This window comes from Hibiscus syriacus, unplaced genomic scaffold, assembly GCF_006381635.1.
Source record: "Hibiscus syriacus cultivar Baekdansim isolate YM2019G1 unplaced genomic scaffold, ASM638163v2 tig00110458_pilon, whole genome shotgun sequence".
Taxonomy (NCBI): domain Eukaryota; kingdom Viridiplantae; phylum Streptophyta; class Magnoliopsida; order Malvales; family Malvaceae; genus Hibiscus; species Hibiscus syriacus.
The window spans coordinates 1,600,717-1,672,805 of NW_024062745.1; the positions used below are offsets into that span (position 1 = coordinate 1,600,717).

At 33.3% G+C, this 72,089-nt stretch overlaps 3 protein-coding genes, 1 non-coding gene and 3 pseudogenes across 4 annotated transcripts; 3 read left to right on the top strand and 4 right to left on the bottom strand.

Moving 5' to 3' along the window:
- Nucleotides 1-13,118: 13,118 nt before the first annotated feature.
- LOC120126627 lies at nt 13,119-13,312 on the bottom strand. The gene has a single exon (XR_005516473.1). It is a non-coding gene; the product is annotated as a U2 spliceosomal RNA (small nuclear RNA).
- A 5,139-nt stretch (nt 13,313-18,451) lies between these two features.
- On the top strand, nt 18,452-19,223 carry LOC120126463 (probable BOI-related E3 ubiquitin-protein ligase 2). Its single transcript, XM_039144652.1, has 2 exons — nt 18,452-18,668; nt 18,756-19,223. Exons 1-2 carry the CDS (start codon nt 18,468-18,470, stop codon nt 19,221-19,223), a joined length of 669 nt encoding a protein of 222 aa, XP_039000583.1. The 5' UTR covers nt 18,452-18,467.
- A 4,669-nt stretch (nt 19,224-23,892) lies between these two features.
- LOC120126420 lies at nt 23,893-27,335 on the bottom strand (annotated as a pseudogene).
- Nucleotides 27,336-37,821: 10,486 nt separating this feature from the next.
- LOC120126465 lies at nt 37,822-39,447 on the top strand (annotated as a pseudogene).
- A 285-nt stretch (nt 39,448-39,732) lies between these two features.
- Nucleotides 39,733-41,626, bottom strand: LOC120126405 (annotated as a pseudogene).
- A 1,396-nt stretch (nt 41,627-43,022) lies between these two features.
- Nucleotides 43,023-45,349, bottom strand: LOC120126466 (glycine-rich cell wall structural protein 2-like). The gene is made up of 9 exons (XM_039144653.1): nt 45,239-45,349; nt 45,019-45,141; nt 44,838-44,918; nt 44,659-44,747; nt 44,495-44,569; nt 44,160-44,221; nt 44,010-44,069; nt 43,457-43,861; nt 43,023-43,099 (listed from the first exon to the last, which is right to left on the bottom strand). The coding sequence occupies exons 2-9, from the start codon at nt 45,139-45,141 to the stop codon at nt 43,023-43,025; spliced, it is 972 nt and encodes a 323-aa protein (XP_039000584.1). The 5' UTR covers nt 45,239-45,349.
- A 22,430-nt stretch (nt 45,350-67,779) lies between these two features.
- On the top strand, nt 67,780-68,843 carry LOC120126468 (uncharacterized protein DDB_G0284311-like). Its single transcript, XM_039144655.1, has 2 exons — nt 67,780-67,950; nt 68,637-68,843. The coding sequence occupies exons 1-2, from the start codon at nt 67,780-67,782 to the stop codon at nt 68,841-68,843; spliced, it is 378 nt and encodes a 125-aa protein (XP_039000586.1).
- The last annotated feature ends 3,246 nt before the right edge of the window (nt 68,844-72,089 follow it).

Below are 72,089 nucleotides of genomic sequence, written 5' to 3' on the forward strand. Positions count from 1 at the left end.
CTCCCCCATCATGCTCATCTCAAACTCACTTTGCATTAGCTTAGAAAATTCTTGACAAAGAACATCATTAGTAGAACCAAATATTATCATCAACATAAATTTGAACTACTAATAAATCTTACCTTTTCTCTTTAAAAACAATGTAGTGTCAACCTTTCCTTTTAAAAAACCTTTTTCAATTAAAAAATTTGACAATCTTTCATACCAAGCTCTAGGAGCTTGTTTTAAACCATAAAGAGCTTTTGTCAATTTTAAAACATGATCCGGAAAATTTGAATCTTCAAAACCTGGAGGTTGTTCCACGTACACTTCTTCTTTTATAAAACCATTTAAAAATGCACTTTTAACATCCATTTGATATAATTTAAATTCATTGAAACATGCAAATGCTAATAACATTCTAATTGCTTCCATCCTAGCTACGGGAGCGTATGTTTCATCATAGTCTATGCCTTCTTCTTGAGTATAGCCTTGAGCAACAAGTCTAGCCTTGTTCCTCACTATATTACCACTTTCATCAAGTTTATTTCTAAAAACCCATCTAGTACCTACAGTAGATTTATCACTAGGCCTTTCAACTAATGTCCATACTTTACTTCTCTCAAATTGATTTAATTCTTCTTGCATAGCCATAATCCAATGTTCATCTTTTAATGCTTCTTTGATGTTCTTAGGCTCTATGCATGAAATAAATGCAACATAATTACAGATATTTCTAAGAGAAGATCGAGTAGTTACCCCTTTTGATGGATCACCTATAATTTCACCATCTTTGACATAGTTGTACTCTCTTGGAAAAGATACTTCCCTTTCTTCAATGGTTGGATTCTCGAGGGGATCATGAGTTTCCTCATCTTTTGTTTCTTCCTTTGATGATGATTCTCCAACGTCATATCTAACGTCATTTGCTTGTACAATACCTACATCATCATTAACAGAAGAATCCTTCCTCGGAAGGGGATTATCATCGAAAACAACATGTATAGACTCTTCTACAACTAAAGTTCTTTTATTAAATACACGATAAGCTTTAGAGTTTAAGGAATAACCCAGAAAAATTCCTTCATCACTTTTAGCATCAAATTTACCAAGATTTTCTTTACCGTTGTTTAAAACAAAACATTTACATCCAAAAGGATGAAAATAGCTAATGTTAGGCTTTTTATTTTGAGAATTTCATATGGAGTTTTCTTTAAAATTGGCCTAATCATTACTCGATTTATAACATAACAAGCGTATTTGTGGCTTCCGCCCAAAAATATTTTGGCAAATTATTTTCACAAAGCATGGTTCTAGCCATTTCTTCTAAAGTTCGATTTTTCCTCTCAACAACTCCATTTTGTTGAGGGGTTCTAGGTGCTGAAAATTGTGGCTAATACCATTAGAATTACAAAACTCAATAAATCCAAGATTTTCAAATTCAGTTCCATGATCACTTCTAACACTAGTGATAGAGTATCCTTTTTCATTTGGATTATTTTTGAAAATGTGATGAAATTTTCTAATGCTTCATCTTTAGTACTTAAGAATAGAACCCAAGTGTATCTAGAATAGTCATCTACCAAGACAAATGCATATTGTTTTCCTCCCAAGCTAGTAGTTCTAGTTGGCCCAAAAAGATCTAAATGGATCAATTGTAATACTCTACTGGTTGATACATCATTAATAGATTTAAAAGAAACTCGTTTTTGTTTTCCTTTAGCACAAGCATCACAGATTTTATCATTATCAAATTTAAGCTTAGGCAACCCTCGAACTAAATCACCTTGAATTAGCCGTTGCAGAACACTCATACTAGCATGACCTAGTCTCCTATGCCATAACCAACTATCATGCTCATCCTTAGCAACTAGGCATAAATTAGTCATATCAATAGAATCTAAATGCACCATGTAAATGTTTCCTATTCTATGACCAACAAGCATAATCCTATTAGATGCAATGTCAATGACTTTACAACCATTAATTTCAAATAAGACATTGAATCCTTTATCGCATAATTGACTAATACTCAATAGATTATGCTTTAATCCATTCACATATAAAACATTTTTAATTTGTATGGAAGAGGTATTACCTATTGTACCAATACCTTCAATGTGACCTTTTGAATTGTCTCCAAAAGTCACTTCTCCTCCATTTTGGCGTTAAGCTCAATGAACCGGCTTTTGTCTCCGGTCATATGTCTTGAGCATCCACTATCAAGGTACCATGAGTTTGAATTTGTTTCCCGTGCCTTGTAGCAATGCTCCTTTCCCTACAAACATAGATTAATTTTGATTTTGGTACCCAAATTCTTTTGGGTCCATATTCATTAGTTTCCAAAATCCTAGTCCCTTTAGGTATCCATTTGTGTAGGATATTTTATCTTTAGTAGTAATGAGTTCTTTAGGAACCCACACACTTCTAATGATTTTTCCATTTGAGGTTCTTTGGGGACCTCTATGATTGTAGTTTCTAAAACTTTTTCTAACAAAGTTGGATTTTGAATTTTCACCTTTTTCAAAATGTTTTGTTCCAACTTTATCAAAAGAAGTTTTAAGATCATCAATTTTCTTTTGATGATCATCATTGATCTTTGAAAGTAAATTTTGCAAATCTAAATTTTTCTTTTCAAACTCTTCTAGTTTGATTTGCAAATTTTTGATTTTACTTTCAAGATCGTTGTTGGTTTTGGATATGAGTTTGTTTTCATTTTTCAATTTTGAAACATCATTTTTATATTTTAAAAACAATTTCTCATAATCCGAAGCCAACCCATTGTACTCCTCAAATAACTCATCATAAGATAAATCATCAAAATCAGATGAGTTAGAGGTTACCTTAGAATCTTCCCCGAATGCCATCAAGCACAAGTTTGCTACTTCTTGTTCCTCTTCATCGGAACCTTCTTCATCGCTCCATGTAGCCACATGAGCCTTGTGCTTATTCTTTGATTGACCCTTTTTCTTCAATTGTGGGCAATCATATTTGACATGCCCCGGCTTTTTGCATTCATAGCAAATGATTGGGTCCTTCTCTTTTGGTTCATTTTTGAGGCCTTCGTTTCGTTTGAATTTTCTTCCTTGGTAAGGTCTCATCATTTTTCTGAACCGTTTGGCAAACAATGCCATTTCCTCGTCATCATCATCATTTGAATCACTCTCATCTTTTGTGGATTTGAGAGCAACTCCAATGTTTTTCTTCTTCTCCTTCTCCTTTGGTGTCTCTTCAACTTTATCAAGGTCCACCTTATCTTCAAGCATCATCTCATGAGTGAGGAGTGAACCGATAAGTTCTTCAAGAGTTAAGGACGATAGGTCCTTAGACTCGATGATTGCCGTCTTCTTTGATTGCCATGATTTTGGGAGGGAGTAGACTAACTTCCTCACAAGCTTTTCATTTGAGATGATCTCTCCATATGATTTGAGACCATTGACAATCGTTGAAAATCTATCCGTCATAGCTTTGATGTCTTCATTTGGTTTCATCCTGAAATTTTCATAGCTATGCGTTAGAATACTAATTTTTGATTTCTTTACCTCATCTGTACCTTCATGTGTGACTTGAAGTTTGTCCCATATTTCTTTGGCGGTTGTACACGATGAAACTCTTCCGTATTCATCTGGTCCAAGAGCACAAAAAAAATATGGATGGCTTTGGAGTTGAGCTGGAACATTTTTGTCTCTCCTTCACTCCACAACCTTGGATGAGTGAGAGGTTTGATGTATCCTTCTTCTACAGCATTCCATGCTCCCATGTCACTTGCTTGAATGAAGTACATCATTCTATTCTTCCAATAGGCATAGTTAGCTCCATTGAAGAAAGGAGGCTTGTTGACGGGCATCGAATCGAGACCGGAGTCGAAGTTTGAAGTGGAGGCCATTGATGACTTTGTAATCGATGTAACTCTTCCCGGATCGACTCAAGAGGCGATTAAACCTTCAAATGAGTTAGGCTCTGATGCCAATTGTTGAGTTAATCGAATGACGAAATTGGCCAAGAGGGGGGTGAATTGGCAATAAAAATTTTGTGGAAGCTTTTGCAGAAAATTGAAAGCAATTGCACAGCGATTTACAGTGGTTCGACTTTCTCAAACAAAGTCTACGTCCACTACCTTAGCTATCCACACTAAGGATTTTCCAACAAATTCACTAATTTGTTCTTTCTTTTGAGGCCAAAGAGATAACCTTACAATTCCCTCAAGAGTATACCCCAACTCTTGAGAACACTCTTTTCTCAAAGAGAAGATTACAAATTTGCAAACTTACAAGAAAACTTCACAAGGTAAGATGTTTGCACAATTCTAGAACAAAGAAAAGAACACTCAAAGATGAATACAATTGAGCACAAAAAGTGTTCTTGAAAGCAAAATGAATATTGAATGAAAATGGGCTTGAAATGCTCAAACTTGAGGTTTGATGCTTTCTCTTTGATTCTCTCTTGATTCTAGTTGCTTGATGTTTCTTGTTCTTGATCAATGGCTTCTAAGCTTGCTTAAATACACCTTGGATCACTTCTGAACGTTGGGGATAATTAGAGAAGATATTATAGCCGTTTTAGTGTGAAAACATTTAATAAAACAGCTTGGTCAGTGGGGGGAATCGGTTCCCTCTTATAGGGAATCGGTTCCCTAAGTGTAAAATTCAAATATTTCGACCGTTGAACAAGGGGGAATCGGTACCCCCTTGGGGGGGAATCGGTTCCCTCCGAGCATTCTGGAAATCTCGGAGCCAAACCATTCAGGGGGGAATCGGTTCCTTCTATGGGGGGGAATCGGTTCCCTCTGAGTAATCTGGAATTTTTGGCTTTGAATTGGTTCGAAATACTTTATAAAATATTTTGAAATTGTTTTATGATTAAAACTTAATTTTACACTTAAATAAGGATCAAAAATGATTTTTGAAATATTTGGAGTAATGTTTTGATATTCGAATAGTTATATCGAATATACTTAGAAAATCATTTGGAAAATCTTAAAATCCATTTAACTTAATTTGTTATATCGAAATATTAAAATGTTTCAACAAAGACTATTTACAAGTTTTAAAGGGAGCTTTGAGGAAGAAAAATACAAGTATAAAAGATGGTGAAGAATAAGGTTCTGTATAAGTAAAGCTAATTATCAAAGTTATAAAGATGTGATAAAGATCAGTAATGAGTATGTGAACATGAATTAAAATATATGACCTATGTATAAGGATATTTAGATTTGTGAAGGAATGAAGGACTAAAGAAATTAAATGATGGAATTTAAAAGCTCAAGTATGACAAGGATTATGATGAGGTATAAAGTATGAGTTAGTATAGAAGTAAAAAAAATGTTCGTAAGATTATATGAAAAATTGTTGGATTTTGGCAAAGTGTATGTATTAATCATCTGTAGTGAGTATTTAAGATTATGTTTCTTGGTCAAGTGGACGTGGATAGAGAGATAAAGAATGATTCATACGTATTGAGAAAGTTAAGATGTAGTTGAATAATGATAGAATAAAAGTTTGGTAATTAGAGACTTATGAGAAAAGTGAATGATTTGGGATTTTGAGTAATAAGAATTGATGTTACTATCTATATGATAAGGGATATGATATAGATGTATAAAAGAAAAAGGTAATGGAAGGATTGAAGTAAGTTAGCACCTTTTGTTATAAAATGGTGATTATTCCTTAGACAAGTATGTGAGATTATATAAAAAGAATTTTGTGTATTGTAGTACATACACGAATTAAGAAATGGTGTAAAGCGATTAAAGAATAATGAAGGAAATCAATTGATTCGTAATATTGAGTAGTAAGGATTGGAGTATTGTCTATATAATGAATGACATTATATGGATTTATAAAAGTAAGATGTATATGAAGAATTGAGTAAGAGAAAAAGATAAGTCTGTTAACAATGAATAGGAAATATTAAGTAAGAGAAGCAACATGAGAATATTAGAAGATATGTTCTTATCAATGTGGGCAATGAAAATTCGAGGAAGAATTTTCTTAAAAGGAGGGGAGATTTGTAACATCACAAACTATGGGTTAGTGACTAAATTGTAAAATTTTAGAATTTGGTGATTAAAGTGAAAAAGTTCAATGATTTATTTGAAAGTATTTCCTGAAGGATCTTTAGTAATTACTAAAAGAATCAAAGGGTAAATGAGTCATTGAAAAAGGAAATAATTAAATAATAATTATTGTGTATTATAATACCCATGTGGAGTATGTGGAAACATATTACTCTTCTTTCTTCTTCTTCCTTTCTTCTTCTCCAACCGTGGAAGCTAGGCAATGGTAAGAGTTTCTTTGTTTCTTGATTATTTGTTGATTTAAAGGTTGAGTTTTGATCCTTAGATGATAATTAAGCTTAAGGAAGGCTTAATTTGTATTAAAATCAAAAGATGAATAAGTTATGAAATATTAAAGAAAATGAGGTTTTAAGTGAAATTTTGAATAAGAAGGTTTAAATGAATTTGGAGGATGAAATTGACTTGCCATCTATGAGAATGAGAAGTTAGAAGTGTTAGAATTAAGTTTGGATAACATGGAAAATTTGGTATGATTCTTAGCTTTAAGAATTTGGATGATATATGAGAGATAATAAGGTATGAGAATGATAAAAGTTAGTTAAAATGGTTGTAGTTGAGTTAAGTGGTATAAAAAGAGTTTTATATGAGGAAATTTAATGAAAAGTTATGGAATTTTCGGATGAAATAGCCTATTATGGGCAGGTGCATCGATGCACTATGAGTATGTATCGATGCACTAAGATAATTTTCGAATGTGAATCGATGTAATAAGGGGTGCATCGATGCATGGAAATTTTGAAGCTATTTTGTGTATTGATGCACCCATAGTGCATCGATACACCCCTAAAAAAATGGAATTTTAGTTTATTAAATTAGCCTAAGTTATTAATACCAAGTTATAAGGTTTAGGCTTTTGATAATTGTCTCGGAAATTATGTTTATATAGATATTGAGCCTAAACAAGTTCTGGAACAATCAAAGAATTAGGATCGAATCAAAGCAAGGCTAAGGTGAGTGCAATTTTAATTATACTTATGTTATTAACCAAACATTGGCTTGCGATGAGACAGTGACTGAGTTACTATGGTAATAATTAACTCCTAAAAGGTTATATGATTAAGGTGATTCTTATGAGTGTATATGTTAAATGCTATATGTGAGTACATGATTATGTAATAGTGAACTATGTGAAAGAACCATGAGATACATGATCTTATATGAATAAGTTTATATGTTATTCTTATGTGACATGACCTATATGATTATATGTTATATGCATCATTATATATGAGTTATGTCTGACATGTTATTCTACGAGCTATGTGACATATGAACATGAAATCATATGAAAAGTGACATGAATTACATGAAAGTAAACTATGTGATTATATGCACATGTGATATGTGACAGAAGAAAAGAAATATGTGATCATAAGAGCAATGATATGAGTACATGAATTTATGAAGCATAAGAAAAATGCTCATGTTATATGATACGAGAGCTATAGGTATAGTTGGCATGCCAAGAGTAGAGGGTCTACGCGGTCCTTTGGGACAAATTCTACGTGGTCCTTTGGGGCGTATATGTATTCTTTGGAGCATGTATGAGGTCTTTTGAGACACCTACTTGATCCATGGTATATGTATATGATTCTTAAGGAATTTATATGTGGTCCTTATGGACAATCTTATATAGCACTACGGTGCATTTCTACGCGGTACTTCGTTGCAAATTCTACGTGGCACTTTGGTGCAATTTATACGAGCTGTGGTGACAACATTTGTGCACAACCTCAATGTACTCGAATACCTTAAGTTCTCAAAAATGTACATGGGCTAATAAAGAGACAATAACAAATACAATACATATGATGTATATGTTTTAATGATATGAAATATGTTACATGAATTATATGATGTTATGTGTGTTATACGATATACATAAATGATAAGTACAAAATCATATGATAAATAGAAATTATGATGATGATGGTATATGTATATGTATATGTATACATTTTATTATATGAAATGTTCTATAGTTTTATTATATGTTTTATATACCTCACTAAGTCTATGACTTAGCGTGTGATTGTTTCACACGTAGGTTTGGAAAGCGAAAGGAGAAGTAAAGAGGAACAAGACATGTCAGTTCTCCTTACCAAAGATCAGATCAGAAATATAGATCGAATTACATGTATTTTGTTAAATAGAATTTTAGTTGGCATGTAATAAAAAGGATTTTTATTGGATACGCTCTGATTGAATTTTGGAATGTTTTAAACGTATATATGTAAATGTAAATGCATAGTAATGAACGGTTAAATTTTTACGAGTTTTGTGTACATTTTACGAAAATCACTGTAGTAGTGCATCTATGCATAATTTTGCTTCGAAACTTTAGTGCATCGATGCACTGTGGCAATGCATCGATGCACTATAGCACTATTCATCAATGCTCATTACTGTTCACGGTATTGTTCATACCATATTTTACTGTTCAAAAATACGTTTTTGCCTCAAAATTTTATAACAAATACAATTCAACAATATATGATCATATTTTCTTAATATAAGTTAAAATGTTATGTTATTTTGCAAGAATAAAAGTTTTGAAATGTCAATGTGCATCTCGGACTCATATCCGGGTTGGATACGGGTTGGGGTGTTACAATTACAGACTTTCGATTGAGTTCAATTCCAAGGAACACAGTTCCTTATGTCCATACGAAGGTGAAAACCACACGATGAACATAAGGTGTGAGCTCAAGAAATGGTCCCCTATCTTATACGGACGTGAAAACCACACGAGGGAATAGTTTCTCATTCAAGCTAAATGGTATAGATCGGGATTTTAGCTCATGTCATAATAATGCAGTGCACAGTGTGTGAGGAAAAAACATAAAAAATGTTTTATTAAAATAGTCAAGGATTTAAAACAAAATTAAAACAAATTTATAATTTTATTGCAAAGACAATTAATTAATAAACTAGTGGCTTGACTCTCTAAAACAATGTCCCCAGTGGAGTCATCAAGCTGTCGAGACGACATTCGCCAGTCGAAAAACAAGTGTCGTTGTTTTCTAAATCTTATCTCGAAAAAAATAAGTGTTTATCTTCTGGCATTAGATAAAACACGAATTTGAAGAGTCGCTACCAAGCATTTATCAAGGTGTGATTGGTCACCAAAATGTTATGTTATTTTAATAAAATTATAATAATAGTATTAAAATAACACAAAAAGGGTCTGCTTACCAAAAAATGAGTTCGGGAGTCGGTTACGTGTGGGGAATGATTAACACCCCCACAACACCCAAAATTGGTACCTTTGTTTATTAATTAATTGTCTTTGCAGTAAAAAAATTATAAATTTTAGTTTAATTTAATTATTAAACCACAAAAATAAAAAAAATCTAGATTACTACTGTAAATACATAATATGTTAAGTACTTTAAATGTAAAAAATATTAAAAAAATATTAAAGATTAGAGATTAAATTGTAAAGTATCTAAATTGATGGTCATAATTTGAAATATGATGAAATATAGGTATTAACAGTGTTATTTAACCTTTATTACTAACAGGGGGTTAAAATATAACTTATTAAAATCTAAGGGATTAAAATGAATATTTTACCCTAAATATATATACATACGATTAATGACTAAAATAAAAACAAATAAAATTTGAAAAACAAATAAAATTTGAGAAACGAATTAGGATACACAGAAACATGCTTTTAGTGAACAAAATGGAAGAATTACAACATACAGGGACCACAAGTGTAATTTACCCATACGCAAATTTACTCAAAGGTCCCTCCCCAAAACGACGTAGTTTCAGGAAGGGTATAAATAGGCCATAACCGGCCAGTTAAGGCCATCTCCCTCATTTTCTCATTTTGCTTATCTTCTCTCTAAAGAGAGAAAAGCTCTCCCCTCTAAAGAGAGAAAAGCTTTCCCCTCTAAAGAGAGAAAAGCTCTCCCCTCTCTCTAGTTTTCCCTCACCGGAGGGAAAACTAGAGAGAGGGGAGAGCTTCCGGAGGGATGCCGGTTACCTACCGATAACCGTTCACCGAGCTGATAGCCACCGCCGATCACCGATCACGGTGGTCGAAAATATAAAATCAACCTAAAATGTAGATCTCTTAACCCTCTACCCGAGTCTGAGCTTCTATTCTCTTAAAAAATAGTCAATCAGACTAGATCTAAGAAGATACCTTCGATGTTTCTACTTCTCTGGCGACGCTTGGAGGTTCTGACAACCGTGGGTAAGGCTTCTTTCTCCATTATTTTTCTTTTCGTTGTTTACTGCTGGTTGTGGATCGTTGTGGTAGTCTCTATTTTTTTGTCTTTCCCTGTTTCTCTCTGTGTCTTGTTTACAGGATCGATTGATTCATTTTATAAGACTCGGAGAACCGTTTGTAATGATGGATTTTCGGTGAGTCACCAGAGCTATGCTGGTGACTCACCATAGGGCAGTGAAGTGTTCGGCTACCATCCATCTTCTGGAGTCTTTTATTGAGGCGGTGGTAGCGTGGCAGCGACTGGTTGGAGCAGTTGGAGGCGGCGGCCAGAATAACCCCTAGGGTTGTAATGAAACCCTAGGGTTTCTGTTGGACAAATCTGGGCAATTGTATCTCCTTTGATCGGACGGTGGTGGTGAGCTAACGGCTAGAGTTGTGTAAAAAACCTAGCAGAAAACCCTAAATGAGTTTTAGGCATACTAGGTTATATGAGTCTGTCTCGGGATGTTGGGTCTGAATCAGTTATGGGCCTTTGGGTTCTATTGTCAATTGGGCCTCCGGGTTGTGTATTTGCTTCTGGGTCTTCAAGTTTTGTAAATAATAATAATAATATAATAATAATAATATAATAATAATAATAATATATAAGTCATGACGAAAATGATTGTCTACACAATGAAGTGCCTTAGTTCGTGTACATTATCAATTGAATCTAATAAAAATGGTCAATTAATCAATTTTCATTAAGATGTTTTAACTTTTATTTTATCAACTAATTACTTCATTTATTAATCACTTATTGCTAATAAAGAATAACAAAAAGGATCAATTTATTAATTGATAGTTGTTATGTTTCTGTTTAATCACTAGTATTTAACTTATTCATCGATTAATTTAAATTAAATATTATATATATTCATTATATTTATTATAGGGTTAATAAAAAAATTAATAGGGACTAAATTAATTTACTCTGTATATAATATTAAATTATATTATATTAAATTATTTGGCCTCCGAAATCGAAGCTAACTCATTTTGTTAAAATAACTGCATAATGAAAGGTCACAAGCCCCTAAAACATGTAAATTGGTCGGAGAGAAAACTCTTTTTTTATATAAAGATTTAGAAAATTCTACAACACTCGACGAGCACCGATGAACACTACAACGATGAGCATCATTAATTTAATTTATAAAAAATTAAAATTCTAAAGGCTCAACGTATAATTATAAATTAGTTGAAATTTAAAGGTAAATTATTTAAAATAAAACGTAAACTATATCAGCGACCACCTAACTTTACCTCTCTTTATTTTGATTATCATTTTTGAAATTTTGTCAATTAGGTCACTCGACTATTTAAATGCATTCAATTAAGACACTTGCCGTTGATATTTAACTGAAAAGTTGAGGTGACAGTTAAAATATTTGATATAAGTACACATTTGGTCCATGTTACTTATATATTCTATCAATTTGGTCCTAATTTTAATAAATTAAAATAAACTTAACCCTCAAATCAAATGGTGCCAAAGTAGTCTTCATTCATCTTATTCTTTCAATTTGTAGGAAAACAACAAGAAAATAAAAGAAAACTTACAAAAAATTGATTTCATTCTTGAATTTTAAAAAAATCAAATTGATTTAAAAAAAATACATCTATATTAAGTAAAATTAAAATTTAAACTCTTAAAAATTATCTAAAACAATTAGATTTTACTTATAATGCGACGAATTAGGTAAAAGTAAAGTTATAATAATTGGATAACTGACTAATAACAAATAAATATTTTTAAACTAATGATTTAAAAGTAAATACAAAATAAAATAAAACATCTAATTAAAATCATTGAAAGATATAATTTAAACACATGAATTTGTCACATTAATTGTTTTACGTGTATCAATGTAAAATATAGTATTTTAAGCTAAAAACGAAGAACATGGAGACATGCTGGCCTGTTTCATCACTAAAACATTGGGGTGTTTATTTTACTTTACTATTAGAAATAATAAAAGATGATAAAGAGAAAAGAAAAATTGTACTAACTGACATTAAATTGGATCATTCTTCAATTAACTACTTTGGTATATTTGATCTATTAAAATTAGGACCAAATTGATAGAATATATAAGTAACAATGATCAAATGTGTGATTATACCACATATTTTAACTGCCATATCAGCTTTTTCGTTAAATATTAACGACAAGTGGTTTAATTGAATGCATTTTGAGTGACCTGATTGACAAAATTTCAAAAAAACAAGGTCAAAATAAAGAGGGGTAATAATTAGGTGGTCACTGGTATAATTTACCTATTATTTTAAATAATTTACCTTTAAATTTTCAACTAATTTATAATTATATGTTAATTCTTTTAGGATTTTTAATTTTATAAATTAAATTAATGGTACTCATCGTTAGTGGTATTCATCAATCGTTGTAGAATCATCCTAAAGATTTAACATTAATTGGTCTCTCTTTTATACAAATAGTTATGTTTAAACTTGAATTCTAATAGTAATTTGGTAAAAAAATATCATTAATGTCTATTATTCATTTAAATAAGATGTGTTCATTAGAAATTTAAAACTATACAAGTTTGAACTAAAAATATGAAAGTAATTTTTTATGGGCAATCTCATAAAAGTTTAAAGAGATTTTTCGATAAAAATATATTTTTTTCAAATTAATAATGATTATTTTTATTTAAATTTGATGGATGATAACTATTTTACTATTTTATAGTTTTTAATAGGGGTCGAGCCGAGTCGATCTCGAATATTGTCGAGTTCAACTCGCACTCAAAAACTTTATATGTAAACTCGACTCGAAAACTCACAAGCCTAAAATTTTCAAACTCAACTCAAACTTGAAAAGACTCGAAATAAAAAAAATCAAAAACTCAATTCAAGCTCGGACCTCCCCTACAAGCAAGCTACAATGAAAGGTTCTCACCCTCAAAAAATAAATTTAATATCGTATGAGCCCTTAGGCCTATGTTTCAGATATTAAGCTAATAATCACATACTACACTTCATCTTAGCCAAAAGGCGGAGAAAGATATACTAACACAGGTGTTAGTCCACTCTTTTTATAACTCACTCCAGCCTTCTTACTTTCTTTAGCGTCCGGTGTGGGATATAAATTCAAAAGGCTTTGGACTAACAAGGAGCCTTTTTCTGCGCAATAGCGCCACCTTGTCTTCCCAGCCATGGAGCATCTTTTACTTTTCCTTTCTTCCTATATTTATGCTCTGTAAATATTTAGATTTATAAACTTTGAGTTCATTCAAGATCAATCAATAAATCGTATAATGATGGTGGAGATTGAGACTTTTATATAAAAAGTTAGTATGGGTTTTCGATGAAAATCAAAGCAAAGAGCAATCAACTTTGTTTCTGATTTTAAACAAGTAATCTCTTGAAAATGCTATAGCATGACATGACTGGTGGGTTAGGAGCTCAAGTTAGTGAGTGCACTGCAGGAAAAAGAGGAAGCCCTGCCAACTAATCACCTTTAGTTTTTTTTCATGAACCGTTAGTGCATTGGAATTTGACTGTATAGTAATGATATCTTCTTCTTTCTTTGCCATTTCCTTTTCGTTCAAAGGTCTCTTGCGCACCTGCATTGGCAGTTATAATTTAGCTATTTAAAAAAGACAACAAAATCAAGGAAGAAAGTACATTTCCTTTTCCCATTCTTTCTTGGCATTAGTTTCAGGTTAAGATTTTAATATCCACATCATATCTTGTAGGGGTCGGTAGAATGGTTTGATATTCCTTTGATCATGAAGTTAATGTTACATTACATCAATGGAGATGTTACAAGAGCTTTTGCAGTGCAGTCTTTGTTATGAAGATCAAGTGGATCTAAACAGATCTATGGGTGAGCAGTAAATCAAGTATGCAATGTTTTCTCAAGATGGAGGAAATGCACCAAGCCCTTATGGTTTTCCTAATCCTAGTTGCATGAAACATTTTCGTTCAATTTATTGTTGTTCAGTCATCAACAAGTGCATCTTGTTGCTAGAATGACAAAGTTCTTGCCTAAGCTTATTGCAAGCAACTGGTCTGTATTCATTCAAAGGCATAATATTTCTGATAACATCCTCTTGTTAGTAATAATTTCCTGCATATTATATAGACATAATATTTTGATAATTAAATTTATATTATAATCATTTGTATTTTATTATATAATATTTCCTAAATAATACTATTAATTATTCTAAAGTCGAATTGATTATTATTATGGGCACAATAATATATTGGACTTAATATTAAGTTTGATTGATATTCAAAAGATAAATATGTGTATAAGATACAAATCAAATTCATATATAATGAGAATCATATATTGAGATATGATCAATTAAAATAAAATGTTTCCTTCTTATTGTAAGAGAGATATCTCTAGGTCTCTTGACAATTGAGACAAAAAAATGCATGACCTTTTCAAATGAATAAATGAATTGTTTAATCAAATTAATTGTTTTCAAGAAATTAAAGATGTAACAATCAAATAAAATTGATGTTTTGATCACCGTTTGTTTTGATAATGAACCTATTTATTGATTTGACCAAGTTTGATTTATTAGTTTATTTACATATAAACCCTTGTTAATTTCATTAATTTCATTTTGCATAATTTGTATGTTACCTTCATGTGCATAACTTAACCCCTATCACATAATCGAATTAAGGGTTTAGGGTTTAGAGCTTAAGGCTTAAGGCTTTGGGTTTATGGTTTGGGATTTAGGGTTTGTAGTGTATAGTTTATAGCTTAGGGTGTAATCTAACATGTGATTAATTAAATGAGCTTTTATTTTTCTTTTAGTATCCTATCACATAATCAGATTAAGAATTTAGGGTTTAGGATTTAGGATTTAGTACTTAGGATTTATAGTTTATGATTTAAAGTTTAGGGTGTAATCTAATATGTGCGTAATTAATTGGGCTTTTAATTTTCTTTTAGTAATATACAATATAACAATTGGACTTAGGTTGCTTAATTAAAAAAATTAAAATTTGAGGGTAGTTGTATTATAGAATTTTTAGTATATTTTTAAAATTTTATAATTATCAGTAATGTATTTTTAATAAATTTTTTATAATGTAATTTTAAAAAATCTAAAATTATAATATAAAATTTTTTCGAGTTGCTCTCGAGCTTTTCGAGTCGAATATCGAGTAGCTCGTTTCGGCTCGTTAAGAACTCGAGTCGAGCTCGAGCTCGAGTCGAGTCCATTCAATCCGATTATTTATCGAGCCTTGATCGAGTCGATCTCGAGTAGCTCGCGATCTGTCTCGTCTCATTTACAGTCCTAGTTTTTAATAGTTGAGGAATTCAACAAAAATAATATCATGTAATTGGGATATCACTTGTATGCTCTACAGTTAGTTTTATTACTCAACTTTGAACATATTTATCTTATTTATTAAACTTTTAAAATATTTAATTTTAATTAATCAAGTTTTGAATTACTCCATTTTTATCATGTAATGTTTATTTACAAACAATATGATTATTAGAGATAATTATTTCACTGAAATCTGACGAGTTTTAACATGACCTGACTCTATAAGGTCACTTTTTTAAATTCAGATTTAGATCAAATTCATTTTTTTTCACTATCGTCGCATGGGGATTAGTCTTTCTCATTTGGGGTTTAAGGTTTTCATTTGGCATCAATATTTTTCTAACACTTGCTGCAGTTTCACTGACTCATAGTAGAATCATATTATAGATAAAAAAGTGTATTTAACTTTGTTTTTGAGTTTTGTGAATTGGAATCTGTTCCAACTTTTTAAGGGTGTTAAAAAATACACGATTCGAACGATTCAACTCGACTCGATTATCCGATTTAAAATTATCGGGTATTTATATTGAAAATACCCGAATTCAAACAGTCATACCAACGGCATTAAATTAAGAGTAAAAATAAAATTGGATCCTAAAAATATACTCTTCCATTCAAAACAATTAAACCATGTACATGAACTCTGTTTGTTGTCTTCACATTTCGATACGTCTGCAAGAAAAAAGAAGATTAATAACTTGTTGAGGAGTAAACAAGTTAATGCATTGGTGGTTTAGGGCAAAAGCTGTGAATGGTTGATTGTAGTTTTTGTGTGATGTTAATCAATCAATTACTTAATTAAATTGCAAGTTTATTCTTCAGTCTGCTGTGAATTGGGCAGGCGATTGTGGGTTACCATTATGACTGAAAATACGGCTTGCAGCCCCCCCCCCCCAAAATCCCCAGTGTTTATCAATCTGAACGCTGTGTGAAATGGCTGACATAGTTGCTGATCTACTTTCGATGTTTTCTTTTCTCGATTTAAGCAGTGGGAAATGTTGAAAAGAAATTTTGCTTAATTCCAAAGAACCAAGACGGTGATGCACGTAGCAGAGTGGCAGCTGGGTTTACTACAGTGAGGTGACGTTTCTGGCCCAGAACACCAGTCTCCGCCACACTATAGCCCATTATTCTAAGCCCTTAAACACGCCAATACAAAAAGGCTGAAATTTGATTATCGGAACTCATCATAGTAGTCATGTAAACGAATCGAACGTTCAGCGAACTGTTTGTAAATTGTTCGATAAAAGTTCAGTTATAATTTTTTATTTATTAAACGTACGAACATAAATAATATTTTGTGTTCATTTAATTAAATGAACGAACATGAACAGAGGGCTCGTTTATTCATTTAAGTTCGCGAATGTTCGATAATATGTTCGTTTATATTCGTTCATTTATGTTCATTTATGTGCGTTCATTTATGTTTAGCCCAATATCTCTAAATTCATTTAAAATATTAAAACCTAATAAATTTTAATATGATACTCATAAATATTTTAAAATTCAATTAATTTTAAATACAAATAAAAAAAGCTCAAAACAATTAAATATAACATAATCCTAAAATTGTTAGGAAAGAAAAAAGAATCTATTTTCATTTATGTTCGTTTACGCTCTTTTATTGTGTTCGTTTATGTTCGTTTACATCAGTTCGTTTATGTTCGTTCATTTATCATTTAAATGATTAAATGAACGAATATGAACGAACACGAACATGCTACATTCCTTAGCGAACGAACTCGAACAAGAAATATTCATTTGTTTATGTTTGTGTTTATTCATTTGTTCGGTTAAAGTTAAACGAACATGAACATACTCTCATTCGTGTTCATTCGATTCGTTTACAGGCCTACATCATAGCCACCTTAAACATCGTAGCCCTGAACACAAATGCCCAATTTGCACATCCCTCTGCTTCATAATTATATATACATCATTATATTTAAAATTTAATCGAATCCAACCTCTAATCGGAGAACAATAAAAATGTATTAGTATTGTTTATTTACAAAAAAAAAAGATTATTTAAAAAATATTAATTTTTAGGATAAATTATATTTTTGGTCCTTTAACTTTGTTTGTGCTTCTATTTTTATGATTCAACTTTAAATTTTTTCAATTTCACCCTAAATCTTAATACCGTTTAAACTGTTGAGAATATTCTATGTTGTAAAGTCTCCCCAATTTTTTTATTATCAAATTCATACTTTTAGAAAAACATTTATTCTAAATTTGAGCGATAAGAATATAAAAATAAAGGAAACAATAATATGTTTTGATTTAATGTTGATTAAACAATGAAAATTATAATATTTATTTAGAGTTTTTTTTAATCAAAGAATGGTTAATAAAAAAGGAGTTGCTATTTATTGTTTTTATTTCTTTATTCTATTTATTGTTGATTTAGAATAACAGATAGCCGGGAATTAATGGAAACTATTATTCCGCCTTTTCCAATGACCAAAAACTGACAAAACTCAGCAAACTTCTGATTCCTTCGTCTCTATAACGTCTGACCCTTTCACGTCCCAATCCACTGAATTTCTCTTTCCCCCTTCTCCTCCCCTTAGACCCTATGCTTCTTCTGTGACTTTCTGCACAAAATCTGAATGCGTACGTCCTCTTTGTTTCTCTCTCCTACGATTTTTGTCTGTTTTCCCACTCTATTTATAACCCATCCACGGCTCTCTTCCACCATTGTCTGCTCATTTTCAGCTAAACTAGAAAACCCAACACCAACAAAGACGCACAAGGTTTATCCAGATTAAGAAAAAAGTGGTCTCTTTTGATTTAAAGAGAAAACCTCAGCTTTTTTCTAGTTCTGCTTAGGTTTGATGAATGCCTGGCGATACTTGTTATGGCTGTTCAAGCGCGGTTTTGTTATGAAAATATGGGTTTGCCTTTGCCTATTCTTCCTTCATTCGAAGCTGGTTTTAGTCTTCAAGAGTTTCCTTCTCAACAAAACGCTCAGAGCTTGGTTTCCATGGCGGTTTCTCAACCTTTAGATGCTCAACTGGAGATTCAAAGGCAGGAACTTGATTGTTTTCTTCAGTTACGGGTAAGAAATTCATTATATCATTTACGTCAACTGTATTATCTATTTTCGCAGCTGAAAAATTCTTTTTTTACATGTTTTTAAACTCAGAACGAAAGACTAAGATATGCGTTACGAAAGCAAAGGAATGAACAGCTGGGGAATCTGTTAAAGATTGTGGAATCGAAGGCGTTATATTTGTTGACTCGAAAAGAAGAAGACTTGGCACGAGCAACAAATAAAAGAATGGAGCTCGAAGCATGCTTAAGAGAAGTGGAAAGAGAAAGCAAGTCATGGCAAAGACTTGCTGAAGCCAATGAATCAACGGCTATGGATCTTAGCAAAAGACTCGAACAAGCCAAAGACAATGCAGTTGAAGACGAAGAGTCCTGCAACAATGATCAACAACAAGACAGAGACAGTAAGATGGCTTGTAAACAGTGCAACTCTAAGAGCTCATGCGTTCTCTTTTTACCTTGCAGACACCTTTGCTCCTGCAAATCATGTGAACCATTGCTTGTTTCTTGTCCCGTCTGTAAATCCGTAAAGGAAGGGAGCGTTAAAGTTTTTTTGGCTTAATCAAAGAAGAATAAACTAATGCTTGTTCATTCTGAAACTAACCATGTGTTTCCGTTTCTAGTTAATTTCTGGGTTAATTTCTCTTTCCCTGATTTGGGTTGCTCCCAAAATGAAAAAAAAAGATTAGATTTCTTTAGTGAGATTGATTTCGATTCACGAGGAATGACAGCTCTCTCTACGTTTAAACAGTGTACTTTTTTCGTTGAACTGGCAAAAGAAAGATTTGATAGCTAGCCTAGCAATCCCTCAAAATAGTCGTGGAACTTTCCCACCGTCGCCATTCCCCCCCCCCTCCCCTCATTTGTTTTGTTTTAGCCAATGTATTATCCATTGAAATGACACAAGCTGTGAAACGTGTGAAGGTAAATCTGGGAAAGTTGAAAGAAATTCATCCCAGGGAATAAACTTTCTCGGTTATATCTCTTTATGTATTCTTTGTTTTATTTTCTCGGAAATTTCGACCAAAATCTGCATGTGGGGGTTGGATATGTAGGGTATGGGCGATGATGGAGAAGAGAAGAGAAGAGAAGAGAAGAGAAGAGATGGGAGATTGTTTTCTTTATTATAATAGGATTATTATTTTTTTTTATTTTTTATTAAATTAAATTAATTATTATAAAATAATGAATTTTGGATAATTTTATATTTTCTTTTCATTTTTAGCACTTATAATGTTTAAATATTATTTATTCATTTTAAAATATTTTTTGATTTCTTATATAAATCACAATATAATAGGTAAATTACGTATTTAGTACTTAAACTATTGATTTTGGTCAATTTTAATATCCAAACTTTTTAAAAAAAAATTAATTCTAACATTTAGTTTTTATTTCATTTTAGCGTCATGTTAAAAACTTAATGCGTTTAGTACATAAATTATTAGTTTTGGCTCGTTTTAATATCTAAACTTTTAAAAAAATCAAAATTTAACGTTGAATTTTTAGTGTATTAAAATAAAATAAAAACTAAACATTAAGTAAAGGTTTTGAAAAATTAAAAATTTATGTACTAAAAATGATTAAAATTGATAGTTTAAGTATTAAATGCTTAATCTATCCTAATATTATTTACGTTAAGATCAGTAGTAGATGAAATAATTGACTCCAATTTAAAAGTTTGAAATTTAAGTGAAAAAAATATAAGGACTAAATTTATTATTATTTTAAATATGAGGGCCAAAAGAGCATTAAGCCTATTTTTTTCTCAAGTCTCCAAACAGAGGAAAGTTAAGAAACCAGATTTCCTTTCTATCGTTGAACCCTTGACCCCCTCTTTTGTTCGCCTTAAGCTTGCCGTATTTGTTTGCACGAGAGGAGGTTTTATTTGAACGGCTAGGATCAACTTCTACTTATGACATGTGGGTCCCAATCCTTTGAAGATATCATGCGGGGCGGGCTGTCGGCTGTCGATTGGCGCAACAAATATGGGAGACCATCAAAGGAAGATTATTCCTGTGGCATGGGTACCTAATGATTGAATATATTTAATTTGTACTAATATTTATAATATTTTTAAAGATATTTATGTTAAAGTTTATTTTGATTTGTCAACACTCTGATTTTGATAAACTTGATCTTATTAATGTTTAAAAAAGATTAGTTCGAAATATACATATACGGTTCACATTGCATATAATTTTTATGTTACGTTTCGTGATTGATACATGTTGTTTGACTGTGTTTATATACATAAACATCGATGTTTCTAGTAATGATTGATATGACAAAAGTCGTTTTGATCTTATATGAATATAATTGATGGATAAAAATGTTATAGAATACCTATTGCATGATAATAATTTTTTAGCACATAAGGTTACACATTTATCAGGAAATATATATTGTCCAAGTGGGCGATTGTTAGATTAAAATACATAATTATGGGTACATATTTATAGTGTATATTGTTATGATAAAATATGACACAAATTAAGTAACCAATTATGTTATATGATATAAAGTCATAAGGTATTAAAAGTATCATGAAAATAAAAATGTAGATATTATTAAAGTTGTATCTTTAATTTGATGAATGGAAGATTTATAAATACGAACAATAATTGATTCTTAAATCAACTATATAAAGGGGTTATGATCCCTAAGAAATATACAATCTCATATTTTCTCTTATCACGTCAAAAAATTTATACTCAAGAGAATTATATCTTCTTGGAAGATAACAACTAAAGAAAGATTCAAAGATTTCAATCTATCAATTAATTCAGGTACGCTTCCGCATCTAATATTTTATTCTTGATGATTTGACAATATTAGATATTGATTAATTCATATTTTATTATGATTTTTGTTCTAACAATTGTTTGATTTGTTGACAAAAATGTAAGATTACAATATTTGGTGGAAAGAATATAAGATTGAGAAAATGTATGTTTTATCAAGTTGTCATTGAGATATATTTTCATTTTTAACAAGTTGAATTCTCAATATTAACGTTAAAATATTTACATGAAAATTCATAGAAAATATAATTTTCTATTATTTTCATATATTTTTTAAATCAAAGTTGTACACAAATAACTTAATATATTTGTTATATTTAATTTTTTATTTCTTTGAAAATACATGAATATATTTACATCAATCTAATTATGTGTTTATTTTTAGGTATTAAGATATAGAGAGATGTACATACTTAAACTGTGCAAGTACGTGTTAATTACTTTAATTTTTTTTTATTCATGCTACGTGTATGAGTTGTACAATGAAATATCATATCAAATTACTTGATAAAATTAATAGAAGACAAAAAATATAATATGAAAACCTTTTATGAAAATTAACCCTAACAAATAAATGTAATAAAACTTGAATCAAACATATATATAATAAATAATCGAAATAAAAAAAAATTAAAAATATTTTTATTTTACTTTTTATTTTATAGGAATTATATAAGTTTTAATAAAATCTGAAACTATTAAAAATAAATAAATAGTTTTATACCTGTGTAATTATATACAAAAATAATTATATTATTTTAGGGGTATTATTATCTTAAGGGGGAGGAAATAGATTTATAAAATAGTTTTATGCTAATGCAACATGGAACATTCCTATGTTGTCCACGCTTCTCCCATCGGATGTAATCCCACACATCATTAGCGCTCGCGGCCCTATTTCGGATGACTTCGCAGATTCTCCCAGTTGGCGTAGGAGTGATACTTTCTATTCTCCCAGTTGGAGTTGGAGTGATACTTTCTCTATCAGTAACGCATATGAAGTTCTAATGCAAGGTAGTTGGGATCCTTTCTCCTCTCATTGGGAAACTTTTTGGAAGCTTGCCGTCCCTCAAAGGGTTCGAATTTTCCTTTGGCTGGAGTACAAGGAAAAATTATTGGCCAACTCCGAGCGACAGCAGCGATTCATAGCTAATAATGCTGCATGCTTTCTTTGTGGAGATAGTAACGAGACAATGATTCACGCCCTCCATGACTGCCCTATTGCGAAGAACACTTGGATTGATGCCTTGCCTAATCTCGTCAGGACAGATTTTTTTCCATCTGGATGTCCGAGATTGGATCCTATCAAATTTAAATAAGGTTCGCAGCACTCCCTCTCATAATGCAGGCTGGAGTATTTCTTTTTGCTGCTTTGTGTTGGTACAATTGGAAAGCTAGAAGTGAGACTATATTCTCAAACCGAAGGTATTGTCCATCAGACATTGCCCATCGCAGCCTAGCCTGGGCTCTTCATTATGAAACAAGCAGCATTTGTCCGTCTCATTTTGATTTTCCGGCTCATCATGCTGAAACCTGCTCTAGCGTACCAATGGACTCCACCTCCCTTGAACTGGATTGCGCTTAATACAGATGGGTCATTTTGCCCGACCACAGGTCACGCAACTATAACCGGTATTTTTCGGATAAGCATGGCTCTTGGATGCACGGTTTCAGCCGAGCAATTGGTGTTGCTGATCCACTCCATTCTGAGCTTTGGGCAGTTCACGATGGTCTCCAATTAGCTTCGCATCTAGGCTACGAATTTGTCCAAGTTCAATCTGATTATTCCAGACTCGTTTCGATGCTCTTCACGGACACTATCTCTTCAAACTCGAATCCTCTAGTCCGAGCCATCACGATGTTCCTTCATCGAGCGTGGGCTTTAGAGTTCAAATGGGTTCCTCGTGAAACAAATGGTGCAGTTAATACCTTGGCCAAGAGTACTTTTCGCTCCTCATTCAAGCTCTCTCTCTATGAAAGCCCTCCTGGATTTCTACTTGATTTTCTCAAAAGGGATTTAGAGGACCAATCTCAATGTAATACTAGGCGATTTAACCTAGCAATGCTTTCTACTTATATTAAAAAAAATCAAATTATATTTATTAAGAAATAATGTGGCTTCAAATAATTATTGCATTAATTTTGCTGAAGCTAGTGGAAGATTACTTCAATACTCGGAAGTCCAACATTTTATGTACGAACAAAATTATAAAAAAGAATGTAATAGAAATTAAGATAAGAAAATGAATGCTAAAGTAATAACTTTAGATCAAAATACTTTAAGTTATTTTTTTTTAAAAAAGAAAGTGAAATATTTTCAAACTAAAGAGCTAGAAAAAAAAATCATGATTTTTCATAATTTCACGGAACTTTCAAGCTGAAATTCGAGTTTAGTGAATGAAGAACATAAATTGAATGATGCACGAATTAAAAGAAAGAATTGTTCATAGGATAATAATAGCAAAAACTATACAACCAAAAGTGCTCCTTATTCTTCCACAGTCCACTCTTTTTTCCTCTCTATCTTTCGAAAGATAAATTTATGTACCTTATTGGTTGCCTCTAATCGCCACACCAGACCACATGTGACGACGAGCGAAAATAAAAGAAAAAGTTGCCCGATTCTTTGCAATGCAGCTTCCACTTCAGTCGAATCAAAAAAATAAAGCACAACTTTATTACCGGATCGTGCTTGTGGTGGCAAGATTGATCAGTTTTGGTCCAAGCATAGGTCTTCAGAACCTCCTCCTACCGAGAGGCGTCGACGTCTTCCTGAAGTATCCTCGGGATGAGTAGACTCTTCTCTTATTGTAATATGCTGAAAAGAACTTGCTAGTACTTCAGAACTTGATATGCCCGGAGACGTTGATCCTACTGTCGTTGAAACCCGATAAGGTATCCATTTACTCCAATCATTGCACCTCCTCACTTTATCATCCTAGAAATATTTCAGTAACAGTCAAACTAAAATGAAAAAAAGGGATTTCCCATAAAAAAAATATCGAACTTAGTCAAGGCATTTCTTTTCAAAGATGATTGCAATGTTGGATTTACTTGTACTTCCACAATAGTTGAGCTCCGTAATGAATCCACTATCAGCTGAATGTTGCTTGTTAAACTCTTAACCTGCAAAAATAATCACCATAAAACAAGCTTAATTAGAAAACCAGAGTAATTGGACTACAAAGTTTACATAAAAGACCTAGACGTGGATCATAATAGTTCCTATGTTCCTTGATATAAAGAATCTTTGTCCGGTTACACAAAATGTAAAACTCATGTCTACAATTTCAAGCCAGTATGGAATCACTTCTCCATTACAATGGCAATATCTCTCCACATACATGCATTAATGCATGTCGGGTGCCAATCTAAAGAAAGATAGCTAGTTCCTAAAAATCCAATGCGCAAACAAAGAGTCAATATCCAATAGATGCCACATAACAACAATAGAAGGGTTATATAATTAATTAGCTAAGGATAAAAGGACGACCTGCATTAGGGGAACAATATTAGATAATCCCGCATTGCCAAATAGGAAATTCAACTACTAATCAATAGCAGAAAGGGACAATTAAAGAGACAATATGGCATAAATCAACAGATCAACATATGTCGGGAAAAGAAAGGTAAAGGGAATTATTATTAACTTATTCTCACTATTATGTATTAGTCCCACAAACTTTTGTGACCCATCTCGATGCCCAAACTTTTCAACCTAAAGCTTTACCTGACTTCAATTTTAACTTAAAACCTACCACCTCTCCATCTTCAACTGATCGAATGGTGCCCCGTAACCTATAGACTCATTCAATTCCGCACAACCAACGTCTTTTATTTATAAAATGCAGAAATCAGAAAAAAATTAACCCTGCAGAATCATTAGCAAACTCCTATAGTAATGACAAATTAAACTACTAGACTCCAATAGAGAAGCTAAATTAATCCCAACAAAGCATAACCAGAATAGAGCCTCCTTTCCAATGACCTTTTTTTGCCTGCATGCAGTAAGTAGGAAAAAGAGCATACGAATATTACGTAAATAAATATAAAAAAACTACTCTATGGAACAAAAATGGCTTACTCTAGGAAATCCTGCTATTAAAGAAATGGCTACCCAACCCTGATCATCCATATTAGACTTCAGAAAGTCATCTTTCACCAAATTATCATCACTGCACAAAAAAAAAAAGATTATTAAAATGCAAAGCCAGCTTACTATCAGACAATTAATTTTCAAAAATAAACTGTTGTTGTAAACAAATTGTCACCAAAAATTAGTTGCAACGTGTATATACCTGAAATAATAATCAATTTGGTGTAATAATAATGCCGACAAAGGAGGATCTGGAACAGACACAAACATCGGAGGCAGGGCAGGGGTAAATGCCGGCATGCCCCTAAATGGGGCCATAGTGAAATACATAGCCTCTGAGAGCAGAGAAAAATTAGTACCACACTAACATAATAGAAATACCCAAGATCTTAAAATTTGAATATACCAGGGTATCCTCCTATGGGATTCATAAATGAGGCCACAGGTTGTGGAGTAACAAACGAATGAACTGCGGGAGACGAATGTGAAGGTCTTGGAAATCCCCTTTGGGGAGCTCTCAAAAGTTGCATATGACCATCTCTTGCATTCCCACGATCGGGATCACGCCTCCCCCAATTATTATAGCCATCCCCACGTGGTCCAAAGCTGCCTCCCCTTCGGAAAGAATGCCGGTCATTGTGAGACTGCGACGCAAAGCCTCCAACCGGTCTGGTTTCCCAACTATTACTCCTGTACTGAGGGTCTCTCGTAGAATTATATGGCATTGCTGGAACAAAATTAGTTGGGGGGATTTGTGACACGGTAAATGGCGGCAGCGGCGGTGGTGGAGGTGGGAGTTGGTGAGAATAACCACCCTGTAGAAGCCCACTAGCAGAGCTATTGCCACTGCGCTTAGAAGATTTCTGCCGATTTACCATTGAGCGGTTTGGCGTTGATTTCGGGTTAGCAGAACCAGCACCTTCTTTCTGAGACGATTGGGGTACCACTGGACCCTATTATTACCACAACATTCAGTCAGTTTGTTTTGTTTATTTAGAATCTATTCTACATTTGGTTGCTTAACCTAAAACAAAAATGTAAGTAAAGTGATTCCTTTTTTTCCAGATTATGTTAAATTCAGAATGTAAATTAATAGAGGAACATAAAAGGAGATAGATGAAACCGGAGGAGTAGAAAGCGATCCGTGGGCCGGAGTCTTTGGAGGAGAATCGGTTAATGATTTTTGAAACCCTTAGAGGATTTAGTTAAAGCAGGCCACCCATCTTCCTTTTCAGAATCCACACCACTCAAGACAGCATTTGAAGGATTGTTCCAACCCGATTTCTTGGGACTTGAAGGAGCAATATTATTGGTATCAGAATCAGAAGCACCTTGAGTGTCCACTAAAGAAATACCTGGCAGCGTAAGAGACAAAGAAGAAGAGTAAGCCACATGCGGAGGAGAAGGGCAATCTAAAAAACTTGATTGCTCAGGCAGGGAAGCAACAACTTGAGCCCAAGGCTGTTTAGGTAAATTATTGTGACGGAACTGAGTATTACTGAGACCTTCGTGTGGGGAGGAAGAATCTGCTGTCATAGCCATTCCAAAAATTCAGAATTTTTTTAGCTTGAAATCAAAATTTGCAGAAGAAGAAAGAATCAATGTCTACAATAGAAGACATTAATGTTTAAATAGAGAAAAGGGGGAAATGGAGAGATTGAAAAGACGGATCTAACATGTGAAACGCACGAGAGAACCGCCGTACACACACACACCAAGGAGGAACCGAAGCCCGGCGCTGTGCTTCTTAGGTTTCTTCTTAGGTTTCTTTAATTATATTAATTAATTGATCTCTCTATGTGTTTTCCTTTCCTTTTGGGCTTTTGTTTTCCCCAGTTTCAGACCTCTCAAAATTAACAAATCACTACCTCTGCCTCTGAACGACACCGTTTACCATTCCTATTATTATCATGGATAAATTACATTGTTTCTCACTGAACTTTAATGTCTCTCCTATTTTACGCTCGTATTTTAAATTTTTTTAATTTACACATTAAATTTTATAGATTAAATCATTTTATTCACTTTGTCGTTAACTTTTTAACGATATTATGACATAGCACAAGCATTAGAACAACGTCGTTTTGAAAAACTTAAATATACACCAAAAAAGACATCGTTTCGAATCCTCTTCTTTCCCCTCATTTTTCTCTCTATTTTGCAAATAAGGTGATCAGTAGTTCTCGCCGATCACCACATCATTTTTCATTCCGGCCATCGTCTATTGTCGTTGATGGTGGTTGTTTGGTCTCAAAATTCATGGGTCAGTTTGTCTCGACCATCTTAGTCTAAATTTGGTGGTTGTTTTACTAGAAAATATCCCAAAATCTGTGAATCTCGACTGAAATGTTTCTGCTTTCTCACTTTTAATCTCCAATTCATGGACTTCGGAGCAAATTCTGACAAAATAGAGGTCGGGTTCGGACTCAAGGTGAGGTGACCCATAGAATTTGGGACCTAACAACCACCATCTACGACGGTCGATGGTGGCCAAAGATAGTGTCTGATCACCATCTATGGGGGTCGATGGTGGTCGACGGTGGCGTCCAACCACCTTTTGTTATATTTATTTTTTAAAAAATATTAAATTTTTTATTATATTTATAAAAAAACATATTTTCTTAAATTATAATAAAGCCTCAAAATCCCTAAAATCCCCAAATCTTAACCTTAACCCGTTGTCATTGTTCTTTCTGACCATGACCACCACCGTTGATGTATCCCCTATCATCTTCCTAGTCATACGTTGTCGTAGTTGTTGTCGATTGGCAATCAGAATCGTGTGGGATCACGATTTTCATCATAGGGTTTGCATGGTATAAAACATCGATTCGTCGTCGATCGGTTACGATTTCATAGGGTTTCAGTCATCGGGGGAGGTGAGGTTTGGTGGAGTTTAGTCGACATCAAAGGACGACGGTCAGTGTGGTTTTAGGGGTAAAATGAAGGTTTTTAAAGTTTTGGAGCTATTTCAAAAAAAATTATTTTTTAAAAAAATATATAATTTTATTTTTATTTTTAAATAAAATATTTAAAATTATCAGATTGTGACACATGTCACTTAATGAGAGAAATTGACACGTTGACGGCCTGGATACCTAAAGTGGTAACGTTTGTAACGTTAGGCACCGGGTGAGTCAAAAACATTAGGCACCTATTTGTGAAAAGAGGGATAGTTTGTTATTAAGCCAAAAGTGTTCTAAAAGTGAATTTTGGATTGTTTGGTTTAAAAATTAAGTATTTAGAGTTTATGTTAAAAAAATACTTTTAAGTAGATAATGTTCGATCAGGGACAAAATTACCCTTGATTCTATGGTCACTGCCCTCACACTATTTTTTATTTAAAAAATAGTTTTTATTTAAAAAATATGTGATTAAATCCTAATTTTGGGTAGTTATGCTATGAAACCCTTAAAATAAAGCCAAAAACAGCGTGACTGATTAAAAAAGGTATTGGGTTAAAAACATCACCTAAAATGTTATAATTCGGAACCTAAAATGTTATCAATCGTAGTAATTGGCAGGTTGCACCTAAATGTTATAACGATAATAAAATAAGTTATAAATAGTAAATGTTATTAATATTATTAACATTTCTAAAATGTTATTAAAGTTTAAGTTGATGAGGCCTTAGATATTCTTACGATAACAAAATAAGTTATAAACGGTAAATGTTATTAATATTATTAACATTTTAGGTTGCGTATAAACATGTTATGATTCAAAGAAGTAGGTTGCGATCTTAAATGTTAATTTTGTAACACCCATAGCTCGTATACGTCTCGAAATACGAGCTAAAGATGTCACATCAACTTGATAAACATTCACTGAACATAAATACTTAAAAATTTGTTTCATTTTAAAAGGTTTCTATTTAAATTATATAATTGTAATACCCCAAATTTTGGCTAATGACTAAAATGTAAGTTTTAAAGTTTAGTGGTTAAAATATAACTTTGAAAAGTTTAGGGCCAAAAATATAATTTTAAAAATTTATATATTTTAGACCGTAAACTAAAACAATAATTTTCATGGTAATCATATTTTCGGTATGAGATTTGTGTTAAAAACTATAAAGCGTTAAAGTTTCGGTATAGAAATTAGATAATCGGATCGAGTCAGAATTTCACAAAAATTTGAAGGATGTTAGATAATTGTTGGAAATATTATTTCCATATTTTAGATCAGAGAAATTTAGCTCAGATTAGTGTAATTTTTCAGATTTTGGCTGAACAGTGGAATTTTAGTGACTAAAATGCAATTTTAAAAAATTGCATGGATAAAGTAAAAAGTCAAATCCAAGTTGACTCATCTTTGACTGTGGAATATTTAAATGGAAGATAATGCAATGACAATTGGTAATTATCAAGTTTCATTAATGGCATTTTTGGGATTTATAATATAATTGAATTCAATTATAGTATAAAGTAGCCATGTGTTAAGGTTGTTAAATACTAGAATAATCAAGAACTTAAACACATTTTCAGCTCTTGAACAAACATAGGCTGAAACTTTACTCTTCCCCAAGGTAATATTTTATTTTTGATTTTAAGCTTACATGATTGATTTTTGGACTAAATTGTGAATAGAAAATTAATACATAAAATTCTCTATCATTGTTATAAATATTGCATGGTGAAGATGCTTGTATATTGAGATTGAGAATTAGGGTTTATGGATTTTGAAGAATTGATGAAGGATTTTTATGTTTTAAAGTTGGAGATAATTATAAGCATGTATGATGATTAAAATATTTACATGCTTATATTAGGTTCGATCACTTTAGGGTTTATTAAGAATTGATGGAAATGGATGCAATTGATGTTGTTATGGTTAGAATAGCATGAATTAATATAAGGAAGATGAATTCATGCTTGAAATTGAATGAAAACCTTGTCCTAAAGTACTATTAGGTTCAAACATAGAGAGGAAATGGGGGAGAAAATTATTGAAATATTTATTATGATCTAGAAATGATATTAGAAGTGTTCTATGTGATTTGGAGATCAATTTGGATCAATTTAGAAGTTTGAATTAGTAAAAGGGTTAATATACAAGTTTTGAGAATTGTGGGATATTATTGTAAAAATGTGAGTTTGGGGGTTTCAATGTTAATTTTTAACATTGTAATGATGGAATTTTAAGTTAGAAAGTTGATTGGAATCAAATTGCAAGTTTGGTAAAGTTGAGGGTGGGAATTCAAAAACGTCTCAATATATAGGGACTTGATTGCAAGTTTATTAAAGGTGAAGTATCCTTTGAGTAATTATTGCAATGCTAGAAATTTTATTAGTATGCTGATTTTTTTATTTAAATATTGAGTTGTGGTTGAATTGCAAGTTTACTAAATTGGGTGGTTGAACTTGAAAAGTTTAAGAAAGTTTTGAAATTGCAAGCTTTTGAATATTTAAGTGTTAATTTGAATATTTTATTGAGATGTTGGAAATTTTATGTAATTAATATGAAATGGTCATAATGGTGAATTATGAATTTAATGGAAAAGTTAAGGTGAATTCTAGAAATATTCATAATTAGTGGCCTGATGCAATTGATAAGAGTATGATTTAGATTTACATCGATTAAGTATCTATTTTATTTTTCTAGACTTTATATTTTAAGTTTAGATTATGTTAGTTCGATACTAACATATAGTTTGAACATGTTATATTATTATGTTACATTGTCAGACTACGAAAAATCTAGTAATTCGAACGATACGAAAGAAAATGATAAAGCTCGTGAATATGAATATCGCATAAAAGATTCGGTAGTGAGGCAAAGGTGAGTGCAGTTTATTTAAATTATTTTTGATCGATGACTTGCGATAATCCAACCTCATATATTTTTCAAGCATGTTTTCTACTTTAATTATGGATTATTTCCATAATGTTTATATAAGTGTTTTATGGATGATTTAGGGTATGAACTGCCCAAGTATGATTTTTATGAGAATGAATATTAAATGTCTATGATTTTCAGACGTTGATTAATAAATGATTTTATTATGAATAAAAAGCTCATTGTATGTTGTATTGAGAGTCGTAGGTACATTTGGCATGCCATAAACTTGAGTACTTTCAAGTCAAGTTATGATACATTCGTGTATATTATGAGTAGCACCTTTGGTGCACATGTTACGATCTACATTTGGAGTGCATCTTATGATATGTTATGATTGGCACCCGTGATGTGCCTAGTGCACAATTTGGGCTCTGAAAATGAAATATAAGCTACGAACGTGTTAAGTTGGACTCTATGGCATGCCAACTACACCCTGTCCTTCAATGACTTTCTTGGACATACAATCTATTTTATTTCATCCATGACAATGTATATTCATATAATTTGGCATTGGGCAGTTCATACCTGAAATAACATCATGTAAATTAGTGATCAATGCATCATATTTTCAACCTTGACATATTATGAACATGTCAATAATATGATAAATGACATAAATATCATACCAACATAAATAAAGTAGACATATCGCAAGTCTTCCTAATGATGTATAAAACATCCATGTATAATGTCATGTATGAATTGCACTCACTTTGACATTATAAATAAGTCAATATAAGCCTCCCTAAACTTCAACTTAATCATTCACTTTAAATTTGGTTTGATCCCAAATTTTTATCACAATTTCATATTATAACAGTTTGCACTACCTTCAAAGAAATATTATTCTGTATCAATATACACACTTAAAAATTATTTTGTTTATGCCACTAGAATCTATACTCAAATACAAATCTAGCCATATAAGACATTCCTTATAGTTCCATTTGTACAATTTATAGTAAATTTTCAAAGTTGGCTTAGAGAAGCTGTTTTGAACAGAATCTGCTGCCATGTTTTCTGACCTATCCTCGATTAAAAAATCATATATTTTTTTTGTATACATCTCAAAATTAGTTTTTGTTTGTTCTAAATAAAACTATACTAATATACGAATCCAACGATATAAAAATCATCCCCAAATCATTTTTGTAGAATTTATAGTGATTTTCTAAACTTACTGTTTATAACACAAATATAGACAGATTTCACCAATTTACATTTTCAACTTATTCAGTAACTCTATTAGCTCACCAAATGCACATGTATGCATAAACCATAAACATAAGTACAAATTAAATTTGCACTCACTTGGTGTACTTAGCTTGTGAACCTTTCTTAGAGATTAACATTTTATCCTTAAACTTCTCCTTAGCTTTAATAATGTTTGATCTTGATTTCAAGAACACAATCTAAATGAGCATTATTACAAAACATATACAAATTCAAACCACATTAAAATCTTACTAACATAGGCACACATTAGAAAATAAATTCCTAAAAATCTTCCGATGCTCATTCGATACTAATTCCATGTCACAACGTATATGTTGACCTTAACACTTCTAATTGACCAATCAAATTTCTTTTTATCCAAATTTCACATAACATTTCACTTAAGTTCCCAACTTTTCCATATTTGTGATTTGAACCTAAACTTTTACCAACTTCCCAAAATAATCAAATTTCATATCCTAACTTCAATTTCAACACTCAAAAAATAATTTCCAACATAGTAGATCAAATATTGCACATTTACACGTTAACCCACAAATTTTTCTATAATTATTGAATAGGTCCCTTAACTTTTATAAAATTACAAAAAGGTCTATGTAACTTTCTAAGGCTTGAAGAATCATTCCTACTTCATTTCCAACCCTTACATATTTTTCCATAACTTTTCTCACTTCTGAAAGCTTAGGTCGAATATCAAGAGTGTAGTGTTTCATGATTTCACTTGATTCAATTCGTTTCGAGCATGAAATCAACATCCATTCAATATTTCAAAACCTCTACAATTAAACTCCTAACTTAATTTCATCAAATCATATCTTTTCCCCAAGTTTAGGGTTAGGTCAAAACTTATATACACATGTATAAGTGATTTTAATCATCAATCAAACTTGGAAATGAATCTACAACCTCAAAGTCCATCATCAATTCTTAAAACCCTAACATGAATATAAACACTAGAATTTGGGATATTTGAACTCAAGAAAAATTATAATGCAATAATGACACCAAATAATAGCGTTTTTCGAATATAACAATTTTATATTTCACGGCTCGATCCAAAGTCCAAAGGAAATTGCTAAAAATGAAAAATAAATTTTTCTTACTTAGATCATGTGGAGCACGAAATGGAGGCTTGAAGATGAGCTTGTCTCACGAAATTTCATGTTAATTTGTCATTTATTAAGCTTAAATAAATTTAAAATTCATTTAATATGAAATGACAATTATATCATTAATGAATCCTCATATTCACATCCATACCAAGCCACATAACCTTTATTATCTTTACAAAGTCAAAGATTGACAAACAATTATTCCCTTGATCCTTTTATCCATGCAACTTTCCAAAAATTTCAATCTTTCCACTTTAATCCAACGATCCAAATTGAACATAGAAATTAATTATCAAATCTAATGATCCATATTATTTTCCATCATTTTAAAATGTGGAAATAATATTTATAATCTTAATTTAATATCCTTCAATTTTCTCAAAATTTATATTCGATTTGATTTACTGAATTTTATCGGACTTTAACACTTTCTAGCTTTTAACATAAATTCCGGATCAAAAATCTGATTCCCACCAAAACGTCATTTGGGGGGGGTAAACTATTCATTTATGGGTCAAAACACCTGAATTTTTCAAATTGCAATTTTGGTCTCTAAACTTTTGAAAATTACCCTTTTAGTCCCTAAACTTTTCTAAACTTTATATTTTGGCCACTAAACTTTTAAATTTACATTTTGGTCACTAACCAAAATTCTGGGGTGTTACAATTCTTCCCCCTTAAGAAAAATCGTCCTCGAATTTTCAATTGGCACCTAATGTTAAAAGATAAGGATACTGTTTTTTTTTTCAACTTTTGATTTCTCTAACAAACTTTAATAAGTATTGATTCCTTCATAAATCAAATTCTGACTGAAACTTAATATCCTCTGGTGTGATAACATGAGAAGGATATGATCGATACTTTAAGAATCACTGATCACCACTTTAATAGAATATCTCTTTTCTCTTTAAATCCGAATAAGACTTTTATTGATAGATAATTATCTTGAGATTATCTTAAATAATCTTTACCTATTACAAAGTCTATTGTAACTCGTTTCTATTCCCACTAAGTGATGGAAATCAGTTACAATAACCCAGAAGGCACTTGATGCTCTATTTTAACATATTTCCATATCAAGCATTTAGAAACCAACTCAGTAATAGCTCCTTTCATACCTGCCACTTATATAGACTCTTTCCTCGATAATATAAGCATCCATCAGACTTAACTTTTAGGACTTTGGTTTCAACTTTTTTCCATTCGTTCTATCTTTGTCAAGCACAACAATTTTCATATTTTCTTTGAAAATCCTTTTACTCGATCTAGCAGCATAGGTTTTAACTTTAATTCTACAATCAAAGCACCATCTTTCTTTCAAGATAAATCACGTGTTCAAAACTCTTAAAGCAAAAATGTCTTTCGATTTTATCGTATCAACCACCACATTAGCCTTTCATGGTGGTAGTCAATAAGCTCATCATCATTCTTTTAAGGAATTTAATCATTTTCCTTTATTTTCAGTCCTTTGAGTTAACTCATTCTCTTGACTTTTGAGATCTGTATAGATACAACGTCACTCAACATATAGATAGTGGCGTTATATCAATGAAGTAAACCCAACTATTGCTAACTCGAGAACATGAGTCAAATAATTTCTTTCATGATTCTTTAGTTGCTTTGAAGCATAAGCCTAAATTTTCCTCTTGCATGAGCACGCATCCCAAACCATTATGGGACACATCACTATAAATCACATAATCTTTTCTAGATTCTGATTTCATGACCCTGGAGCTTATGTCAGTATTATTTTTTAACATCTTAAAAATTTCTTGTCAATTATCAGTCCAAATGAATGACACGTCTTTCATCAATAGCTTGGTCAGAGGGAAAACAATCATAAAAAAGTTCTTTATGAACCTTCGATAGTAACCAGCAAATCCCAAGAAACTTCAAATTTCGGAAACACTCCTTGGAATTTATCATCCGACTATTACTTGTACTTTCTTGGGGTCTATTCTTATCCCCTCAGCTGAGATCACATGACTAAGGAATACAACCTTAGACAACCATCATTTACACTTTGTCAACTTAGCATACCACTTTTCTTTCAAAGTGTTGGAAGAGCTATACAAAGATATGCATCATGTTCTTAATTGGTCTTACAATAGATCAAAATATCACCAATGAACACCACCACCAATTAATCCAAGTATAACTGAAATACTCAATTTATCAAATCCATAAATTTCACAAGAACATTCGTTAAACCAAACAAAACTGCCTCAACTCGTAGTGTCCATATTGAATTCTGAAAATTGTCTTAGGAAGATCTTCTTCCTTATCTTTTATCTAATATTATTCAGATTGATGATTAGTCTTGGGAAGCTCTAATACACCTTTTTAACTGATCAAAAGATCATAAATCCTTGAAAGAGGATACTTGTTATTCTCTATTACCTTATTTAACCGACAATAATCCATGCATAATTAAATAGGCCCATATTTCTTTTTCACAATAACATTAATGCATCCCAGATGACACGCTTAGTCTTGTAAATACTGGATCTTAACAATTCAAATAAATATGCCTTTTAAGCCTCTATGCTCAATTGGAGCCAATCAATACGAGGTAATAGAAATCAACGTAGTATCTGGTAGCACCGTTTTTCTTTTCAACATCTTATCCCATAAATAATCCAGGTTACTTTTACAGATACACATTTGGATACTCTCAAACAATTGGAATATTTTTCAACTTAACTATGAAAGTTTGAGTATTCACCGCATTTACTAAGGAGTTTGACAACCTTATAGTAATAACTTTGTGGCAGTTACTGCTAAAATCACATTAGAAACATATTTACTCTCTTTCCCTACCACTAATATCTCAAAACCTTTCGAATTCTTTAAGATCAATCGCTTTAAGCAATAATTCATTTTGACATGGTAGGGGTAATCAATCCATTCTGAACATTACTTTCGAAAGGTAATTCTATCAAGTCCATTAAAACTTAACACTTTGAATCCTTATCAGTCAGTTACTGTCTACAAATATGACTCACCCTCGCACTATGGCCTAAAGGGTTAGTCGCACACATGTCACTTAGGATCGATTCTATTAGAATGTTCCACTCTTTAATCAATATTGTACTTATGCATGAATGAAGGTTTCCTTAAACTCACATTGGCACTTTCTACTGTGCCGATACATCATCATATTAGACTAAACAGGAGAATTGTAGTTAGTGATTTACTATCACTATTAGTTTATTCTTCAACCTCCTGCTCGGTCACATACTTCAAACCATCGATTACACACATCTTATACATACACTACATTTATTCATCTTTATAAATAAGGAGTGACATAAATCGAACCTTACAATCATCAAATCAGTAACAATGACATCCTAAACAAAAATCTCATTGACCCATTGTATGCTTTTTTTTAATATTTTTTAAATGTACAAATTGTAATGTTAAAATCCGTGATTCCAACTTTCAAATTAAAAATTAATTATATTTTAGTATATTTAAACTCACAAATTTCTCAATATTTGTTAATAAAAATAAATTAATTTCGTCGCTTATTAACAATTCACCCCTTGTAATATGAACGAAAAAACCAAAGTTTATGAAAAAGTAATCGTTGATGGATGTTTCTCTATGAGAAATAATTAATTATGAAGAAGAAGAAGAATGGATGTTAATTGTAGAATGTTTTTAATCTTTTTATCAATCTTAACGAGAGGTACTTATACTGGCCTTAGCTAATAACGTCAAATATAATGTCTATTCGTAGGTCACTAAGATAGATAGTGATAGTCAAATCTTAAATTTTACACTTACAAATCACATGGATATGTTAAAAATCATGTCTAAAAATCTAATGTATCCGAAGGTATCATATCTTTTTGGAGGTTCTAATAATCAGAGAAATATGTATAGGATTTTCAATTAATGAAGAACTAATAGTTTTTGAAAATTATCTTTTGAAGGAGTAATAATATTATAATAATAACAGTGTCAATTGAATCAGCAAATCCATCCTAAATAGTAATTATTTTAAAAATTATAATTTGCTTAAAATCAAAGAACAAAGCTTCAACGTGAAGCATAAGTGTAAAAATGGACAGCATCTTTTCGACTGCAAGTTTAGAAAACACGTTTATCTAACTTATAGGGTTAGACTTTAAACTTCAAAGCATGATTTACCAAAAAAGGAAAAATAATTTAAATAAAAACATTAATAATTATTAAATGGAAAAAAGAAAAAAAAACTTTAGACAAATTTATAGCGCAGGAGCAAAATTCAAAGCTCGTACCCTCCGAGCTTCACCGCACTATTTTATGATAAGAGCAAATCCAAAGCCAATACACGTATCGTGAGATTAAAGCATAAAGGATTTCACCCTCTGATTAAGCAGATCCAAAGTCATCGAACTCTACGTATAAATATTAGCTCAAGCAATCAAATACCTAATCTGTTTGTTTTGATGAGAAAATTTTAAAAACCAAAAAAAAAAGAGAGTGAATATGATCTATTTCGCAAAGCTTAAATCAGATCAGATGATTTATACCATGAAAGGGTTTCTGGATTTTCTTTCCCCCCCCCCCCATAGTTTTTTGGAATCTTTAGTTGGTTTCATGGATTGAAAAGTTGATTGGATTTCTGTGTTTTGGTTTGTTTGTTTGTTTGTTTGTTTCAGGCTGATCAGAGAAGAAGCATGGAAGTAACTTGAGTGACAAGACAAATGTAAATGAAGAATACAAGGAAGCTTTTAGAACAAAATCCTATCTCGAGATGTTGAGTCAAGTTCATGGCTTTGATAGTCTACCTTCAACGTCTTTGATTCCGAATCATCGTATGAACTTGTCCGAATTCTTGCTTAAACCGAGGCAAGAAACATTGGACAGGATAAAGAGTTTGAATGTTCATCACTTTCTTCTAGATTATTTCGAAGCCGGCTCGGAAGCTTGTAGCTTATGCGAATTACTCCTTAAAAGCATCGACCAGACGCGAGTTTATTATCAGAGGATTAGAAAGGTGATCAAGTTGAGCAAGAGGATTCAAGATTTTTCAGATGAACAGTGTGGCGTTATACTCAAGGAGCAAACTGGATTTGCATTGCTTAAAAATCCATTGTCGATCGTTACACAGAAGCAGTTCCGGAAGATCAATTAGAATAACTTCAATTTGTTCCGAAAACTAACGTGGAAATCGGAAAAGATAAGACAGAAAGCAAAACTCAAAAGGATCTCCAAACAGTTTTGGGGTCTTTGTTTAGTAATTTCTCACACAGCGCTTGTGATTGCATTGCTGATACTTGCATTCCACGGCATGTTGGGAATTATAGCAGCACCAGGGCTTGCCGCCTGGTTTGTTTGTTGCATTTGGAAGAAGAAGAAGAAAACCGGGTTATCATCTCATCAGCAAGGGCTAAACACGAGTTTGCTCAAAAGATTCGGTGAGCAACTTAATATATCAGCATAAGCTATTTATATTTTGATCAGCGATTTCGATACCAGAAGTAGATTGGTATGGAGACTGCATGTTGAGATCAAGCACCATAAAGCCGTTACTAATATGTGCATAAGAAATGGGAAGATTGAGGTACTGAAAGAGAATTCCGAATGCACGATTCAAGCTTCTTGGAACAATTGAAGGAGCTTGAAGAACATGCTAAGTTTTCACACTATCAACAGATCGAGAGACTGAATGTCATAGAAGAAATAGTTGATTCACAGCCATAGTTAAGACATTGATCATGGCATAGTTATGTCCCTTGAAGATTAAAAGTTTGACTGCAATAGAACTTGGGCATTAACAGTTCTTTTGCATTTTGTCTTTGTACATGAAAACGTTCATTAATCATTTGATCAAGGAGTTGAAAATGACCAACTTTTTATCATTAGTGAGATGGGAAAGTAAAACAGAGAAATGGAGCTGTGTTACATAGTTCAGCCAACCAAATCTAGTACAGTAGAAATAATAGAGTTTGTCGCGCTGGGGGCATGTCAGAAAAACTGTCAATGAAGGGATTCCTTCAGCTTGAATTATTTTAATGAAGTATAGAGCCAGCTTCTCTCCATTTTCTAGAGGTTATATTCAGCAAAGTGCTCTCAGTTCCTTGAATTCTTCAAGGCTCAACAAGGAAGCCTTAACCTTAAGCCAGTCCGCTGGCTTTGGCATTACAATTGCTATGTATCCTTCTTTATCTGGCTGCATTCAACAACAACGATAAATCCGAATTCTTTAACGACTGCATAAACTTTGCCACATTTATACGATAAATTGTCAAATTAAAAGAATCCCAAATTAACTCAGCACAGCATGTAATTGACAAAATTATGCCCACACATTAAAATTAGTATCTTTTTTAAATGTATGTCTTTGAATTGTAAGGAAGAACATGGGTAGCTTCAGATGACAGATTCTAACACTCACAAACTTTGCCACATTTATACGATAAATTGTCAAATTAAAAGAATCCCAAATTAACTCAGCACAGCATGTAATTGACAAAATTATGCCACACATTAAAATACTAGTCATCTTTTATCCTAATGTATGTCTTTTGAATTGTAAGGAAGAACATGGGTAGCTTCAGATGACAGATGTGCCATAATCACAACTCACAAGAATTCAATTTCAACCACGAAATTCTAGTGTTGCGAACATATATGAATTGAGAAACCAGTAAAGAAGAGTGGCAGAGTTACACTCACCGACGAATTAAGCAGCTCTGGTTGTTTGATTAATCTTTCATTCACTTCCAAAAGAGATCCCTTAACACAACACCTGCCCGGAACTGCTATTCATTTGAATACGAAAATCAAGGGGAAACGAGGGAAGGGAGAGATGCTGCACGAAAATAATCATACCCACCTTACAATATACGAATCATCACGGGTGCAGACCTTGCACAAAACTGTATTGTACTCGAAGTGTTGAACATTCTACAAGAGAAGCATATTTAACTACGAGTAGACATTGTCAAAGCTAATACACCAATTCCATGAAAGAAATTAATCTCTTTGATCTCCAAATAACAAGATATAATGTATGTTTGCTCTCACAATTTAAAAGAATTACCAATATAGAACATCACATTGATAAAACTCTTTAAACCCCCAAAGTGGAATTTCAATTGTAAAACAACAATCAAACACTTTTCTAATCAGTTACAGAAATAAACAAGGAGATACCTTCTCTCTTTCCAGTGACTTTCATACCACTTCGATCGGATTTGCCAACATTGAAATCAACGGATGTGATCCCACCTTTTTCCTTAAATGCCAAGTGAGTTGAAGCCAAGCCAAATAACACACAATCTACAAATTAAAATTTAATTTGATTCCCTGGCTTCAGAACACAGTAAAATATAAACTAATTTGATTAGAGGACTCAGAACACCTAAATATAAACTAATGATTATACAGTGACATCTTCACTTCAACCAATACAAAGAAAATCATGAATTAGGTAATTAACAAATCCATTTCACACAAAACCTGTATTATACATAAGGAAATCATCTAACTTCAAAGTGCTTAAGTCCCAGGGGTTCATTAACAAAACCCATGAAAATTAGATAATTGGGGAAAATGGGGGGAAACCTGGAGCATAGTAAGAGGCAAAGTTGGATTCAACGGCAGAAGGTGGGGTGAGAGGAAGTTGGGTTATGTCAGGGACTAGAAGCTTGTGTAACTCTTCATCTTCATATTCTGCATTTTCTCTTCCTACTGATTGCTGCTGCTGCTGTTCTTCGACTTGTTTGTGCTGCTGTTGTTCTTCGCTTGTTTGTGCTGCTGCTGTTCTTCGCTTGTTTGTGCTGCTGCTGTTCTTCGCTTGTTTGTGCTGCTGCCGTAAGTTGTTCCCAACGACTGTTTCTTCAGGTTTAAGTAGTTGATCCACCATGATATCCGACATTGATTGAATTAAACGTGGGGAGAGAGCCAGGGTTTCCACTTTTTTCTCAGTTTTGAATATCCTTTTGCTCCATGAGGCCATCTCCAGCGCATAGTTGGAGTGGCGAAAATCTTCATGATCCTATGCTTCAACCCATCGCTATTTTATAGCTGCATTGTGGTGACAGTTGTAATATATATGCTATAACTGACATTATAACTGCGTTATATATTTTTTTTAATTTTTCTGATTGTTGGCTCTTTTTTTCAAGTGCATGTTTGAATCCGTAGGAAAATTGTTCTATTTTTTTTGTTGTAATTTTTTTGATTTTTTGTTTTTGTTATTATATATAGAGATGAATTAATATTTATCTTTAGTATAGAGATGTTGTATAATAGAGATAAAAGCCGGAAATGACCTCATTGATAACCGATCCCTTCTATTATACCAGATTACAGAGTGGAATTCTCGGTTGGACCCTAAATAGCCCCAAAAGTGGATTCCTTTTTGAATTTTCGACCAAAGTTATCTTATTAAATAAGATAAATTATCTATTCAGTAGTTCTGTTTTAATGAAAAAATCATTTTTTATAAAACGTTACTTTTTATTTGATGGAATGAGATATTTTATTTAATTTAACAAAAACAATGATATAATATCAATTTTAATCCTTCAAGCTTTCACATTTTTGTCCTTCATCCCCCAGTTTGGCAACATTATTTATGTTTGTTTTCAACTACAGTATTAGTCGAAAAGCCAATTGAAGTATATTTTTGTAGTGAGCTTAATGTCTAAGCTTGTACATCTGACAGTGTTGGAGTGATAAGCAAGTTGTTAACTAAATTTAACAAAAAGAAACAAAATTTATACGAACTCAACTAGAATGGATCTGTGACCTACATGAAAGTTGATGTTAAGTCTTATTCCCCTATTTATATCGCAAAACTATTCTTCTTGTCTTCTTCAGGTCTAAAGGTAAATAGAATAGATGCACACTACTTTCCTTGTGGAGTAGGAAAAGAGGAAAACAGCAAGCGAAACAGCAAAACCCTTAACGACATAATAATTGTGTTTGCGGGGGGGGGGGGGGGGTCTGTTTACAATTGTTCAAAACATATAATAAGCTAAGGCCACAGAATAAACCCAAAAAAGACCTGCCCTCCTATAGTGTGGAGCGGCTGCTGCACTAGTAGAAACCCGAGATGCAACTATTCTAAGTCTACTCATGAACATCGACATCAACACCACATGAACTCGAACACATGCTAAACTGCTAGCAATTAACAACGAAGAAAAAATTGACCAAACCTAATTCTACAGAAGTGATAAAGAACGACCAAAAAAATTCGTAAACATGACAGAATATGAATCCGACACCATCATTTCCATATCATTCAAGGACTGCCACAAACTACCTCATGCAGTTGGATGCATCGTCCCATTAGATCGAAACCCACGGTCCCTTCCACGATATCCCCTTCCACGGCCACGACCTTCAAAGAGCAAATCAAGGACCATCAGAAACTATGTTATTTACCTATTCACTGCATTCCTTCTTAAAGCTATTGGCATAATGTCTGTTTATTGTACTTTGAAAAACGATAGAAAATTTCAGACCATGAACATGTAAATAATTGCATCTCCATGTTAACTTCTTTTTAATGCCACATCCTTTATTGTACGTGCACTTTGATTCTTCGTGTTCAAAATAGTTAAATTACATTATGTTAAGAGGTGCAGGAGGAGGATATTAGTGGTGATGATAGACATGCATATCATAGTTCATGCGGAAAAACTGTTAAAACATGTTAAAATTTTATTATAACGGAAAAATAAGAGAGAAAACTCACCACGACCACCTTGGGGAGGGGCTTCATAGTTGTAGCCATCATCTTGCTGCCTGTCGGACTGGGGTCCATTGTATCCTCCACGCCCACGGCCATCATCTTGCAGCCTGTCGAACTGGGGTCCATTGTATCCTCCACGCCCACGGCCATCATCTTGCTGCCTGTCAAACCGGGGTCCATTGTATCCTCCACGCCCACGACCATCATCTTGCTGCCTGTTGAACTGAGGTCCATTGTATCCTCCACGCCCACGGCCATCATCTTGCTGCCTGTCAAACTGGGGTCCATTGTATCCTCCACGCCCACGGCCTCGGTAGCCACGTCCTCTTCCTCGACCTCTACCCCTAGCATAGCCACGAGAGTGGTCCCAGCCTCCATCCTCATACTCAGCAGAGACAAAACCATTCCCTGAAGAAGAATACAACTAAAAATTTGCTTAAAATATTTCTCACATGATATTCAATCACATCCAGAGCCATGGAAAACCATGCCCCTAACATAACAACAAAAAAGAACATCTATCAGGGTGCATCCCAATACTCAAAATTGGCATTACCTCTACCCCTTTGCCTTCCTCTACCACCACGGCCTCTAGCACGGCCATTAGGAGAGCCCTCTGCCAAAAAAAAATGCATATAAAAAACAAACACAGGCATTCGGCATCACCAAAAAGAGATGGCAGTGTAGATATGAAATGCATCCCCACCTCCTTCATGATCGATTTCTGTGGATGCCTTCACCTGATCGGCAGGTAATGGAGGTTGGTACCTGGATAAAAAGGAGATCACGAGTCACTCATGTCAAATAAAACATCAAGCCACCATAATCAGAGCATAAAACCTTCCATATGTTAATATTCTCTAAGCTCCCAACATTCATAGAAATGTAATTTAACTAGCACCAACACATCAAAGGTAAAACCAACTTGCTTCATATTAACAAAAAGAACCCAATCAACCTTCATTTAATATTTCAAGCAAACAAGTATAACGAGGAACAATGTACTTACGTCAGTAAAGAGCAACATGTACAGGAACTTACCCAACAGAGGATGTATCCAATTCCTTCTTCGAAAGGGTTATAGTGATCATCGACACATGCCTTGTGGTCTCCAATCTGTGGTAATCAAACAAAGGTTATTAAAATTCTGTAAAGAAACATATTAAAGGCATAAAAATAACAATAAGAAATTATAATGTCCTTACGGAAGGAGTCCTTCCTCCAGAGGCTCCCACATATCTGTTATATCCATGGATCCAATGGATGTAATCTGATGTAGACCAACAATTCTTCTCTGCATTACAAGTACATGGATCACTTTATTAACCACCCTAAGAAACAACCAATCAATACAACTATCCACATAGATTATAAATAGTAGCACCTTAATTAACTCCACAATAGTCACAGTCTTGTTAATGGCTCTTCCCATTGCTTTAAAAACTACTTGATTCGATCCCTTTTCCTATCAAAAGTGTTATTTCACAAAATAATCAAAACACCCAAATTTAGAAAAGATCTAAACATGCAGAAATTAAACACCCAGAAAGGAAGGGGGGGCAAACCTGGAGCAGATTCATGGCATAAGTGATATAACTACGCATCCTGCCTTGACTGGTGATACGAATCTCATTCTCGTCAATGGGTGCCTCTGCTTTCGGCTTCTCCACTCTCTGATAACGATCCATCTTTTTTTCCAACCGCCAAAAATATATATATAAATCAATATTTCAAAAGCAGCTCAAAATCAAACGTGGAACTTTCAGATTAGATCTGGAAAATTACCTGAAAAGATTTTGTTAAGGGGGGGAATAAGCTGAACCAAGAGAGAGCCCTCTTCTACGGCTTGTTTTTTTCTTTTTACGCCCTAAAGCCGCTATCTCCAGATGTTTCTTCTTACTTTATATCCTTCTAAAACTGCCCTAACCGAATCCTTTTATCCGGTTCACCCGATTCTATTCTCTTCTTCCCCTTAAACCGTGACACTTTTAACGAGATCACACCGTTGTTTAAGCGATTAGTGTGACCGAATAAAAAGACAAGGTTCTAATTGTGCATATAGTCCCTGTATTATGTATTTATTATTTTCCTTTCTTGAAAGTTTAAAGCTATCGTATTATTTATTGTATGAAATAGGAAAATATCTGTTAATTTTAGGAAAGCCGATGATTCAGAAAATTTTAAAGTACGATCATGTCATATTCAAAAAACATTGACTAAGAAAAACAATTTATTTATCGAATTATTATCTAAGTAATATTTATTCATGATTAATTTTTAAATTAATACTCTTTGAATAAAGACAGATCACGTTAGGTGCAATTTTGAAAAATTTTCTAATGGAAAAGGTCTATATTTATGTGGTAAGAAATCTACATGTCATATCTCAAATGGAGTCTTAGGTGTAGACTTAATTAGCACATCGTTCATAATGTTGCAAATTGTTTGTAGTGCACATCTCCAAAGGGATGGTGGTAATTATAAATAACTTTACATTAATCGAATAATGTTTAAAAGGGTTTGATTTTTCTCCTTGTTACATCATTTTTATTGTATCGCAACCGTTTTTCGAGTGGGTTCGGAATTGAAAATAGGTGTCTACATGTAAAAGTCTTGTGCAATCAATTGGGGATAGGATTTTATTCTCGATGAGATTTCTTAGGAACTCATCATATAAATATTTATCACCTCGAGTTGAATAAAGTGTTTTATAAATAAACCTAATTATTTACCCTCTTTCATGTGAAATTCTTAAAATTTGTCAAAAGTTGAACCCTTTTGGAATGATAGATGCATATTCATAGATGGAATAATTATATGTGAGAATTATGTAGGGTAAACTATGGAAATGATCACTTTCGTTTGAGTTTTATAAACTTTTCCTCACTAAATTCAAAAAATGTAAGGTTTGGTCACTTTCGTTTTGTTTTGATTAAGATTTCGTCACTGAAGATTAACGACCGTTAAACCTTTAACGGTTTGCTGGCGTGGCATAATAAATATATAAAATTAAAATTATATCATTTCCACGTAGATAATAGGAGGATTAAGTTTTGGTCAATTTTATTTCATATTTGTACACTTTTGGTCACTTATATTATCGTTTTATTAAGTTTTGTTCACTTACGCTATCGTTTTATTAAATTTTGGGCACTTGAAAATGAGATACTATGTAACACCCTTAACCCGTATATGTACCCGAATATGAGTCAAAGATGTCACGTAGTTTTACATACATTCTAAGGTTGAAAATCCAGTAAAATTTTGAACTTTTAAAATTTATCCATTTTAATCCTTTCAATAAATAATGTAATCACGTAAAATCATATTATAGTATTTAAGTCTCCAAATCAATATCAGATTCAGGCAACAACTAGATAGTTCTATACGGTTCCATATAATAAGATAAACTGTCTAAATTACCATCTAATTTAAAATATTGCTTTACTCTGTCAAAATATAATTTTTTATTTAAAACATAAAACTTAAATTTGTATTTATATCCATAATAACATGTCTTAGATTTTTCTTATTCGTATACATGCCATCTAGAAAATTTAAATTTTTAGGATGTCATTACTAATACCTGTAACTTTTTCTTTATTGATTGATGCCCACTCAGCTCCTTACTTCACTTGCTCTTCTTTACCTACGGTGAAAATCATCACTCGCTAATTATACACTTAGTGAGGCATTATAAACAAACTAAAGTTATATAAATATCAAACAACTTAACAACATCTAAACAACATATTCACTTATATAAAACTTAATAATATCATAACAATTTAAAACATTAACTTAAATTCCAATAAATTTAATAAATATCCAAATCAATTTATTCAAGCCATTTTTCCTCATCAAGGACCTGAAAATCATCATCTTATGATTTTATCAAAACCATGATAAACAATATCATAAATAATAGTCATATCAAAGCCATGATGAACAATATCATACATAATAGTCATATCATATTCTTTTTTATTCATATACAATACAACACTTTCATATCTCATTTTCATTTTTTAATTTTTTATATTCACTTTCACATTTCCTTTTTATAATCCATACTTTCACATTTCAAAACTCATTCTCAGATTCAGAACTTGTTTCCAAACTCATAACTTATTTCAGATTCGTAACTTAATTTCATATTTGTAGCTTATTTTCAAGTTCATAGCCCAATGCATATTTATGAGAATGCAAGGTACGTGAGTCATACATATTGTGTGCACTAGGCACTTCATGATGCCAATCATCATCATAAGATGCACTCCAAGTGCAAAATATATCATATGCACCAGTGGTGTCATACGTAATGTACACGAATGTACAATAATTTGACTTAACTTGATCTTTACTCAACTTCTTGGCATGCCAAGTGTACCTACGACTCTTAATGCAACATACAATGGGCTTTTCCATTAATTATTATATGTTATTGAATATCAAAGATATCAATACATCGAAATAAATGATTTTTCATATCATAACATAATGGGCAGTTCATAAACATTTCATTTCTGCATAACATTTACATATCATAATCATCATCAATTACCTTTCTTGAACATAAACACATCATATTTGAAATAAATAATTTTAATTATCATGTCAAATGTAATAAAGTTGACTCATTTCAAAATTTATAATAGCATATAACATATGAGTTACATGAAAAATAATTTATGACAAGTTTCATATGTTGGCAGTTTGCACTACCTTTAAAGAAATATTATTCTGTATTAATATACAAACTTAAAAATTATTCTGTTTGTACATGTCCGCTCGATATGAGTATTATAAATGTGGTGCGAATATGTGTGCAAGTATACATAATCGAACAAGTAATAAAGTGATGAGTGAGTATCGTTCTCCACAGGGATTGGGGGAAATCAAATAAGTTTGTCACGACACTTTACTTTGTCACCTAAGTAAAGTTAATAATGGTATAAACAAATGATAATGCTGTGGCAAAATGAGATGGATGTTGCGAAAATAGAATGGTGATAAGGTGGTAGCAGATGGATATGTTATGGCAAATTGAATTGTGCTGAGTATAAACAACTGAAAAATGTAAAGACTATATAAACTGTAAATATTGGATTTGCTTATAAGAAATTTAGACTCCTCACACGACAAGCTACTATGGGAATGAGTGATAGGAGTCACTTAGGAAAATCTAAGTTTACTTCTCAGAATGGTCTTACTTCTCAGTCTTAACTACCCGACAGAGTTTACTAAGGGTGCCCTATGCTATCTCTAGTTAAGGGACTCGACAGATTGAAGATTCCTTAGCAAAACCGATTGGCGTTAGCTATTACAGGGATCCTATTGGTCCAGATAACATGATATGTCTGGGCAATACCTTTTTGCGGCAGCATTAACATCTAACCTATCGCTCATGCACAACTCCTTTTAGTCGAATGAAATCCTAGCCTTATCTCTAAGGTGGATTAGGCCTAGTTACTATCTAGAACCCCTTGCTTATGTGGTTCCTCCCTAGTTTCTCTCGAATACTAAGGATGTGCTACTTAGATATTCTCTCGAACACTTAGTAATCTCCTAAGGAATGGCTACTCTCATAGCTCCTATAACGCTAAGGCATTAAGATCCATAAATAAAACAATTAATAACATAGAAAAACAATCATTCATTAAAGCAAAACTTAAATATCCAAAATGAACTCCCACCAAATAGGTTTAGTTCATGGTGGGGTTCAAAATAAACAAGTACAAAGCAAGTATTATTCATTCCTTACAACCCAAATAACAAAATATGAAAGCAAATAACTAAGGGAAGGAGGAAAAACATTCAACGTGCACTGTTGGATGCTCTCCTCGACCACCACGAACTGCCCCTAGCGAACTAGCTCTTTTCGGACGCCTAGAACGCCACTCCCTCTAGCCTGTCAACGGAGGAATGCCACGGCAAATGGGATTGACGAAGAACTTTTTCTCCGAATTTTTAGGCTCTTGGCGGTTGTCTAAAAAACTCTCTCCTTTCAAAAAGTCATGCTTCATCTTCTATTTATAGGGGAGAATGAACCTAGGGTTTTTGTGTTAAAGATGGTAATTGGCCCCTCCTTTAATGCTGATTGCAGAAAGCACTTTTTTATGCCGTGACAGCTGGCTCTTACTAAAAATGTATTTCTTTCGTTTTAATCACTCTCGAAATGCCAACTGGTTCGGCATTTGCATTTTACTCAGCAGTCTCCTTTTGTCACGACATTCCCCTTTTGCTTTTCCTTGCTCCCAAATCCTGCACATCACCAGAAAAACACCTTCCTCATAATGCAGCATTGATTACAAAATAAAATGCCGCGGCAAACAAAATTTCACCACATGTAATCATATGCTCCTAAATGCATCTATATGATCCTAAATGGGCTTTTAGACAGTCAATAACTTAAGTGAAAAGGTCCCAAATATGACCTTTTTACGGAATTATCACACCCCCAAACTTAAACTATTGCTTATCCTCAAGCAATGGATAATATTAAGAAAAATAAAAATACCATGGCAAGTTCAGAAGCAGAATAGTTATATGGGATAAAATTTCAGCCCTCAGAACATTTGGCTTCAACATGCTAGACTAGTTTGAGAAATCAAGTACTGTCCCCTAGGGCAAGATTCTTTGTGTGGGTGTGTGCGTGTTTGTATCAAGTCCATGCTTAACAAACCTAAAAATTTTCTAAGCAAGCTTTCTTGTTTTGCCACGACATTTAGAATTTTTACTCCCACATTGTTTTTTTTACGAAGGGTCAGACCATCACACCTATCATCCCACACTCTAGATGAAAGGGAACATACCTTCCATCCCCAAGCTAGTCAGGTAGATTTTTTTTTATTCTGCTACGAAGGGAGTCAGCCCATCACACCTACCATCCCATACTCTAGGTGAAAGAGAGCATACCTTCCACCCCCAAGCTAGTCAGGTAGAGTCATCCTGTGACTACTTTCATTCACTCATATGCCATTACTGTCATTTATTTATTTGTAGTTTCCAGGCAATGGCATGGCATAGCGGAATGTCCTTCTACAGATATGCCGAAGCATTTATTCACAACTTCATTCTTTTTTTTACAAGTGGGTTTTCATCATTCAAAGTTGTATGCCACGACATTCAAGAATTCTCTTATAAAAAAATTCTAAGTTTCTCAAGCATGGAAAACATATAATCGTGTATTCAAAGGGTTCAAAGAAGCAAGTCCTAGAGTTGGTTCTATCATCCTCAACAGTCATGTACATTCTATCCTAGCCATCAAGAGTTTATCATCATCGGGCATCATTAATTTATTCTAGAAAATTAATTCTAACACTTACTAATGTCATGGCATATTCATTATACTAATATTATCATGTAATGATTCGAGAACCCGACCTCCCCCAAACTTAAAAGAAGCATTGTCCTCAATGCTTACTAAAAACTAAGGTAAAACTAGACTACATGCTATGAAATGCAAGGTACCTTGACTTTACGCTTGTGGTGGTGCGGCGGTCATACAACTTCTGTGCTTTCGAAATTGTGTGGGGCTGGAATGTTCAGAGGCAGATGAATTTGCTGCGGTATTTCTAATTGTGCATCCTCCAGTGGCTCTACGAGCTTATGGGGTGCTGGTACGGTTGAAATCTGGATGGACCCTAACCTTGTAAGAAAAATAAAATAGTAAAATCAAAGGAAACTAAATAAAAACAATAACAAAATAAACATTTATTTATGCACAGGGGTAATTTTAAAATGTCACGGCATCCTTAAGATGCTGGGCCAGTATCAACTTCATGCAAGAGAAGTGCAGTCTTGTCACGCAATGGTGGGACTCCCTGGTATGCCTTCAGGCACTGGCCATTAACTTTAAAGATGGACCCATCGTCCATGTTCTTGATATCCACAGCGCCATGAGGGTAAACATGGTGGACTTCGAATGGTCCCGACCATCGTGACTTCAGTTTTCCAGGGAAGAGTTTGAGCCTAGAGTTAAACATGAGCACTTTCTGGCCAACATGAAAATGCCGTGGCAAAAGCATTTTGTCATGCCATTTCTTCGTTTTTTTCCTTGAAGAGCTTGGCATTTTCATATGCTTGCGCTCGAAACTCTTCCATTTCATTCTGATCGAACAATCGTTGCTCCTCAGCTGCTTGTGCGTTGAAGTTCAACCTCTTTATCACCCAATATGCCTTATGCTCTAGCTCGACTGGTAGGTGGCAAGATTTTCCATATACCATCTTGAAGGGCGACATTCCCAAAGGTGTTTTGAATGCCGTCCGGTAGGCCCAGAGTGCTTCATCGAGTTTTGAGGACCAATCTTTCCTTCGAGGGTTCACCACCTTCTCGAGAATTTGCATGACTTCTCGGTTGGACACTTCAGCTTGCCCATTCGTTTGTGGGTGATATGCCGTGGCAATCTTATGTCGCACTCCGTATTTTTGTAATGCCTTGGCAATTAGCTTGTTGTCAAAGTGGGTGCCCTCGTCACTGATGATGGCTCTTGGTGCTCCAAATCGAGTAAAGATATTCTTGTGAAGGAACTTAAGTACCGTCTTAGAGTCATTCCTCGGTGTGGCACTTGCTTCAACCCTCTTAGAGACGTAGTCCACTGCAAGCAAAATGTATAAGTTTCCAAAAGAGGATGGGAAGGGTCCCATGAAATCAATGCCCCAAACATCAAAGAGCTCAATCTCCAAAATATTTTGCAGTGGCATTTCGTGTCGTCTGGAAATATTTCCAGTGCACTGGCATCTGTCGCATGCTTTGCAAAATGCGTGGGCATCTTTAAATAGTGATGGCCAGTAGAAGCCTGATTGGAGGACCTTGGCAGCAGTCCGCGCACCTCCAAAATTCCCTCCACAGGGTGTTGTATGGCATTGATGTAAGATGGCTTGTTGCTTCTCTTCGGGGACACACCGTCTAATCATTTGATCGACATATTGTTTGAACAAGTATGGCTCGTCCCAAAAATAGAACTTGACATCATGAAGAAACCTCTTTTTGCCCTAGCTGTTCAGTTCATAAGGAAAAATACCACTAACAAGAAAATTAACAAGGTCAGCGTACCACGGAATTGCCGTGGCATATAAAATTTTCTCATCAGGGAATTCTTCTTTAATATCAAAAATGTTATGGCATTCTGAAATATTCTCTAGCCTAGATAAATGATCTGCAACCTGGTTCTCAGTACCTTTCCTATCAATCACCTCTAAGTCGAACTCCTGCAGTAGTAATATCTACCTAATAAGTCTAGGCTTGGCATCTTTCTTGTTCACTAAGTATTTTATAGCTGAATGATCGGTGTGAACTATGACTTTGGTGCCTATCAAGTATGGCCTAAACTTGTCAAATGCAAATACCACGGCAAGTAATTCTTTCTCAGTGGTGGTATAGTTCAATTGTGCCTCATTTAAGGTACGACTAGCATAATATATAACATGAAAAATTTTACCTCTACGTTGCCCAAGCACAGCTCCCACGGCAAAATCACTTGCGTCGCACATCAATTCAAACGGTGCCGTCTAATCTGGGGGAACTACGATCGGTGCAGAGATAAGTCTTTGCTTTAGCTCTTTGAATGTGCCATGGCATTTCTGATCGAACATGAACGATTGGTTCTGTTGCAGTAAGGTACATAAGGGCTTGGATATTGAGGAAACGTCCTTGATAAATCTTCGATAAAATCCAGCATGTCCAAGGAAACTCCGAATGCCCTTGACAGAAGTTGGTGGGGGTAGCTTCTCGATCACCTCGATCTTTGCTTTGTCCACCTCAATGCCCTTTACAGAAATTTTATGGCCAAAAACAATGCCCTCGGTCACCATAAAGTGGCATTTTTCCTAGTTTAGCACGAGATCGGCCTCATCGCATCGCTTTAGTACCTTTTCCAAATTGCCGAGGCATTTTTGAAAGTCATCTCCAGAAACAGAAAAATCATCCATAAAAATTTCCAAAAAGTCCTCAACCATGTCTGAAATTATGGCTTGCATGCAGCGCTGAAAAGTTGTCGGGGCATTACAGAGTCCAAAAGGCATTCTCGATAAAGCATAAGTGCCATAGGGACACGTAAATGTTGTCTTCTCTTGGTCATCCGATGTGATGGAAATCTGATTGTACTCCGAGTAACCGTCCAAAAAACAATAAAATGCCTTGCCAGCAAGTCGATCCAGCATTTGATCGATGAACGGCAAAGGGAAGTAATCTTTCTTGGTGGCCTTGTTAAGCTTGCGGTAGTCCATGCAAATTCGTCACCCGGTGACTGTGCGAGTAGGTATCGATTTGTTGTCCTCGTTTGTCACCACGGTCATGCCTCCCTTCTTTGGTACACATTGAACGGGACTCACCCAAGAACTATCCGAAATGTGGTAAATCACTCCAGCGTCAAGCCATTTAAGAATCTATTTCATCATAACTTGTTTCATGATTGGGTTTAATCTTCGCTGTGGCTCTATGGATTTGTCGTGGCATTCTTCCAGCAGGATTTTGTGCATGCAGATTGTTGGACTTATTCCCTTCAGATCTGCCATCGTTTATCCTAACGCTCGCTTATACTGTGACAAAACACTTAGCAAACTAGATTCTTGGTTAGGAGTAAGGGCAGAGGAAATAATCACATGTAAAGTTTCGTTACTACCCAGATAAGCATATTTAAGATACCATGGCAAATTCTTAAGTTCTAGGGTAGGTTCATGCTGTAATGAGGGCTTGGGGAGAACAAACTCTTCAAAATTCAAAGGTTCAAAGCGCGTACCTGGGATAGCTTTGAGGAAGCTAGCTATCTGCTCTTTGGAAGAAAAATCATTAGGCTCTCTGACCTTTAAGTCTTCAAATAGCCCCTCATCAGGTCCTAGCTGAATAAAATTATCATGGAAAAATTGATCTTCTTCTTTTGTAATTACTGTATCCACTTCAAAAATGCTCTGGCATTCTTCAGAATCATCCATGTACTTGAGAGATCGAAATACGTTCACAGTGGCATATTGATCGGCCACTCGCATAGTCAGCTCTCCCCGCTCACAGTCGATGAGAATACGACCGGTTGATAAGAAGGGTCTCCCTAGAATGATGGGTGTTGTGGCATCGACCCCACAGTCCAGAATCAGAAAATCAACAGGAAAAACGAACTTGTCAACCCGCACGATGACATCTTCAATTCGCCCTTCAGGACGCACATGTGAACGATCAGCTAATTGCAAGATGCCGGATGTGGGTCTCGTATTTCCTATCCCAAGCTTCAAGAAAATTGACTTAGGCATCAAGTTCACACTTGAGCCAAGGTCATATAGTGCATTCCCAACAAATTTATCTCCTATCGAGCATGGAATGATGAAACTACCCGGATCATGTCTCTTTGGTGGCAGCTTGCTTAAGGAAGAGCAAAAATTCTTTTGCCGTGGCAATTGTATCTTACTGCTCAACCTTTCTCTTCTTGGTAACAATCTCCTTGAGAAATTTAGCATAGGTGGGTATTTGTTCCATAGCCTCCAGAAAAGGAACATTTATTTGAAGTTGACTCAGAATGTCAACGAACTTTTTGAATTGAACATCTTCGTTATGCTTCTTCAGTCTTTGTGGGAAAGGAGGCGGGGGTCTGACTTCCTGTACTGACGGGGTGGGAATTGAATTTGCCTTGGCATTTTTGTTTTCCCCCTCAGTTGCTTTACTCGATGAACCCTCATCCTCTTCCACTGGTGCTTCTTCCAGCAATTCTTGCTCAATTTGCACAATCACAGGGGGTGAATCGGCCTTCGGTCTTCCCCCAAACTTATCTTCAACATTGATTTATGTACCACTCCGGAGAGTTAGCACACTGCAGTGTTCTTTGCCATGAGGTTTTGTGACTTCAGTGTCACTTGGTAGATGTCATGTTCTGCGTTCTTGTAATGCCGCGACAATTTGACCAACCTGACTCTCCAACGTCCTTAATGACGAACTGTGGCTCTGAAGCAAGGCTCCTTGATTTTTTATGGAGGTCGCATGGTCTTGCAGCATTGTCTTCGTTGTTGCAATAAACTCTTGCATTGTGGCCTCTAAAGAATTGGTGTTTGATGAAGATGGCCCTCTCCCTTGTTAGAATTATGCCATGGCATATTCGATTGATAACCCTGGGAGTCATTGAAATTCTGTTGCCGAGCTGGTTGATGAGTAGTGCTGGTTCCTTGATTTCCCCACGAAAAGTTTGGATGTTGACGTCATCCAGGGTTGTATGTGTTGGAATAGGGGTTGTTGCCTCGGTTGAAATTGCCTACAAAGTTGATGGATTCTTGATTGGTCAGGCAGTCACTCTCATTGTGATTGCCATGACATAATAAACATGCTGAATGGGCTGCCTTCGCTTCTCTTACCTCACTTGGCCTCTGCAAATTCTTCAACATGTTGGTGATAGCAGCAAGTTGGGCGGACACCGTATCCTTAGAATCTAGCTCGAAAGCTCCATGTATTTTTCGCCCAAGTCCAAGCCTTGTGGATGGAAACTGATAATCATTGGTGGCAATCCTATCCAGAATGTCAAATGCCTCTGCTGGTGATTTGTCAAGTAACGTCCCATTTGCCGAGGCATCTAGCATCATCCTCGTGGATGTATTAACTCCATTGTAGAACATCACCACTTGCGTCCAATCTTGAAAACCATGATTCGAACACTTACGAAGCAAGCTTTTATATCGATCCCAGCACTCATACATTGATTCGTCATCAGCTTGACGAAAAGAAGCAATATCGTTTCTCAGTTGGGTGTTCATGTTCGGAGGATTATACCGCAACAAATTTTTTTTGCATAGATCAGTCCAAGACTCCATTGAACCCGCTGGAACGCCACTCAACCAAGCCCTTGCTCGGTCATGCAGAGAATACGGAAATAGCTTTAATTTCAAGACATCTTCGTGAACTTCTTGTTGGCGAAAGGAATCACACACCTCCAAGAAGTTTCGAATATGTTGCCTGGCATCTTCATTTGGCATGCCCCCGAATTGCCCTATGGAATTCAGCATATTGAACATGATAGGTTTGAGCTCGAAGTGGGCTGCCTGAATTTCTGGTGCCACTATTACAGGATTTAAATTATCCAGTATCGGGTTTAAGTGATCCCGAATGACACGAGGTCTGGTTGTATTCCCAATATTTAGATTTGCCTCGGCATTCTGATCATCCTCCTGACCAATGCCTTGATTTCCAATCTGGTATATGTTTGCACGTTGATCACGTCTTCTTCTCGTAAAAAGCCTCTCGATTTCAGGTTCAACCGGTTCTAATGGCTCGTTTGAATGTCTTCTGGTCATACACCACGAAAAACCTGAAATAGATAAAGAAAATAAAAAGTAAATCTATCTAAAAAAATAAAAATAAAATATAAACAAGTAAAATAAAAATGCTATGACAAAACTAATTAACTTCCAGTTGCCAATCCCCAGCAACGGCGCCAAAAACTTGTCCGCTCGGTATGGTATTATAAATGTGGTGCGGATATGTGTGCAAGTATACACAATCGAACAAGTAATAAAGTGATGAGTGAGTATCGTTCTCCACAGGGATTGGGGGAAATCAAATAAGTTTGTCACAGCACTTTACTTTGTCACCTAAGTAAAGTTAATAATGGTATAAACAAATGATAATGCTGTGGCAAAATGAGATGGATGTTACGAAAATAGAATGGTGATAAGGTGGTAGCAGATGGATAGGTTATGGCAAATTGAATTGTGCTGAGTATAAACAACTGAAAATGTAAAGACAAAATAAACTGTAAATACTTGATTTGCTTATAAGAACTTTAGACTCCTCACACGACAAGCTACTATGGGAATGAGTGATAGGAGTCACTTAGGAAAATCTAAGTTTACTTCTCAGAATGGTCTTACTTCTCTGTCTTAACTTCCCAACAGAGTTTACTAAGGGTGCCCTATGCTATCTCTAGTTAAGGGACTCGCCAGATTGAAGATGCCTTGGCAAAACTGATTCGCGTTAGCTATTGCAGGGATCCTATTGGTCCAGATAACAGGATATGTCTGGGCAATACCTTTTTGTGGCAGCATTAACATCTAACCTATCGCTCATACACAACTCCTTTTAGTCGAATGAAATCCTAGCCTTATCTCTAAGGTGGATTAGGCCTAGTTACTATATAGAACCCCTTGCTTATGTGGTTCCTCCCTAGTTTCTCTCGAATACTAAAGATGTGCCACTTAGATATTCTCTCGAACACTTAGTAATCTCCTAAGGAATGGCTACTCTCATAGCTCCTACAACCTTAAAGCATTAAGATCCATAAACAAAACAATTAATAACATAGAAAAATAATCATTCATTAAAGCAAAACTTAAATATCCAAAATGAACTCCCACCAAATAGGTTTAGTTCATGGTGGGGTTCAAAATAAACAAGCACAAAGAAAGTATCATTCGTTCCTTACAACCCAAATAACAAAATATGAAATCAAATAACTAAGGGAATGAGGAAAAGCCTTCAACGTGCACTGCTGGATGCTCTCCTCGACCACCACGAACTGCCCCTAGCGAACTAGCTCCTCTCGGACGCCTAGAACGCCACTCCCTCTAGCCTGTCAACGGAGGAATTCCACGGCAAATGGGATTGACGAAGAACTTTTTTCTCCCGAATTTTTAGGCTTTGGCGGCTGTATAAAAATCTCTCTCATTTCAAAAAGTCAAGCTTCATCTTCTATTTATAGGGGAGAATGAACCTAGGGTTTTTGTGTTAAAGATGGTAATTGGCCCCTCCTTTAATGTTGATTGCAGAAAGCACTTTTTTATGCCGTGACAGCTGGCTCTTACTAAAAATATATTTCTTTCGTTTTAATTTCTCTCGATATGCCAACTGGTTCGGCATTTGCATTTTGCTCAGTAGTCTCCTTTTGTCACGTCATTCCCCTTTTGCTTTTCCTTGCTCCCAAATCCTGCACATCACCAGAAAAACACCTTCCCCATAATGCAGCACTGATTACAAAATAAAATGTTGCGGCAAACAAAATTTCACCACATGCAACCATATGCTCCTAAATGCATCTATATGATCCTAAATGGGCTTTTAGACAGTCAATAACTTAAGTGAAAAGGTCCCAAATATGACCTTTTTACGGAGTTATCAGTACCAATGGTAACTAGACTTGAATAAAAATCTAACCATATACGACAATCCTTCTAGTTCATCTTTTACAATTTATAGTGAATTTTCAAAGTTGACTTACAGAAGCTGTTTTGAGCAGAATCTGCTGCCATGTTTTCTAACCTATCCTCGATTAAAAAATTCATATCTTTTTGTATACTTCTTGAAATCAGTAGTTGTTTTTTCTCAAAAAAAACTATACTGATATAGAAATCCAACGGCATAAAAATCATCCCCTAATAATTTCTATATAATTTATGGTGGTTTTCTAAACTTACTGTTCAGAACACAGATCTGGGCAGATTTCACTAACTTATATTTTCAGCTTATTCACTAATTCTAGAAGCATTCCAAATGAACATATATGCATGAATCACAAAATTTCATAACATTTAGGAGTCACTTCTTACCATAGCAAATATGTCGTTGGCTCATCGCAAACCAATGTTTGCACGATATCATAAATACAAATTAAATATGCACTTACCTGGAGTTCTTAGCTTGCAACTTTCCTTAGAAATTCTCATTTCATCTTTAAGTTCTCCTTAGCTTTAACATTGCTTGATCTTGATTTCAAGCACACAATCTAAATGAACATCATTTACCAAACATGTACATTTCAAATTACATGTTAGAATCTCATTAATATAGGCACACAATAGAAAATAAATTCCTAAAAATCTTTCGATGCTCATTTGATACTAATTCCTTGTCACAACATAAATATTGATTTTAACACTTAAAGTTGACCATTCAAATCCCTTTTTATCCAAATTCACCCAAATTTCACATCATCTTTTTCAACTTTCCATTTTAACTATTAATTATGAATTCTTTTAGAATTCACCGCAACTTTTCCATTTATTCTAAATAGTCCTTTACCTTTTTTACTTCGTTTCAAGTCTCAAACAACTTAATTAAATTTCCATCATCTAATTTCCAGTCCAATACCTCAAAGATTCCATTATTACAACTTAAGTCACTAACTTTCTCAATATTTGCCATTTATTACTCAAACTTTGACAACTTTCCAAAATAGTTAATTTCACATTCTAACACCAAATTCATCACTCTAACATTAATTTCCAGCATAGTAATTCATGTATTGATTTATTACACATCAATCTCATAACTTTTCAAAATTGTTGAATAGGTCCCCTAACTTTCTCAAAATTACAAATTAGTCCAAATAACTTTTTAAAGCTTGTAGGATCCTACTTACATCATTTATAAACCTTGTATAATTTTTCCATAATTTTTATCACTTTCAAAAGCTTAGGCCGAATGTTAAGGGGGTAGGCTTTCATGATTTCACTTGATTTCAATTTGATTCGAGCATGAAATCAACCTTTATTCAATATTTTAAAACCTCTACAATCAAACTCCTAACACAATTTCATAAAATCACAAACTTACCCTAATTTTAGGTTTAGGCAAAAAATCAATATAACATTTCTAGGTAGTTTTGATCATCAAACAAGCTTAGAAATGATTCTACAACCTCAACAACCTCAAAATCTATCATCAATTCATAAAACCCTAATATGAACATAAACCCTAAAATTTGGGAACTTAACAATCAAGCAAGATTAGCATGCAATTATGGTACCAAATGATAGAGCTCTTCGAATAGAACAATTTTTTATTTCACGGTTCGATCCAAAATCCAAAGGAAATTGCTCAAAATGAAAAATAAAATTTCTCTTACCTAGGTTATGAGGAGCAAGAAATGTACGTTGAAGAAAATCTTATTTTCATGAAATTTCTAGTTAATTTCATGTTAATTTGTCATTTATTAAGCTTAAATGAATTTAAAATTCTTTTAATTAGGAAATGACAATTTTACCATTAATGAAACTTGATAATTACATCCATACCAAACCACATGTTGGTTATAATATTCTAAATTCAAAGATGAACAAAATATTATACCCTTGACAACTTTATCCATGCAACTTTCCAATAATTTTAATCTTGCCATTTTCATCCAACGGTCCAAATTGAACATGGAAATAAATTCTAAAATCCAATAGTCCATATTATTTTTCATCATTTAAATTATGGAAATAATATTTCTAAGCTTAATTTAATATCCTTCAAATTTTCTCAAAATTTATGTTCAATTCGATTTACTGAATTTTACTGGACTTTAACACTTTACAGCTTTTAACATAGATTCTAGATAAAAAAATATGATTCCCACCAAAACGTTATTCTTGGGGGTGAACTATTCATTTATAGGGTCAAAACACCTAACTTTTGAAAATTATACTTTTGGTCCTTAAACTTTTCTAAACTTTATACTTTGGTCGCTAAACTTTCAAATTTTACATTACGGTCACTAACAAAAAAAAAATTGGGGTTTTACATAGTCAGAGGTCAGCGCGATGACGGTGGTGCAACAGATTGCACAAGTCATAGGAGTTAATGGTGATTTATAGGGATCTAGAATCGAAAAATTGCTTGTTCTTGAGCAAAAACAAAGATTTGACGTTGAAGATCATGGATTTCAGATTGAGATCAGTGGATGAATTCGTGGATCCAATTATAGGATTGTTTGGATCCATTTATTATGTTTCACCATAGGCCTTTTTTCAAGGGAAAATCACCATGAAGAGTGATATACGATTATTGAATTATTTGGATCCATTGATTTATCTTCTTGTTCCTTGTTGAATTTGGCATTTTGCAACATCAATCTTTGGAAATTGAATTTTAGTTTGTATAATTGAGAGTACACAACTTCATTTTATCTCTAGATGCCTACTCTCTCATTTTTCTCTTAAATTGTGGTGTTATTATTTGTTCTCGGAAGTTGGAAATCTTTCATTATTCTTGAAATGTAGCATGAGTTCTTGAAAGAAGGCAAATAGAGCAATGGAGTAAAGATGTATGAATAACAAGTAGGGAGAAGATGAGCAATGGAGTAGAGATGTATGAAAGAAGATGAACATTAACGGACCACATCATCTAACTGGCGACATTCAACGTCTAAGTGACCAAAACTTAATAAAACGATAACGTATGTGATCAAAACTTAATAAAACGACAATGAAAGTGACCAAAATTATACAAATATGAATGGAAAATGACTAAAACTTAATCCATGTATTATCTACGTGGAATTGATGTAATTTTAATTTTATATATTTATTGTGCCACGTCAGCAAACTGTTAAAGGTTTAACGGTCGTTAACCTTCAGTGACCACATCTTAATTAAAACAAAATGAAAGTGACCAAATCTTAATTAAAACAAAAAGAAAGTGACCAGGTATTATGTGTTTTGAATTCAATGAGGAAAATTTTATATAACTCAAACAAAAAGTGATCATTAGTGTAGTTTACCCAATTATGTAATATTTATAACCTCCTCTAGCACTAATGCTCATAGGGCAAGTTCTAAGACTTTAGCAGCCTAAAGATCTTTTGGTCATTTTACCTTCCAAGCATATTCACAGTATGGAATAATTCATTAGACTTATGAACTAAATTGCATTTCATACTGCTTAGAAAAGCTTAAACCAATCATCCTTTCTGCATAGGACAATGAAGCATAGAAACTTCATAAGTAGTATCATAACTTTGTTTAAATTTTCAAAACTTTTAACTGGAGTTCAATACTATTAAAACTACTATAATCTAAGTATCGAAACCCCAGTCAGGAGTTTCAAAACTCTTGTTATGATATCTACTCACTTCAGAGTTTCAAAACCCTAGAGCTAGAATCACAAACCTACTTAATTGTACATTACAAAAACATATCTGGATGCCTTTATTCAATACCAACCTACCAAAAAATCATTTTGAACATTAGAAACATACTTAATATTAATATCATCATTTTAGAATTATACAGTGACAAAGGTATATTAACTCTTTCGGTTGGTGTTAAAAAGATGACGAAAAAGATTAGTGAAGGTGTCTCAAAGCACTTGAACGGTAGAGAATGTAACCCAACCTTAATGGCGTTGTTGGGGAAGTGGAGGCATCTCTACGTTTTCGGAGAAACAATATAGGGTAAGCTGAGATATCTTCTCCTTGTAAAAACATATGAGTTGACTTGTGATAGCCTCAGGCTGATTTAAGAGTTTAATTGGACCTTTGAGGCATGTTGGGCCTTATTTAGATAAGAATTGATCCTACTTAGGTAAGAGTTTTTTTTTTTTTTTTGGGGAGGCTGCTCCCATGATCAATGGCTATGCACGATTACTAAAGTTAAATGTATAAGAAGTAATCAGAGAATCGCTATGGGAGCTTTTCTCGTTATTCTATCACTACAATAAATTTTTTTATTATTGCAATAAAATTATTTATCACTAAAATGTTAAATTTGTCACAATATATTTATCAACACACATTTTCGTCCTACTAGAATTCAAACTCCTAAAAATAGGATAGAATTTTACTAGGATTCAAACTCCTAAAAATATGATAGAATTTTACTAAGATTCAAACTCCTAAAAATAGGATAGAGTTATACTATGATTTAAACTCCTAAAGATAGAATCCACAAGCACTATAAATAGCCATTGTAACTCACTATTGTAGGACACGATTTACAGACAAAATACAGAGGAAAACACGAAAAATACAAAGGCAAAGTTATTGTAAACGATTCGAAAAGGAAATAAAAGGTAGTATTTTTTTTATTCGTTCATTTCTCGCATGTGCACATTATTTTTTTGAGATTTGGTTCGAATAACCCAAAACATGGATTGCACCGATGACCAAAAATGGGTGGGGTTTCGAAGTTTCGAACCTAGATCTACCCTGAGGCGTGTTCATTTTTTCCCCTTAATGCCTAATATCAACGTTAATTGTCTTTCAAATTTGACCCCAATCTTTATTTTTCTTTATATTAGTCCTTTTATTTATTGTATAGATATTTTTATTTATTTATTATTTACATTATTGTCATTATTTAAATATATATACGTATTTTTTTAAATGATTTTCAATTGATTTTTTTACACTATATATTATTATTATATATACATATATTTTTTATTTATTTATATTCATTTGGTTATTTTTTAATACTATATTTATTATATATATATATATATACTTTTTTTAAAATATTTTACTTATAAGCGTATTATTATATATATATATATATATTGTAATTATCTTTATTTAATTTTTTTTACTTTATCATTATACGTATATATGTATGTTTTTAATAGTTTATTTATAAGCCAATTATCATTATATGTGTACTTTTATATTTTGTTTATATATTTATTTATTTTTATTTTTGATTTTTTTATTTATATTATATTATATTTTCATATTACTATTATTATTGTTATGATTATTATTTTTCTATTTTACTCATATATATATATATATATTAATATTTATTTATTTATTTATTTATTTTACTTATTTTTATTCTTCATTTTTTTATTTTTTTATTTTTTCCCTCTAATACATCTTACGACTTTTTAAGGGTATTTTTGTCAATTAATCAGAGGTAAGTAATTCATGATCAAACTTTACCTTTTAATTTAAAATTACAATTTTTTTAATTAAGACAACTGGAAATTACGTAGTACCGAAAGGACGGTTCAAGGGTGCTAATCCTTCCTTGACCGTAACCGACTCCCGAGCCCGACATATTTCTGGTAAGACGCAGATCAGGTAAGAAATAGGGTATCCGATCAACCCATTTATTTTTAAATAAATGATCGGTGATGACTCACAATCCATATTTTTCAAGTCGAAGCCCAATCTCGGGGCCCAACCGAAAGACGGTTGTGACAATATTATTTTAAAAATATATTAATTTTATTTTTTTAAAATATTTATATTAAATTTATAAAAAATGGGTTGTCATTTTAAGTTAACTCTGCCAGTGCAAAGAAATGTGTTTTTGTAAAAGCAAGACCCAGAATGACATTACATTAGGAATGGCAACGGGTCGGGTTCGGGGCGGATTTTGCTCGCCCCGTCCCCGAACCCGAAATGAATTCCCGTCCCCGTCCCCGATCTCGACCCGATCCCCGACGGATTTTTTATCGGGGCACCCCGTCGGGGATTTTTTTGCCCCATCCCCGAACCCGACCCGAAATATTATACCCAAACCCGAACCCGAAAATATTTTATATATAATTAATATAAAAAATATAAAATATTATATATATAATTAATATAAAAAATATAAAATATTATATATATATATATTTATATAATCAGGACGGGTCGAGGCGGGGATACCTTGACCCGAACCCGACCCAAAAAAATCCCTGATACCCGTTCCGACCTGATATCATTCAACCCAACCCGACTCGACCCGAACTTAACCGAGTTTCAGATTTCCCCGTCGGATTCGGGTCATACTGCCATTCCTACATTACATATAGCACAGAGCGCTCATAGAATGAATAATATGAGTTAAGAGATAGCGTTTTGTTGTTTATATCGCCTCATTTTTCTTGTTCTTCTCCTCATTGTATGTTTTTTGAAATTTGAGGATCGACTAGTCTCACCGTTACAACTGCAATTGGGCTGCCCAAGAAGCTTGCGACTGCGCATGCAAGTTCTAAAACTCGATCTACAATCGTTGTCCAAAAATAAAACAAGTGCATCATAGGGAAATTTCAGGAAGATGTGGCGATATTGATTATTTTTCCATTGAAGTTTCTTCTCGACCAATTCCTTTCTGTCATGAGGTGTCCACGTTCATTAGTAACATTTGAGCTATGGTGGCTATAGGCGATTTACCCTTCTAATTTAGACGAGAGCCACAATCAGTAATTTTATGACAATAGACTGATCTTTGGATGATCAAATACGTCTTATGCCCTTAGAGAGGAATAGAAGAATAAGCAATGGAATCCTCTTTTTTCGGTCTTTTATGATATCTTTTATATCAACACTTAATATTGGTGTCTGATCTAGTGTCATGATGGCTACTTATAGCCCGACAAATCAAATGAATATAACACATGACAATATATTTGACTCTAGCATATCACATGGATTCATAAGATGTCACTTCAAAAGTTATTATTGTCCGAAAGGTAAGATGTCATATCCAATTGAATATTCTATTTTAATTTTTAAATGATATATAAATTTTTTTTATTTTATATGTTTTTAAATGGTATAGACAAAATTCATATTCAATGTTAAAAAATTACAAGAAATTTAATTTACATAATTAACAAAAAAATAATCAATCCATAAAATTTAACTTGAATTGCATTTTAGCTTTACTAAAAACATAAATTACAAAAATAATTTATGTAAGTTTATGTCGGATATTTTTCAGTAAGATGGGCATGGGTTCATGTTCAAGAGGTTACAAAGGGGTGAATTCAAAATTTTTGGGGTCAATCACTATCGATGATAGTGGGTGACGATAACAACTAAGAATGGATGACAACAATGGTAAGTGGTAGTCGATGACGTACGATTTTGATCGAATTAATTGATTAAATTGATATATTATTTAAAATTTAGAGATAAATTGATATTTTATCTATAGTTCATGAGCTAAATTATAAATTAACTAAAGTATCAGAAGTTAATGATTCAATATTAAAATATAACAGATTGATAATGTAAGTAATCATAATGTAATTTTTTAAAAAAAATTGATGCTAAAGAGTAGCAAAATTAAAATAGAGATAACCAAACTTTGTTAATTACCCTTTTTTATTTTATATTAATGAAATTGATTTGTGATTCTATATCTGATCCATTTAAAAATATAGTAACTTATTATGTCGATGTGCAAGATAACTTACTCATCGATTTAGTTTTGTCTACCACCCACTTCTAGACACGTGGCAATTTTTTTTCATTTCATTTTATGTTAACTCAGCTTTGTCGTTCTAATTTTAAAAGTCTCATTTTTTTTTATAGAACATCCCAGTTTTATGAAACTTCTTTGAAGTTTCCACGTTTTTGTTTTTTTTTTCCTCTTATTTTATTTTAAGAAAATATATTGGTGCCTTTTCGTTCTTTTCAAATTCCACAAAAACATAACACAACTGGATAGACATAATACGAACAACAATATATAATTTAATAAAAAATAAAATCACATGTCATTAATTTCTCATTTGTACATGATTTTAACAATTATTAATTATACGACATCTCTTAAATATTTTTCACATTTTCATCACTTTTTGACAAAAAAAAAATCACCGTATACATAAAATATTATATATCAATTATCATTTTTCAAATATTATTCGATCTAATACCTAAGAGAGGAAGACGCGTTCGACAAAATACATTTTAGGAGGAATGTGCGGTTGATAGGAAGCACCTTAGCCGAAAATCGCTAATACCTGATAAAATCGCCGATACTCCTGGAAGGCGCATCCCAAGTGCGCACCTTAACAGGGTTTTTTTGACAATCCTAGAAGGCACATCCCATGGGGCGCATCTTCTCCCTCCACCAAATTTTTCTGCCTATTTCCTCAACCGGCTGCCTATATAAACCCTATTCTCAACTTACATAAATCACACTTAAATATATCTACTTACTATCTACTTTCAATCTAGTAAGGTATAATTATTTTTATAATTTATTTTATATCTTATTTCTATCTATTTTCAATATAGTAAGCTATAATTATTTTTATAATTTATTTTTTATTCATTAAATTTTTTTATTATTTAAGTAATTAATTATTTTATTTTAGTGTTTGTTTTTTATTATTTTAATATTTAATTGTAAAATTATTTAGTTAATATTTATTAATTGCAGTTAAAAAATGAAAGGCGCGTTGTTGTGATTGGACGTTGATCATATTTCAAGTTATTTTTTCGATACGATAAGAATACGAAATTATATTCGTTTAAAATTATGAATATTATGAAATCGATTATATATTATTTAAATTATTAGAATTTATTTATTTAAATTTATTTAAAAAATTTTGAAATAGTAGTTCAAATTTTAATGGTTAGAATTTATTTGTTAGGAAAATGACCATATATTATAAGTTTTTATTCGCAATAAGAAGAAGGAAACACCGAGGTGTATCTGGCCATATTTGTCTATGGATGGATTCGATTACTTAGCAAAAATTAAAAGAGTTTGTAAACTTGAACCCCTGATTTCTGCACAAATTGAGAGATGGAGGCCAGATACACACATGTTCCATCTACAATGTGGGGAGTGTACCATTACGCTATATTATGTTTCAATGCAACTGGGGCGCTTGGTCGATGAAACTGTCATTTTTGGTGTGGTAGATGATTATTGGGGGTTTATTCAGGGAGTATCTTGGAAGTTGTCCGCCCAGTTTCAACGGTGGTCGAATAACATTAGGGTGGTTGAAAAGTGAATTTAAAGAGTTGTGCGAAAATTATTCGAAGGACGAGGCAAAAGCATTTGCCTGGCATATATACTACAACTTATTGGAGGTATATTGATGCCTGACAAATCTTGGAACCAGATCCATTGTATGTGGTTGAGGCACCTGGTCGATTTTGAAGTAACCGATATATTGAGTTGGGGTCTGCAGTGTTGGCATTTTTGTTTAGAGGAATGTGTCGGGCTACGAATTATAAGAAGAATGTTATTTGCGGTTTTTTCATGCTTCTTCAATCGTGGGTATGGTAATCGCATGCCTTTTTTTTGCCTGATCGTGAATGAGTCATATGTCTTTCTGTTACATTCAAGGTATCAATAATAAATTTATTTTTAAATAATGTTTTCGATTATTATATAATGACATATATATATTTTATATTAGGTGGTCAAGTAATATGAAAAATCATCGTGATATCTCACAAGAATTACGATACCGATTTATATCTCTAGCCCTTCAAATCATATGGGGACACCACTTAACTTTCAGATGCCACCGCAGCCGGTTCAGATGCCATATCCGCAAGTCCAGATGTCATATCCATTGATTTAGAAGCCACCACCATTTGGTTACGTACAGAGCCCACAGGGTTTTATGACACCCACCAGAGGATATTTTTTGACTATGTTTACAGATCCAACATTTAGTTCCTACACGAATTATGTTGCGGATGGTCCTCCACCACAACTACAGTATGCGTCATAGACACTGATGTCTGATTTTTCATAATTTTTACAGTTCTCAATAAGTGGTGGGATCGTTAGTCATACACATCTAAGATCCTTATTCTACAGAGGTCATATATCGATATTTAACCCTTATCGAGACAATGTTGTTGAGAGTGACGATGACGATGAGAAAGAGGAGGATGAGGAAGAGGATGAGAACAATGATGACGACGAAGAGGAGGATGATGATGACGAAGATAAGGACGACGAGGAGTAGCATATAAGAAGAAACCCTCCGACAAGTAGACGACCACCACCCTGTGGAACACATTCTAGGAGACATTGATGAATATGAAACCATGACAATATTTTTATTTATTGTGTGTTTATTATGTATTTGTCTCTTATTTTATTTTTTTATTATGTATTTATATGAAACAATATTTTTCCTCTTAATTGGTTTTTGCTTCTTATTTTGTTTCGTTATTTTGTATTTATATAAAGTAAGTTTTTGTATGATGTTTATTGTATTTTTGTGAACAAGGACAAATAAGACACAATAATTTGGGTAGGCTCGTTTTATAGGATCGCTTCCTAAGGACTATATATTTGCGAGGTGAAAGCTAATTTTAATCTATTCAGGAAAAAGTTTTAATTGTTTAGCTAGGATGACTACTATTCAGACAAATGTTTTTTATTGCAAATATTTAAGAATGTCTTTCAACAAAAAAAAAATTACTTGAAGAGTTGAATGTTAAAATAGAAAGAAAGGTTAAACTCAAGAGGAAAAGAATAATCTCTTTGCTATATTATAGATTTCCAGTATCATTTAAAAAGTTTATTCTAAGCGATGATATCAACCTTTGTGGTATGATTGAGACATACTACTCTCATTTTGTATCTCATGTGGATTTGTTTGTAGAATGATGATGCTGATGATGATGCTTTGAGTTCAACTATCCAACAAATTAAGTAGAATGAGTTTGAGAACACAAAAATAGATGATGAACACCTAGAAGCATGGTTCAAGCGCAATTGGGCATCGTAATATCATTAAGAAAAGTCTATTTTAGGTGTATGTGTATGCTTTTATTTATTGTTTTATGTGTATGTATATGCTATTATTTACTATTTAAGGTCTGTGAAAGATGTATGGTATTTTTGGTTCGTTGGTTTGGTATGCTTCATGTCATGTTTAATAGTTTGTTGTTTAATGTAATATTTATGGTTTGTTGTTTTTATAGTTCACATCTATATCAAATCTCATATTGAATTTAATTAGTCTTACTAAGAATAAAATCCAATACAATATTGCTTTCATGATTCCAGAAACAATAAAAGCAACCTCTAACGTGTCATCATATGACCAATATGTTTGTGGAATCTTTTCGATGTACGAAATTGAGAATATTTTGGCAATAGTTGAGATAGTCATGTTTCTGCAGTGGAAAAGATCTTTTTGCTTCATCTTTCTATGCATTGGGTTTAGCTTGGACAACACTTGATATCCTTCTTACAACCTCTCTTTTATGTGAAGCAATCGTATACCTAAAGTATATGTTGCTTTGATGACAACTATGGTAGAGGTTTCCTTCAAGATATGACAGCCAACTTTAACATTGACACAATATTTGGAAAAAAACACTGAACTATACATTCCCTAAACAATATATCTATAAGTCTTTCGTACGAGTATCCATTTAGAACGATCCAAAGGTTTCAATGCATATCGATGAAGTCAAACATTTCCAAATATGAATTTGTAATTTAATTCCAAACAAAAGTCCCAGCAAGTTAAACGAAGGTGGAGAATGTCCTCAATAGAATTAAAAGCAAGGCAATGTAAAATATCAGCTAATATATCATTTGAGAGATAAGATAATAAATATTTAGCTTCAATTGAAAACGATGGAGAAGTCTATGAAAATGATAGATAACATAATCAAAAAGATACACAGAAAAAAAGTACTGAGGACCACTTGCTTAAAGAAATACACATTTCAATGGAAGCGCTTTCCTCATTTTCAGAGAATTTTTGCTTTGTCATATTGTTTCATCCCATCCGAAATGAAAGGCATATTCTAGGAGAAGTGTTTTCTATTATTATTCAGAGAATCTATACCATGTCATAGTGTTCCATCCCATCTGAAATGAAAGCACGTTCCAGGGGAAGCGTTTTCCATTATTATTCATATAATTTCTGTCATGTCATAGTGTTCCATCCCATCCGAAATAAAAGGCGCTTTCTAAGGGAAATATTTTCCATTATTATTCAGAGAATCTCTGCTATGTCATAGTGTTCCATCTCATCCGAAATGAAATGTACGCTCCAAGGGAATTATTTTCCATTATTATTTAGAGAATCTCTGCCATGTCATAGTGTTCCATCCAATCTGAAATGAAAGGCGCGTTCTAGGGGAAGTATTTTCCATTATTATTCAGCTCATCCGAAATGAAAGACATTTTCTAGGGGAAGTGTTTTCCATTATTATTCAGAGAATCTATGTCATGTCATAGCGTTTCATCCCATCTGAAATAAAAGTCGCGTTATAGGGGAAACATTTTCCATTATTATTCAGAGAATCTCTGCCATATCATAGTGTTCTATCCTATCCGAAATGAAATGCATGTGTTCTATTATTATTAAGAGAATCTCTGTATTTCATATAATTAACATGAATTGTTCCCTGACCCTCAATATCTTAAACTCTTCAATCCTAAAACTATGCATCTTAGAAATCTCAAACTCTCAAACGTGTAAACTTTCAAACTTTGAAACTCTCAAACTAAGAAAATGACTCATATTTCAACTATTGTTTACTATGATGAAAAAATTAAGGAAGATGAATACAGGGTTATTTTCCAATCAGATCATTATATCCTTCTATCCTTTAGGAGAAACATAAATCTTCACGATTTAATCACAAAAATCTCAAGGAAGGCTCGTGTTGGAAACAATAGAAGATTGGCTACACTTTAGTACAGATTTCTGACTGATATTTTTCCGTTAACATATACATCGTTCAATCTCTCAAACAATGATAATATGATGGTTGATATTTCCAGTCAAAATTCAAACTCTATTACATAAATGTATGTCATTTTTGTTGGCGTGCATCTAATTTGGGGGTATGTCCTTATCCTTCCACTATGGCTTGCCTAGATCCGTTGATCAAGTTGACAGTCCAACTTAAACAATCTGTAATGATTTCACGTGATTAATGGCTTACCCACCTCCTATTAGCATATCATCAAGTTCTAGGGGAAAACATTCATCTGCCACTTTTTTCAACCTCAATATGGAGATGTCTTCCAATTTCAGGGGGAGACATTCATCTGCCAGCACCTTCGACCTCGATATGACAATGTCTTCCACACAACACTCGATTCATAACCCATATGGTGACATCTCTTCAAGTTCCAAAGGAAGATATTCATCTGTGAACTTGTTTGAACTAAACATCGGAGTCACAGAAAAACCCTCATCTCCTCCGAAAAAACCTCTTCGTGAGCCAGGAGCAGA

What these genes read in the sequence shown, in the direction of transcription:
- LOC120126463 (XM_039144652.1), top strand. Translation starts at nt 18,468, where the DNA reads ATGGCTGTTCAAGCGCGGTTTTGTTATGAAAATATGGGTTTGCCTTTG. An exon ending in ATTGTTTTCTTCAGTTACGG is followed by an intron (nt 18,669 to 18,755) that starts GTAAGAAATTCA and finishes TTTTAAACTCAG; the next exon opens with AACGAAAGACTAAGATATGC.
- LOC120126466 (XM_039144653.1), bottom strand. Translation starts at nt 45,141, where the DNA reads ATGGATCGTTATCAGAGAGTGGAGAAGCCGAAAGCAGAGGCACCCATT. An exon ending in ATGCCATGAATCTGCTCCAG is followed by an intron (nt 44,919 to 45,018) that starts GTTTGCCCCCCC and finishes CACTTTTGATAG; the next exon opens with GAAAAGGGATCGAATCAAGT. An exon ending in CTGGAGGAAGGACTCCTTCC is followed by an intron (nt 44,570 to 44,658) that starts GTAAGGACATTA and finishes TGATTACCACAG; the next exon opens with ATTGGAGACCACAAGGCATG.
- LOC120126468 (XM_039144655.1), top strand. Translation starts at nt 67,780, where the DNA reads ATGATTATTGGGGGTTTATTCAGGGAGTATCTTGGAAGTTGTCCGCCC. An exon ending in TATACTACAACTTATTGGAG is followed by an intron (nt 67,951 to 68,636) that starts GTATATTGATGC and finishes TAATTTTTACAG; the next exon opens with TTCTCAATAAGTGGTGGGAT.